Below are 72,089 nucleotides of genomic sequence, written 5' to 3' on the forward strand. Positions count from 1 at the left end.
TCATCTTTATTCAGTTACTTTATTTTCAGGAGCACCAGTTTCACTCTGAAGTGTAACAAAGCAAAAGAAGTGCTTAATCAGAAGCCTTTTGTCACAGGCCATTTAGATCCTAAAAGACAGATTACAGGGAGAGCAATCCTTAAAACCAGAACAGAACAGAGATCTCTAATTGCCCAGGATCCATTTGTGCAGTTGGTGATGTGCTGCTGAGCTGCCTTTCTCAATCAGGATGGGTCTATTGCCTTCCTTTTTGCCTCATTTTCTACAGCTGTAAAGCAGATAATCTCTCACTTGCCTTTGCATCTACCCTAACTAGGGCTGTGTCTCTTTCACACACTGGGTGAAGTGTGATCACAGCTAAGCGATAGCCATTAAACCCTATCAAATTAGGATTAGCAAGGATGACTTCCCACATTAGATCAATTTAAGTTATTGGCTTGTAGAAGGAAAGTGTGATTCTTTCCTCTGTTAGCTGGAGCATGGTTTTCTTGTGACAGCATGGGGTATGATTGTAGTTCTCCCCTTAAAGTCATCAATTCTGCTTTGTACCTCTATTGCACCCGCTGCCTTCAAAACTGAGCTTTTCCTTTCAGCCTAGGCTGAGATAATCTAGCTGCAGTTAATGCACAGAAAGGCAGCAGGGAGGTCTTGGGGAAAGCAGTTCTTCATCAGACAGTTGTACAAATAACAGAGCAGACTAAGATAGGTTTTGCTGAGGAGTGTTATGGCAGCAGCCCAAAGGTTTTCTGCATTCATGTTTAGAGAGAACTGAGCACTGATGATGAGTTCCAGTGGTGTGTGGCTGAGCACAGGGAGAAGAATCACATCTCTTTTACATGCTGTTGCCCCTTTGGTCCTGGGAGAGCCTTCCTCCCCTTCCACTCCTATTTTTCTTGGATTCACAGGATCCTCAAAGATAAATACCACCCCACATGTGAACCTGTTCTGATCCAAAGCAAATCAGGTCCCCACCAAAGCTGGTGCAGACATCACATTCCAGGTTAGGCATTTAAACACCTCATGAAAAGTCAGCACCTTGCATCCTGGACTTGATCCTACCAGGTCTCCAGTTCCTCACATCAGCTTCGGTTTATTACATTTAATAGGCTGTGGAAGGGGCAGCAGCACTGAATTTAACTCCAAATGGCACTAATGGTAGCTGTTCCAGCTGTTTCCAGGAAGAGGGTGGCATACAGCAGGCAATGCTTGAGAATGAGGTGTATTTTCTCATCCATGGCTGCTGCTTAATACAAATATAATTAAATACTAGTTGCATACTGAGCAAAAAAAAAAAAATAAATAAAAAGCACCAAAAAACAAGATACCTGTATAAGATTAAGAAGATATTCACTGAACTTTCCTAGCCAGGCCACAGCTTCTACAAACCTATTACAAGGCTGTTAAACCTCACTAAATGTGTTTGCAATAACTACTTGCTGTTTCATTATGGAGCAATAACTCTCCTTATTGAGTCTAAATTAAATCCTTATTTGAGACACTTCATTTAAGGCGTTATTGGGAAACCCACCTTGGAAGAAGCAGAACCAACCTTTGCTTTATAGCTTACAAGATTATATTATACATATAATAGACATATGTATAAATGTCTAATTTCAGGGCATTACACCTCAATGGCTGCAGCTCACAGCTGTAGTCTCCAGAGTCAGACTTAAGGCATAGTCTGAGGCTTTTCGTCATACTGAGACCTCCAGAACTTCTGTAGCTCTCTTCTTTCCCGCTGACACCCCTTTTCTTTGCAGGTGTTACTGTATGGGGAACCAGCATCCCTCTTAAATTTCCTTCTACAGAAGCGTCCAGCTCTGAACTCTAGAGATGTGTGTCCCCAGGTCTGTTCAATCGCCTTGTTTAGGCTGAGGTGAGTTAATAATTTTCTGAAAGCTGGCATGAAATCCGTCCAAACACCTTGGTCCATTGTGAATAGGTAGAGAGAAAGCATGAAAGAGTTGATTTGCAGATTGGAGTATGATCATGTGGGACCCTTCTGGTAGCCCACGATGATGTGATTGGTTCAGCTAGGAGGCAAAAGACCAGCTATGTGCTTCATGACCAGTAGAAGTTACGGCGAAGGTCTTTGCTTAGGGAGCTATAGTGCCACCTCACATATGTCATGCCCATATAAAAGTCAAGACCGTGATTCAGGATTTAAAAAATATCAATAATATTGATCAGCACTGACTGGGAGCATTTACTTGTAGAACTCAGAGAGCTTTCTAGAGTGGTAGCTCTCTCCCACTTTACAACTGAGGCAATTGCAATGCCATTTCTAAGCTGTAATAGAGTGAGTGGTGGAGAGGTGATGATAGCTACCTCCTAGCTCAGTCCTCTTTGCTTGTTAAAGAAAAAGAGGTACCTTGTAGTGAATGTTTTCAACAACAATCCTTTGAAAATTCAGCATCCAGCAATGAAACTGTGTATGTAGAAATCACAATGGAAGGGGATGGGCTGGCCCAAAAGAGAACAGAATATTTTTAGATCCTTCTGCAGGTGATGGCCTAATGCCTTTCAGCTGCCCCTTGAAACAATAGTTCATCTATTACCATTGCCAAGGACACTACTTGCTCCCCTGGTTTAACTCCCTGGCTCTTTGAGGCGAAACAACTTGGGCTGAGGAACCACAGAAACCAGTCTCTGTTCTGCCCCTAGAAATGCTCTGGTGAAGAAATGTGAGAAAACCAACAGATCTGGGACTTCTGCAAGTTCATAATGCAGGGCACTTGCCTCTTGATAAGGAAATTATATTTCTAAAACAAAGCATTTCCAGAAGGAAGGGGTGAAAACTCTTCCATTCTCTGTCCCTTCCTCCCATTGAGATAATCTATACTGCTAACAGACACATAATAAACACAACCCATCTGGGTCCTTTAGAGCTGGAGACATTCACATCCTTGTCAGACTCTAGACTCAGCATCTTGGGTCTATTTCTAACACAAAGCAGAGAATTTTGCCTAAAAGCTATTGCTGGTTCTTGGAGAGGAAAGACATTTTGAATCTTGACAGTCCTGGGGCTGGGCTAACATCATTATACCAGTGTTTTCTCCTCCCAGAGTCCTTCCAAACTCAAGAGTCTGTGTTTATACAGTTCTTAGCCCAAAGGGGGCTCATTCTGTGTTGGCCCTTTGGCACTGCAGCAATAAACAGGATTAATAACTGGAGTCAGCAGGGCTCAGTACCCGTTAGAATTTCCCATGGACTATCCAGAAGGTGCTGTTCTTACAAGCATCTTGGCAGTGAATTATTTATGGGCAGCATAAGGATCGCAGTGCTTGCCAGTTTATTAGATTTATAACTAGCTGTGTTAGGTCCATTGTGTGTGTGTCTGTGCATGTACGAGCATGTACTTGTTCAGCTGTTTCTCTTCAGTCCCCTGTTAGTTAGGGAAGATCTGCTCACATGCATTTCCAATATAAACACATCACTTTGTGACTCAGATGTGAGAAAATCCAGGAGAGGCATAGGATTGTTACACAAGAAGGAAAAGCTTCTTTAGGTGCCTTAACTACAGATGCAAACATTCATCCAAGCATAGGTTGAAAAACTGAGACCCAAGATTATTTGAAGAGTGAGAAAGTTTGGTTTTCTTCTGAGTTTCACAGCTTCTTAGAGCTGTGCTTGTGTGGTTTTTATATGGAGACGTGAACTTGAACCTCCTTTTATGGCAGATGTATTGTTTTGATGCCCAAGGAACTCCAGATGGGCAGTCTGCTGGTTGGGTACTGCGATGGATTTTAAACACAATTCTCTCTTCAAACCCATGGAGAGGAGCACTTGCCTTCCAGCTAATGTGTGCTATTCCAGTTCCAACAGAACTCTGAGTAGATGTTATTAACAGCTCATCTTTTCCTGTTCTCTCTGATACATCTGTGCTATGATGTTGCCAATAGAGTCATCACTGCATCTGAAGGTGCTGGATTAGAGCCATGAAACTCTACAATACCTCCTTCTGAAGAGGCACAGGTGACTGTATTGCTATCAACAGAGGTGACAGGAGCAAAGACCTTTCTTCATGCAAATGTTCCAAGCAAGGAAGCAAAACCTCTTATAGCTGGAGAAGAACTGGCTGAAAGCAGAATGTTTTGCAAAGTTTTCTGAGAGTCCTCATAAACTCTGCTGTAGAGAGAACCTCTTTGAGCTGTTCAGTAAATTGGATGGTTTAAATAATATATGGACTGTCTTTCTGGATTCATGAGAACTGCTGTGAGAAGCATTGACTTGTTCAGACTGCAATAGTCTTCTTTCTTTTGCTTTAAAAAGTTAACTTCACTAGGCATCAAAATCTCACATCTGACTTCGGAATCTGCGTCTGGTGAGACCTGAGCTGGCTGGTGTGCATTTCACAGCTCTGTTTTTGTGTTGTCTTGCTTGAGTTCCCAAATGCACTTTTTCTAAAGGTTATTTAAAAAAATCTCAGAGCAGAAAAAGGAAAAAGGCATTCTCCTTACAAAAATGACCCGGTCCACCAATTTCTTATTCCTGACCAAGTTCAGATACCTACCTCCAGCCTCTGGACTCCTATGTTTATTGCTATTTGAACTCAGTTGTGTATAAAGTCTGAAGATCAACAGCTCACTGGACTGTATTCTTATGTGTTCATCCCATGACTCCATCCATCTCTAAGTGCCGAAAGATGCTTTCAGAGAGTTGATCCATATTACCATGCTAAAGTCTAGTGGGATGTGAGCAAGACCAGGACAAAAATGTTATTAGGGGCAATGTCTTCATTTTTTACTCTCCAAGATTACCTCAGTGAGATCTATGCCTTTAAGCCCTATCTCCATAGTTGAACGAGGGGTGAATAACTACAGCATCAGAAACATCATGGAAGAAGAGCTGCCCATGCAAGGATTCAATAGGAGCCTTGAGCCAGTCAGCATTGCTTTCAGTGTCTAAAAACAGTTTACTCATGCTAGGATCCCTCTACAGTCAATGGGGAGAAGTATGCTGTTAGGATTGTGATTCGTGTGATCTACTTTAGGCATCTACTTTGAAATTGGATGAATTGCACCTCTGGTTCCATTGACTGTATATTGATGAGATGTCTGTCTACTGTAAGAAAGGAGCTTTGGGTGACTAGCTTTGACTTAGAGGCCTGAATTTAATCAGATTAATCCACCTTGTATCTCTATATGTACACAGTTCTCTCTTGTTGCCAAATAGACATGACAGGCATGCAAAGAAAGCTGTTTTTGGCTTTTTTTTCTTTTTTTTCTCTTTGGGACTCTGCAAAAAAATCAGAAAGTATTCAAAAAGAGCAGCAATGTTAGGTAGGGATAACTTGTACCTGAAGCTGGGTAGTGAATAGTATTTGATCCTCCTCAACAAATTTGCAGGAATCAAGGGCAGTAAGGGTGATTTTGTGCCTAAAAATAAATATATCTTGGTGAAGTGAGCTTTCCTGGAGTCTTCTGGCAATTTGTGACAGAAAGGAAAAAGGTCCTCCCTCCCCTACTGAGATATTCTTCCTTGAAAGCTTTGAACAATTACTGCATTTTACCTTTTCCACCGCAGCATGGATGCTTTCTTCTTTTTAGCAGTTTGTCTATGAGCATTTTAGCTTCAGTTTAATAAGAGAGGATTGATGCTTACACTCTCTATACAGGTTGTACAGGGCAACGTTTCTGCTTGTCATAGTAGGAACATTATTGAAAAAGACATCAAAGACATGTGGATGGGGGAATAATAATAAAAAGCAACATGTTTTCTTTCTCTACTACAAAACAAAACAAAACAAAAAAGAAACAATGATTCCCCATTCACCTCCCCCCCCAAAAATGAAAAGGCAACCCACATCCTAAAACGAAAAGCAGGTGCAAAGAGAGGTTAACAAATCTTGATGATGTAAAATTGTCATTATGAAAATGGAAATTTACCAAAACAAAATGATAATACATTCTGTACAACCCTCCCGCTGGGAGTAAAAAGAAAATCTCACCTATTTGCCTCACAGCTCTGGCAAAAGTGACCTGGCTTCAACCAAAATCTACAAAAAAGTGCCTTCATCCACTTTTTTATTTCAAGTACCCACCTCCCCAGAAGATGTTTTGAGAAGGGCTGTACAATGACCGAAAAATAAGGAAGTAAATTTTTAAGAATGCTGTCACAGAACTGTTTCTCTTATCATAAGATGTCTGCACTGCAAGTGCACACCAAGGACCACTCTGGGAGCCTGACATCAAGACAGCATTCCCTTACAGGACCATGGTTATGCCTTCCATACACCACGGGTTTTCTTCCCAACAGTTTGAACTCACACTGATGCTTCTTTAGACCCATACTTCCACCTCCATGCTTTAAATTGAACCTCTAATAGTGTCTCTCTTATTGTCCTCTATAGATGTCTTTATGTAGTGAAAGCTGGTATCAACAACCTGTCCATTCATTATATATCAATGGTGGGAAATCCAGGAGAGAACATGTGAGTTTTTCTCCATTGAACGGATGGACTTGGGCTTGGCTTTGCTCCCTCAGAGGTCAGTAGAAATTATCATGCTATGGATGGAAAGAGCAATAGCTTCAGGCCATGTCAACACAGATAGCCTTTCTGGAACTCTAAACAGCAACCCAAGCCTCTTTATGTCAACACAGAAAAGCCTCAAAGCTGAAGATTGTTGATTATGTTCCTGGAAACTGGGATTCTTTCCTCAGGAGTTGTTTCTGTTTCTAGTACTCTGAAGACAGAAAAGGTAGCCAGATTCCATGTCAGGAACACAAAAATCCCTCAGTCATCCTTCTCTCATGCAGAAGTCACTTCTGGATGAAATCTACTTTTTTTGCTTCTCCCTGTCACTACATAGGTTCAATGGGTCTTCTCAGATTGGTCTCAGTGTGCCAGGCCATGAAAGGCTGGGAGTAAAAATGTGCTCAATAGCAGCTTTATACCGGCAGAATCCTATGTTGTGCTGCAAAAGCATAGGGCCTGCTTTTTAGTGACTTGCTTCTTTGCATCTATTTTTTGCATTTGATCTCTTCTACTTTGAAAAATACCAGCTGCAAAATATACCAGGTCTGACTGCGTAGTGAAATGAGTGGATGGCTGCAGAGATGGATTGCTAGTGCCAGAAAATTGCCTGATAAGATGGGTAACTACCAGATAAGATGGAAGGCTTGGACACAGATCTGTGGATCTCAGATGTAGAAGTTCAGCTCTTTCATTTCAAGGCATGCCTGTGTAGATGAACCCAGTCAAAAAGAGGTTGTATTTCCAAAAGGACCTTTGCGAGTGTGACTTCTTCTGCCTACATGAATTACTTTGCATCAGTCAGCTTTGATCTTCTAAACCACTCCTCAAGGCAATGGACAACTCCCTTCAAGGTTTTTCTGCAGATTATTAAATGTAATGTACCTATAATTTCAATATCACATCCTGCTCAGAACTCATTAGAGCTCAAAACTGGCATAAGTAGCAGTGAAATCCTTGTTCTCATCTTAAAACAGCCAGAAGAATTAAATGATGTAGATGTAAGCTTAGCTTCTAGCAAAGCAAAAGTAAACTGTGGAGAACAGGCTACTTGCAGGGGAAAGGGACCACAGAGATATGGAAGGGCACTCATCCATATTTGCTGAAGGACGAGTTGATGTCCAAGGACAGCCTCCCAGGCTTGTTATTCCATTGCCAATCCTCAATGGCTCCATTGTCTTCGTGGCATTTTTCCTGATTGATACCTCTTGTCATTGACATGAGAATCTGCTCCCTTTACACTTTATGAGAAGCCAGGTAAAATAATTCCACCATGCCTTCCTTTTTATGAAAATGGAGCAAAGCATGGCACGCAGACATTCAATCTCCCACCGGAGATAAAGCGCCTTCATTTACTAGCTCAGAAAATCAATACCTGTGATTTGATATGAGCATTTATTTTCACTTAACTCCTTTCTATCACTGAGCCATTGGGGGAGGGCAGGAGAGCTTCATTTATTGCAGCGGGATTTGCAGTGAATGCTACCCAGTCAATTGCATTTCACCGCGTTCACACATTCATCTGTCTTGCTGATATCTGTCTTATGTTTCTCTGCCTTTCCCAGTGGGATCAAGGAAGGGTTGTGTCCAGAGACATTGAAAACTATGGTCCAGGGTCTAATAATTTGGATGGTGGCGTTGCTGCCCTGCATCTTTTTTATTATAAGCCTATGTGTGTGACTAGAAGGCAGCTTTCTGAGCTGGTGAAGGGCAGGATAGCTCTTGGGAGCTAGAGGGTTGATTCTGGAGCTGAGGAGTGTGGTGTCCACATGAGACACAAATATTTAACTTAAGGGGAAAGGCAGGAAATTCTACATGGGATCTGTACTGGAGAAAGGGAAAAGAGAGAGAAGAGAATCTGAATGAAACCACTTCCTTGCAAGGATAGGGTTGACTGTCAATGACGTGCTGGATGTGGCAGCACTTGGCTGACGAGGGCTGTAGAAACTTCGTGCCCCGTGGGGACAGCCCCCTTCAAAATATTAATGGGACCAAGTGGTTTTACAAGTTGTCTGGGGTCAACTTAGGTATTAAGAAAAATTTCTTCTCAGAAAGAGCAGTGACACATTGGTACAGGCTGCACGGGGAAGTGGTGGAGTCACCATCCCTGGTGGTGTTGAAGAAGATGTCACACTGAGTGACATGGTGTATAGCAGTCACAGGCATGCAGTGATGGTTGGACTCAAAGATCTTATTTGTCTTTCCAACCTTAATGATTGTATGATTCTATCTTCAAATACTGGAAGAGTTCTCCCAGGGGTGTAGTCACATTGCTATGGGGGGATGATAACTAATGTTAGCTGCTGCTCCCAGTGATGGTGTGGAGGCCTGTGGGTGGGTGAAGAAATAAATAATAAACAAAAAGTCAGCTTGTCAGTGTGTGAGGATGGAAATGAAGAGCACTGACCAGTGATGACCTTTTGTTTACATTTCCCTTCGAAAGGGAGAAATAATTGCAGTTTCTATGTGATGTTGCCTTCAAATTACACCCTCTCTCCCTGCTGTATTCAAGACTAGCCAGTGATGACATTAGAGTCTTGAATCAAACTAAATGGTTACTATGGTGTCAGGCTGAAATTATGAATCTCAGAGCCCGCCAGCTTGGAGAGGCAGCAGTGGCGGACACATAATTAAAACTGGAGGAGAGAATAGAAGCCACATTGTATCTGAATAGCAGCAAGATTGCACTTCCGAGGAGCAGTTACAAAAAAAAAAAAAAAAAAAAAAAAGTGCTTAGCAATGCAGCTAAATGCATAATCAGGGACCAGGAACAATGCACTGTGCTGGTATTTCACTGCTGGCTTTCCTTTGGTACCTCCAGATCACAGCCCTCTCCAGCATCACCTTCGCAGTGAAAAAGACACAAACCCGACGGCTCAACACTTGCAAGGCAGAGCAATGCTGCAGCCTCGTGTGCCCTTCGACTCACTCACTTTCCCTCGGCCAGGCCTCAAGCAGAGCAGTGATTGAAGAGAGGTGGAGGTAGGAGCGGGGTGCTGGGAAGCACGACGGATCTGGTAATTTCAGCGGTCATTAGTGGAGCTCATTGTGAGTTTGATAGATCTGTGCTGCTTTGTTACAGTTAAGTGGACTGATTGTGGAACACAGAAACGTTTTTAGTGACATGACAGCTAATTTAGTAAGGGGGGAGTGGTGGGAAAAGAACACGCATTATTCCATAATTATATCTTGCTCTGTTCCAGCCCCGTGACTGACTCCCCTGAGAACATAACTCTGGTTTCTCTGACACCCCGAACAAGAGCGAGATGTCAGGATTCTTCCTTTGGGCTGCTGCGTGGTGAGTCCCAACCTGCCTGTGGTCTTTCATGTGCTACCCCACTCCTGTACCTGCTGAATGCCAGCACCAGTGCTGTTCAGCCAGCCATCACACTGCCTAAACAGCAGGAAGAAGAATCCTTCATACAGTGCAATAGATTTTGTTCTCACCTCTGTTGCATGTCAGACACTGCTCATTCTTCCACCCCTGGAGAGATGGGATTGTCCAAAGTGGGTTAGAGGAAGATTTGGGAGGGGAGAGAAATGAGCTATGTTATTTATACCTGGAGCATTCCTGCCAGACCTGTTTCCCTCCAGGAAACACTTTGAGTTGTTACCAAGTGGCAGAAATATATTTAATTGGGTGATAAAAAGTCAGACTAGGTTATGTCATTAACTATAGACAGAAGTATCTCAGCACCAGTTGGTGCTGAAGGTTATCATCCATGTCATTTACCATGTACAGAAGCTCTAAAGAAGATTTATGAACTCACTTTTTAGATAAAATGTGGGCCAAGCTGGGAGCCTTGTTTAGCAAAATGTTTACATATATTCTTGGTATTTAGATGCTATGGAAGTCAGGACATCAAGACCTTAATGGTGTTACAATAGAGAGGAGTAGAAAAAACGGGCAGAAATTATTATTTTTTTTAATCACGAGGCTCAAAATGCCTGAGCTGATTGCTGCTGTCAGGGATGGATCAGTGAAAGAACAGACAATGTTTCCACCCTCTCCCAGTCCTGGCTCCACCTATGCAGATAATTAAAGGCTAACAGAGCTGGATCCCAATACTGTAGAAGAAAAATATCACATCTTTTTAATTGACCGCCTGTAATATAAAGAGATCTAGGCATGGTTGGTGGGCAGTACAAGAGTTGCCTTCCATCTTTCTTCTTTCAGATCTTACAGTCTGCATTTCAGGAGAGAGAAGGAAAAATAATTGAAATGCAAAGCAGAAGGGTTGGGAGTTGGCAGGAAAGCCAGAGAGGCGGTCCTGTGAGCTCTGCATTGGGAAAAGTCCTCTAATGCAGCTGCTATAGTGGGCTATTTTTAATGTGCTCTGGCTGTATTTGCACTTTCAATTGCTGTCATTAGGAAAGAGATACCAACTCTTGTAATTATTACATCAACATGGTTCATTGGAGGTAGCCACCTCCCTGTTTTGAACACCTGCTGGATGCCTTGCCATGTTCTGGAAGTCAGGTGGATCTGCTCCAATGACTAGTCAGGTCATGTTATTGGGACTTGTACATTCCTCCTGTATCTTCAGCTTTGGATGGAGACCTTTATGGCCCAAGGACCAAAGCAATTGAACAAGCCAGGCTGAAGCCTCTCCAGGCAGGAGCTGAGGGGTGTTTCTTGATCACATGGAACTTCTCTTTGCAAATCTGACCTTCATGTCAGCCTGTACCTGGCACAGATAATCTCTCCCAAGAGGAGTGCTAAACTGAAGAAGATGGGCCTCTGTGTCCTGTGTGAGTCTCATAAAGAGGGAACTAAGAGAGCTCTGTCTCTGGAAATACACAGGGATCTGTGGTAAGAGTCCCCACTTTTGGGCACCCTTGGATAGAGGCAGACTGTAGAATGCTGTTTGACCTTCCTTTTTTGATGGATGCAGATCTTCAGAAAAGAAATATCAAACTAGGAGTTGTCTAGATTTAACAGCCAACATGAAGACTCCTTGGCAAACTTAGGAGGTGCAATTTCTTGCAGTTATGGGTTTCACAAGAATTTTAGATTTTTAAAGAAAGGGAGAAAAACATCTCTCTAGAAAGACATAGGTTAATCCCAGCTTGAAGTGGAGGGGATTTTAACAAGTTCTTTCCTATTTCTTCTTCAGATTAGAAAAAAAATTAATAAATTCTCTTCTTGTCAATGATAGCCTATTTTCATCATCATGGGCAGATAAAAAGTTTTCTGGCCTCAGTTGCTTCCTTTTACAGCAAAGCATGAATTATATTATTAAGAAAAATACTCAGAAAATAGAAATATTTGGCCAACTCTGTTAAGCTTTAATTAAAATTAATATTACACCCTACTGGAGCCAGAAATCTGAAGCATCACATGTAACTGAATATATTTAACCAATTAACTAAGTCAAACAAGGCTGTCTAAACTTAATCACAGATCTCTCCATTCCCCTATTACGTCAAGTGCTGCTAATGCTGTTATACTTTTGACAAGTGGCCCCTGGTCACTGAGCAAATCAATAATGTATTTGAGCTAGAGAAGAGAGGAGAAAGGAGCTGAGCACATTTGCATTCCTGTAGTGCCTTTAGTTGATGATCTCGAAGAGCTATGTGAACTTCCAATCTGTTAAACTTCCAGCAGTGTGGGGAAACAGAACCGGGTAGTCAAATTCCTCACCTTTGCAGATGACCCAACAGGATGTAGGGAATAAGTTCTACAACAGGGCTTCAGGCATAGGTCACAAGGCCCTCCTATGCAAGAACGTTGGTTTATGGCAAACCTCTTGTTGCCTGTGCTCCCCATAAGACACACCTGTCCTAGTTCCCACCTTACTTGTGACTCCCATGGGACACTGAGCTCCATTTCCTTCCACGGAGTTGTGTTCTCTGCAACTTCAGCACTGAAGTCTGTCTCCAAAGTTGCTTGGACCAAACTTTGTCTGCTTTGGACTCATCTACACGATCGTCCTGTCATTGTCTTATAGTTCCATAGTTCTTTTGTACTTGTGACCCTCTCCCAAGCACTTTCCAAGCTCTCTGTTGTGTAGGATGTGTTATGATCCACTCAGGCTGACATAAAGGTGCAATACAACTTGGTTGTACTGGTCTCTCTTGGTAGAGAATAAAGCCTTCCAAAAATTTTGGGACTAGTGAAGTTTTAAATCTGTGAAAGAATTAACATTTAATTTTAGAGTGCTCTGCAATAACAGTTGATCTCTTTGCTGGTTGCCTACTATTGATATTCATCCTGAATTTTCTGATTATTAGAACAGAAGTGTAGGGATATATTTATAATATCCCTTGTACAATAAATAGAATAAGTATTTATACAGTGACAAGACTTGACTGTTTATCCTGAAATTTGAAAGACCTTTCCAAACACTAAAGCAATAACTCAGGTGTGCAGAGCAAACATTTTAGACCCACTGTAAAGGAGGAAATTGAGACCATGAAAAATCCATGTGTGATTTGCCTGATGTGACATATTGGATGTGGGGCTGAACTGAGCAAAAAGCTTGTGGGATTCTTTCTCTAAGTCCTAGATACTTTTCCTGTAAATTTTAAAAAAATTTTACTCCTCCTTCTCATGGGAGAAATACATCTACAAAATGGTTTTCCGATAATGGGCCACTTGGTTTCATCACACTCTGATTAACAGATCTTTACATCTCCAGAGAGTAATGGACTGGTGACAGTGATGCTACATCACCTCTTCTGAATGCAGGAGCTCAGTTCCGTGTTTGGCAGCTCTAGGATGAACCAGTGGAGTTTCCTTGACCTCAATGGGGATCGATTCCGTTTGGAGCTTGTAGCAACTGATGTCCAAGGGAGCCCAAGTCCCACCCATCACATGGCAACAGGAAGGTAAAGAGTGACAATTGTGCTCAAAGTGAACAGATAGTTAGAGGAATGAAAGGCAAAGATGACTCATCTCCCAGAAAGCAGAGTAGTCAAAGGAAGAAAGTTACTATAATGGTAGATAAAACCGTTATACATGAAAGGAAACTTTTGGCTACGCTGATGCTGTGAAGTTGTGTTTAGAGGCTTGAAGGTATGGAAAGGGGGTAGAAATTACTAATAAGAAAAGAAAGATGAGGGGATTTCTATTATTAAAAAGGAAAGAGGCTCTGAGTGGAGGTGGAAAGACTGGTGAAGGCAAGCACTCCATGAGTTCTTGAATTTTCGGGGTAGGGAGTTGGAGCAACTTTGTCACAGCGCCGAAAATCCCAGAGTCCCTTGGGCAACACCTTTTGTGCTCTGCCTCTGCAGGGAGTTGGGTTTATGAGATAATGATGTTATTTCAGCACAAACTCTTTCATTCTTGCAGTGAATTAAAAGAAGAAAAAGAAAAAGGGGGAGGGGACGGGCTGTGGGGGAGAAACCAATGTTATTTACTCCTCTGCAACTGACATTAAAGGCTCCTTTAAGGGCCAGTGGGTTATTAACATCCTGTCGCCTGCCACAATGATATGCTGTGACATATTGTCACTGCATTCCAGCGAAGCCTTAAACATTAATTGGGAAGTAAGATGAGTGAAGCGGCTTTAATGAGATACCTTGTTGTAACTTCTAACTTTACACATTATTTACAGTGATTCCGCTAATGGTTCCATCCATCAGGGAGAGAGATTGGGGAGGAGAGCAGGGGAAGCAGGGGGTGAAGAAAAAAAAGATAGGTATCAGAAGTGGAATGAGAAAGGCTGAGAGCAAGGTGGGAGGTGTGGAACAGAGGGAGAAGCACCATCCCTGGGGTGTTCATCCCCCAGCTTTACATTCCTTCTGTCATTTTTCATCACACAACCATTTTTGCAGCAAGAAGACAGGGAGGGAGGTTATTCCCGAATATAGTCCCACCAATCAGCCTGGTTCTGAGCCCTCAGTGTTGCTATCTAAACCCATTACTAGTGCCAAAGCAACTTGTCTTAAACTGCCCTAGGTTCCATCCCATGACATGGATATGCCAGGTAAGCCCAGACCAATGTGACATCCCACTGCCCCTTCACAGCAGGAAGGAGGCACAAGAGGTTTGCAAAGCAGATACACTGTCCACCTGCCCAGGTGACAGGTAGAGCTACCACGCAGTAGGGATTGTGGCAAATACAGATTTAGAAGGGAAGATGTGAGTAGACTGCATTCTACCTGCAGGTTCTGCCTGGTGTGATATCCAAATTTGCAGTTAGTTGGTAGAACAGGAGTTCCATGGCAGCACAGCCCACCCCATCAGCTCTGCCCACCTCTGTAAGACCAGCATGGCCCTGAGATCAATTGGACAGCAGTGATTGCCACTGTCTGTGCTCTAAATTGTAGCCCTAAGCCTACAGCATGAAGAATGCTGCACTGGCAGCCCCAGAGCTGCAGACCTCTGGGAAGGGCTGTGAGACCAGGTTAGATCCTATTACCGTGATGTTTGTCCTTCTCTCAGCACCAGGGTCAAAGCTGAGCAAATGAATCCAGTTTCCATGTTCCCTTTATCCCTTAAAAGAGTCAGCTGGGTTTGTGAATTGGCTGTGTAGAAGGGAGAAGGATTTGGCCCTGTTTGAATTAGGAGCAAAATAAAAAATCCTGGAGCAAGAGAAGATCATAATTATAATAATATGGCCTGGCAGAAAAGTGCCCAGAGCACCAGGTATGTCATTCCTAGCTGGAAGGCATTTGCCCTGGATTACAGACTACATGGCTTCAGGATGCTCCGTGTGCTGGCAGGTTTATGCTCCCTGTTCTGTTTTCCATTAAATCATTTCTATCCTTGTGAAACAGCAAAGCCCCACAGAAGCACATGCAATCACAGCTAATGGATTCCAGTTATATTTCTAGATTTAAAGTATACTCCTTTTTGGGCTGAAATGGAGCAGGCAAAGAGACAATTAATTGCAAGTATGGGTGTATAAAAAGCACCTGGGGATAGATCAGCTGGGGGAAACACACGGAGCTCAACTGCACATGCGTGTGCTGACAGCTCCTTTTCCTATGAAAATTTGAAATTCTGAACTCCACTCCCTGCTACCTGTCAGGGTTGGCGTGCCTTTAATTATAATGTCTGCATGCTTCTTTAGGCACCATTTAATTCTCTCTGACAGCCACCCATTTAAAAAGAAAGGCAAACACTCAGAACTTAGTGGCAGATCGGAGCCAGGCGAGGGATGTGCTAATTGCCAGATGTTGTTCATTTGACTCTGATCCATTACCAAAATTAAAGAAGAAAGAAATGGAAATAGGAAAAAGAAAAAAAAATCCCACCCCGCCTCCTTACATAGCTGTCTGTAGGTCGGAGTCACTGCTGTTAGCTAACTTTCTCCAACAGAGCACATTGGGGTGTTTCTGCGTTATCAGCCTCACAGGCCAAGTCACTTTATGCAATGGACTGTGGAGCATCTCTCCTGGGGTCCGGTGTTCAGCAGCTTCCAGGGTAGCAAGGAAATATTTCCCCACAGTGCAACCATCTGTAGTCTCTTTCTGACATTTCCAGTAGCTAATCTGCTTTATCAGAGATGAAAAATTTCCATAGCTGGTGGCTCAAGAGAACAGAAATCAGAAACTCAGCCGAGATTTAAAGTAACTCTTGACTTGGATGGTTACTAGCACCCGGGGCATCTCTTGCGCTACTTACTTGGGGAAAGAGGATTGCTTTGTGCCAAGGTAAGGGAAACAAGGTCAAGTATGAAGATCAGAAAGGTTGTGGATGCCCATCCCTGGCAGGTTGGATGGGCCCCTGGTCAACCTATCCGGTGCCTGATTTAGTAATTGGCAACCTTCCTCAAAGCTAGAGGGTTGGAACTTGGTGATCTTTGAGGCCCCTTCCAACCCAAGTGATTCTATGATTCTAAGACTGCTCCTAAAGCCCATCTGAAATGGATTTGGGCATCGCCTAGTAGGTTCCCTAATACATTTTGCCTCTGTTAATCCCAAGGGGAGTTTCATTTATTCACCAGTGATTCCTAGTGACCCAGAAATAAACCAGGAAGGGGTCCCTGCAGGATAGAATGTGGCCTACTGCAGGAAAGAATGCACGACTTTATTTTGAGCCACCTTCCTTGCCTCCAAGGCAAGGTTTTCCTGATACATTTGAAGAATTACATATGTGCCTAAAATATGCAATTAAGCTCATGGCTCACATATATTCATTGAGCCCAAAAGAGACCAGAGCATCTATAAATATTGAAGCTTTCTCTTTTTTTTTTTTTTTTTTGGAATTACTCATTCCTTTATAACTAAAAAGTAGGACAGATGAGCTGTGAAGGAGGTAACAAGGCAAAATTAGTTTTCTGTCATTTGTGGCTGCTCTAATCCACATGAAAAGGTTCTGAACAGCAGTGTTTAGGTCCTCCTCCCTCAGTGGGGTAAATGCTGGGAATCATTAAACAGGCAACCTGGCTGTGCCTAAATCCTTCATCTGTCACAGGGATTTGTTTTAGAAAGCTCTACTCTTGCATGAGATATATTTGGATTTGGAACACAAAGAGTATCTTCATTTAATAGCTCGCCATTCTTATCAAGTTGGCCTTCCTTGGGGCTGTACTTTTAGTTCTCTGGGAGTTTATTCTCATAACAGGCTCATCTATCCCTTTGTCAGATATTCTTTTAAAATGGCCCCTGTGTAATAAATTGGCTTAGTTCGGGAAAATTCCTTCCCTTAACTGGTCCGTATGGACAAGCAAAACCCACTATTAACTGCATAGCAATAATGTTTTACAAGGACATTTCTGGCTTTCTACCCGCTAAACATACAGTTTAATTTTGACAATATTTTTAAACAGGCTGTAGGGTGTCTCGTCCACACTTTGCTGAAGAGGTCAGCTACCTTGTACGTGGCTCCATTTGCAGCCCTCTCACATTTTTGATCTCCAAACACGATGCATGAACAACCTGAACGGCGGGGTCCCCATGGTGGGCAGTACCCTGATGACAAGAAATCATGCTGCCAGGCTGTACTGCCTACATGGGGTGGAGCTCACCAACATGGCACCACTCTGCTTTGGGACCCAACAAATTGGAAGCATTTGGTTAGAGGACTTCAACTGCAGGGGCCCAAAGGGAATTGCAGCGCTGTGTTGCAAATACTGCCTGGAGAAGCACTGCTTATACATGGGACAGGTGATAGCTTGTCACTTGCCTGGTGCAGAACTGACTCCAGTATGTTTGTTTCTTTAGCATCAAAGCATCAGTGGCAGGTCTCTCTCCACCATCTTGCTCTGCAGATGTGATACCACTTGTTTCCCTTTTCACCAAAAGTCCAGAGTTAACTTGAGGGCTCTCAACTTCAGGATGGGCATCATTTGGCAAACAGGCTGCAGTAGTCAGCCAAAATGTTCCCTACATGAGCTGTAGATGAAATGCAGCGTGAGCAGAAGGGAAAGGGGTAACTATATTATCTTTTCTCCCTAATAAGGAGCGATACAGGCAGAGAATACAGTATACAGTTCACTTAACTAATTTTCTAACCAGCAGTCACTGCAATGTTCTCTCTAGGATTAGAGAGGACAAGGGAAGAAGCAGAATAATAAATCCAGACTGGCTTTTTGCAAGCTGCAATCATATCATTATAGAAAGGAGTTTAAGGACATCCACTGTGGGGAGAAAAAATTAAGAACAGAGGCCATTTCAGCTCACCCTTGGCAGCACAATTAATTAAAATTAAATTCAAGGAAAAATAAGTTTAATATGCCATCTGAATAATATCTCCTATCTAAACAGTGTTCTCGGGCTATCTGCACGAGTTAGGTGATTTGGATGGGAAGATGCCTCATCTTGGGTTGTAATGGATCTATTTCCCACCTGCCACTGCTACCTGGACATCAGCCCTCTGCTGCAGCCCGCACCCTTCTCTTATCCCAATAGGAAATGTAATGGGTGGTGAAGAACAGGGAAGGCTGGCACAGCTGCACCCAAAATGGCTCTTGAGACAGCCGTTGGCTTTGGCCAGCTCTGCCTCTTTCTGCCCACAAAGGGTCACGAGCCCTTCTGAGGTGGGTCTGTGGTCACCAGGCATCACCCAACTCTTGGGAAACTGTGGATCACTGTTCAAAAGAAGGGAGTTTTAATTCATTTCTGTGTTTCTCATTCCAACAAGGCTCCCAAAGGAGAGCCCAAATGGACCAGCCTGCAATGTATCCTTATTAAATTAGATAGCACTTACTGCCCAGGCCACAGCCCTAAGGACAGAGAATTACATGAGTTTTCCATCTCTCCCATCTCGTTATAATCGACGGACAAAAAATAAAATGCCAATAGGGGAAGAAGGTTAAGTCCCTTGAGGCAAATCCCCATCTTGCAGCACTGGGTTGCCATTGGTTGCTTAGAGCAGCTCCAGCTTTTATCTCTCTCCCAGTCCCTGGCAGACGAGCGGTGTCAACTCTTTGAAAATAAACCTGAGTGAGTAAGTCTCTATCTCCCACAAATCAACATTACTCTGCTGACCATATCAGGTCCAGTTTCCTCTTGCTTCAGTTTTCAGGCATCTGAGAGGGCTTTGCTGCTGCAGTGCACAATAGGTGGGATTGCTGTTTTTAATCACCAGAACAGAGCTTTGCCACTCACATATCTCCCACCACCAGTTTACTGTGTAATTGCATAATTATTTAGCAATGTCAAAAGTGCATCTAGATTGCAGGAGATGAAGCTGTGAGTGTCTTTGAAGAGATGCTCAGGAAGGGCTTGCTATGATACAGATACACCTGCAGGCATGGAGAAGAGGAGATGGGGAAGCTTTTCTTTCAGACTGGGTCTCCAGAGGCTCTTTATAGCCAAGAAAATGCGGTGGCATTATTAAAAATGATAATTGTGTCATGCAAAATGAAATGGCAGGTGGTAAGCAGAGTTTGGGGTGGAACAGAAGAGATATGGATTGTTTTACTGCAGCTTATGGATATTACAGCAGCGCCTGCAGGGACTGATCCAAAAATTAGTTGGCATCTTCTCTATGATTCAGAGGAAGCTTGATCAGGCCTCTTAAAGTCAGGAAGATGCTGAGTTCACAGCACTGGGGCTGAACTCAATTTACAGTAATGTGCAGGAGATCAGCCTGAGATCTGCTGGGTGGAAGTGCCCAGACATGTCTGCCTGTATGATCCTTCTGGACACAGAAAACAAAACATTGGCATTAATGTTCCTCCATCTGTATTTGAGGTGATCAGATATACCTCTTGATTTTCAACTTTGCATGATGCCTGGCAGTGCATCCCTCCAAAAGGAAGTGGGAAGATTAAAGAAAGACTTGGAGGCCCTGGAATGTGCCCAGAGAGGGGCAATGAAGCTGTGAATAGTCTGGAGCACAAGTCTTGTGGAGAGTGGCAGAGGGAATTGGTGTTTGTTCAGTCTGGAGAAGAAGAAGCTCAGGGGAGACCTTATTGCTCTCTACAATGCCCTGAAAGGAGGCTGTGGTGAGGTGAGTGTCAACCTCTTCTCCTGGCTAACGGTGACAGGATGAGAAGCGATGGCCTCAGGTTGCACCAGAGGAGGTTCAGGTTGGGTATTAGGAAAAAGTTCTTCTCTGAAACAGTGGTGATGCACTGGCACTGCTGCACAGGGAGTGGTGGAGTCGCCATCCCTGGAGGTGTTCAGGAGCTGCGGAGATGTTGCACTGAGGGATGTGGTCAGCAGGCATGGTGGGGGTGGGTTGGGTTTGGGCTGGATGATCCTAGAGATCTTTTCCAGCCTTTATGATTCTGTGATTCTACGATCCCCAGAGCCTTCAGCTCCCCTCAAGCACTCTGGGTTGGGTTGTTGAGGTGCTGCGAGCAGCTCAACTGCTTTTAAAGCCACTTAATAAAGCTAAGCAGAAAATCTAAAATGAGTTAAAGGAAACTAATGTGAATCTCAATTTTTAAAATTCATAACATTTATCAGTGTCTGCATGAGGCAGCACAACAGAAGTAAACATTGACTCCCATTGACTCTGCTGGCACTGCTGACAGCAGAATCAGTCCCTCTCCCTGTCACTGAGCTGCTGTCTCTGGGCATGTTAGATGGATGTCTGTGCTACCTCAGCCAGGAGCTTTTCTCTTGTAAGGGGCAAAGATCCTCAGCAGTCTGAATGAGCAGGACGGAGGCACGTCCTGGTGCTCTGGGACGGAGCATTTGCTGGAGCTCTTTTACATGCTGTTCATCTCTGACATTCCCTGCTAGCTGCTAGAGTCCTGAACCTGCCAGAAGGGGAGGGATAATCACCTCTGTGCTGAGTCCTTCCTCCAAAGCAAAACGTTTCTAAAATCAGCAGTGTTAAGATGCCATTTCTGTCTGAGACGTGTTTTGAAACGGTTGTAAGGGTCAGAGAAATGATGCTGAAAATAACACCTTGATATTGCACTGCATTGTTTGCAGGAAAATTTCCCTCTGAGTTGTATCTGGTGGTGTGTCTGACAAAAATACAGCAGCCCTAAGTGGTCAGCAGGCAAGGACCTGCCAGGAGCTCACGCTGGTGGGATGCCCTGTTGCTCGGTCCTGGACACCCAGCTGGGGTTCTTAGGCATCTGATCCCATGGGTAGGCTGCCAGAGGATGAGGGTGGGTTGGGAGATGTCTCAGCACGGGGATGGATGGCCTGGCAAGAGGATCCCCCTTCCAACCTGCTGGCTTATTCCCAGGGGTGTGAAAAACAGTAACCTCTCAGTCTTGGGGAAGGACCCTTATGCTTTGCCTCCAATCATCCCCTAAAAATACTCTGCTGAATATTTGTTTTCTGAGCCCTTTTTCTCTGTAACATCCATCAGACTGCTGTCTTTTCATTCTTTCCTTCTCTTACAAAGTCTTCACTCCAATTCGCTCCTCCAGATGAGACCAAAAGCTGCTAGCATTTATCACTGTCACCACAGTATCCCTTTCTTCTGTTTGCTGACACTTCACCCACCGATCCCAATTACTGTCTGTCTTTCCTTCCATTCATACAAATCCCCCATGTAACTTTGGATCATCAATTTCCAGCAAATGGGCTGTTTGCAAGTGCCGTCCCTGCCTCACCCCTGGCTGAATGGTTGCCTCTGACATACAGCACCCCAACTGCTCCCAGGGCAGATGAATGAAACTTTGTCAGAGAGCACTGAATGAAGAAGAAAGAGCTCATTTCCCTCCCCAGATTCCTCCTGAATTCACGGGAGCTGAACAAATAGTATCAGAAAGTGTATCAGGTGAGTCCCAGATCCAGCACAAATTAAGCGCTGTCTGTAAGTGTAGAGCACTCATAGTGAAGCCCAAATTGTCAGAGGAAATGTGAACCTTGAGAAGGGATGCATGACACACATTTATGTGACTAGGCTTATCAGGCTATCCACAGGCTGAAGAGAGTCTCCAGTGCAATCACCAAGTCATAGAATCGTGGAATCGTAGACCAGTAAGATCACCAAGTCCAACCATCAACCCATCACAGCCATGCCCACTAGCCATGTCCTTCACATCCTTCTTGAGCTTAAAGTCATGCTCTTATTTTACTACTTGGAGCCCCAGGATGGTCTCTCCCCCCACCAGCACTGCACTCCCAGCTTATGGGACTGATGAAAAGTGAGGAGGCAGAAATTTGGCTGGGATCCCCTCATTACAACCCTGACAGTAGGCACATTAGGATGCTACTAATAATCCGTCAGCTTCTTAGCATATGATAGCTGCCTCCTAAAATATTAATCAAATCGTAACATGTGATCCTAAAAATAGGCTTTCCGATTCCACTCTGCTCTCTCCTTAAGGTTCCTTGGGTGGTTTGAAGTTGTGCTTTAACCTTTTCTGGCATTTCACTGATTATAACAACTACTTTTCCAGAGAACTGCAAAACCTGGTGCCCTTTGCCAGCATGTACACACACACACACACACACACACACATGTACACCTACACACAGCACTTTGCTTTCTCATTGTTTTGGTGCAAGGATCTCTTTGCCAGTATGCAAATATATTAATCCACCCAAGGAGATCAGAGGAATTTATTCTAAAATGCAGTGCTGCATAATCCCAGTACCCCTTTAGCTCTTCCCACTGCCTCGTCTTCTCCCATGCCCTCCAGGACAAGAGAGAAGACAGAAGCACATAGGCAGATTTTGGGGAAGCTGATGAGCATCCGCTCCCATCACAGGTCTGTGAGCACCCTGACTTCATTGCCTCCTTCTGCTGCCGCAATGCTAATGGATGAAGTTCTATAAATATTTGATTGACCTGTCACTGCCATGCTGCTCTCATTTATCACTTGCTCAAGTCGGATCTGAATTACTTTGGAATATTTTGTGCTGTCTTTACATAGTGTTCAATTCTTTCCCTGTCTCCCCCACCAGCCCCAGCCCAGAAGTGAGCAGCTCCCAAAAATGCTGAGGAAATGGAGCTGAAAGCCTGGGGCAATGGGGCAGAGAAGGTGAATCTAAGGAGATGCAGAAATGAACCAGACAGGGCAGGGAAATGTACGGAGAACCCACCCAAGCCGGTATGTGAGGGAGTGCATACCACAGCATATGAGATCAACAGCCCCTTTCTGCAATTTCCATAGTGCTGAGTCCCAGAAGAGGGTTACAGATTTACAAGGAATTCAGGTAATTTGCTCGTCATGTTACCCATAGGAAGTGAGTAATTGTCCTGTGCTCACTGCTCTAATCAGAGCCTGGGTATTTTAGTAGCGAGGGCTCTGGAATATATTAGGAGATGCAGTCCATACAATCAAATTCTATTGTGTTCATTTTCACTCCTGTCTTCTCTAGATTTTTACATTCAGGATGAAATCAGCAAATTTTAGAGCTTGCTGAGATTGAAACGATGGTGTTTAGCGATGCAGCCACGAGCACGCAGAGCCCAGCACTGCTTTGCTCCCAGTAATGAGTCCCCCCGGGGGGTCACAGCCCCCACTGCATGGGGCTGCCCAAAGCCCTTTGCCTTGTGGTAAATCTGCTAACCCCACTCCAATCCCTGCTGAAAACACCTCCAGCTGTCTCCATGGGCATTTACACAGCCAGTCCAACCTCATCATCTTATCCATGAGTGCCACATAGCCTTTCACTGTACACCTATCCTGCAAAACCCCAGGCTGAACCAGCTCTTGTGGTGTCGTTGGCATCCACATCCCATGGGATGGACTGCCCTCTGCGCAGATAAATCCTTTTCTCAGTTCTCAAAAAACAAAAGCCTGACACATCGAGCAATTTCTATCATTCCAACGACCCCTCTCATTAGCTCTCTCCTTCTGCCTCCTCCCTTCCTCATGTCAGCAATATGCCGATCCATCCTGCTTATACCAGCTCTTACCTATACTCCAATTACTTTTTCATCTCCCCCACCGGCTGTTTTCAATACTATTATCTGCTGCACTTGCTGGATCTGGCTTTCAGGCGTTTGACTGATGCCTGATTCCTGTAACCAGAACATGTCTGTTGATTGGACTGTCAATGGATTTCTTGGCAGAAAGGGCACTGGGTCTTGCAAATGTGAAACTGTATTTCAATCTCATTTAGATGGAAAGAGAAAGGAGAAGGAAAAATATCCTAAAGCCACATTTTTTCCTTGCTCTCTTTGAACAAGTGCTTTAAGTAAACAAGTGTTTTTGCCTTTTTTAATAAGGTCATCCGTGACATCACTTTCTTATCAGAAAAGGAACATTTTGTGTTGTGTATTTCTAGCACTGGAATGCCCATCTTGACTTTACAGCAAACAGTTTCTACTGATTCATCTCTGGGGAGGAAAAGGAAGTGGGAAGGAGATGCACATCCATCCCTGTCTCCTGGCTGCCTGCAGTGACACCTTGCTGTAACAGAGAGCGCCAAGCCACCTCCTGACCAGCCCTCTGCATGCCTGCTCACAGCCAGAGCCTCTCTGCAAGAATGCACCTTTGACTTTCCTAAATAACAATGCAATTACCTTCAAAAGCTGGCAGCCAAAGTACGTGCTGAGAAATGGCTACCATTAAGAAGAAATTATCCGCTCTCAGGGAACGGCCGATTTGTTAACTCGTGAAGGAGGAGAACGAGCCCAGCTCCAGACTATGTAGGCGTTGAGGTTGAGAATGAGGTGGGAGAGCTGCTGTTTTCAACCAGCCTGGGCACAGAGCTGGAGAAAGCCCATGAGGTTTGAAAGAAGAGCCCTGAATGAATTGGATCAAATGTGTTTTGCTGCTGTCTTGTACAGGTGCAGATCAACAGGTACATGCTAGGCAGTCCTCCTCCGTGGATGGGGCAGGTGTCTCAGGGTCATGCCCTCCATGATTCTTCAGGAGTTGGACACAATGACCCCTCCAACTCAAGACATTTTATGATTCTACATGAAGGCATTTCATGGGGAACCTCCAAAGAAGTTCCATTATTGAGACCTGCACTCAAATGCATCCAACCTTGTCACTTGCCTGTGACTAAAAGAAGGTGCCAGTATTACTCGTATCTCCTGATCTTGCAAAAGCCCCTGAGGTCTGGGGCTGGGTTTGAAAAACAAAGTAAAAGCAGGGGAAGGCAATTTTTGAAATAGGAAGGAGTGAGGCATAAATAGATTATTTGAGGTTAGCTTCCATCAGTCTGTACATTTAGGGCTGGACAGGTGACTTCTCACACACTATATATATTTTCCTACTCAATTCTCAAGGGCCTTTCAATGCAGAAAGACACGATAACTGTGATATATGCAGAAAGATTTAGATTCTCTTTAAGATTAGAGGCAATCTTTGATATTGCACCAAGCTACAGAGTGAAGCATTCCTATCTGAATGCAACCCCCAGAAGTCCACCAGGGAGTTATCTTGGAACGCAGCTGAAATCACTGGTGCTGACTTGACTATGTCTGAAAATATTAGCATGTTCAAACTCGGAGGCTTGCTTGAGACATTTCTGGAAGATAAAAACAACCCTCAATGACTTGGAAACAGATCTGGTGGGCTTGCAGTGCTAAATAAATAGCAACAGAACTGGGAAACTTTGAAGATGACAAGATTTTCTAGGTCACGTTGTCTATTTTCCCCCTTGGCCAATGCAGGGTGTTTTGTAGAGTGTAGCCTTGAGACCTCCTTCCAAACCAGCCTTAAATGTTACAAGCTATGCATTTTGACAACTGCTAAGCTGATATGCACAGGCATTGTCTTTGTAGGTGCTGAAGCTGTTAGTGCATAGCTGTTAATCTAAGCAAGTACATTTTGAATATTTATTACCTTTTAAAGAAGAATGAGCTTGGGAAAAAAGAGTCTGGAAGCAGATTGGGCAGAAAGCCCTACATGAAAAGGGACAGACAACTACTTTCTTCTCCCTGAGCAGCACTGACCACACATTGCTGCTGTTCTTCTTCTCTTCTCATGTCTTCTGGATTATGGCTGAGTGACATGGGTTAAAGTGCATGTTGATGATGGGTTAATAGTTGGAATTGATTTTATGGTCTTTTCCAGAGTTTATGATTCTATGTGGAAGATGGCATGGACATAGTGCCCCATCAATGCTTCCTGGGGGAAAAACTGGAAAAGCACTGGAAAAACGGGCCAAGCTGGGCTTTGCTGCCTGAAAACCAGAGCAGAACCAGGCCTGCTGAGGGAAATAGGGGAAGGAAAGTGTTGAAAATGGGGATCAGAACATGGTGATGGAATCTGTGGATAGTCATGGTCTTTTGTCCTTGTTCAGAGAATAAAGCTTGTTTCCTACCTCTCTCCAGATTCTTCCAGCAGAGAGACTGTACAATCACAGGCAGCTGCACTGAGGAAAATGTAAATGCAATAGTAAACACAGACTTGGAGGAGCATCTGTTGCCTCCTCCAGGTCAAGCAGCGGTCTTGAAAGATTACCCAGCACGTAGAGAACTCAGAAGGAGCAAGGTGAGCACATCTACCAGTGGAATGCCTGCTCCTATGGAGGCACACCAGTCAGGTGAGATGATCTTTCAGCTCAAAATAATATTCTGGGCTCATTTTACAGATGTTTATATCCAAAGCCAGAACTGTATTTCCCATCCAAAGAGCTCCAGCTGCAGACATATCCAGGGGAGCATCAGCCTTTTCTGCAGCAGTGGTTGTTGGTACCACCTCACTGTGCTGCCGATGTCCACCATGCAATGTGCCACTGCATGGTGCCAGAGAGAAGCATGATTAAGGGAAGGCTGGCAGAAAGGAGAGAGAATGTATAGCATAGAATCCTGGAAAGCAGCAGCATCAGCAGGCCAAGAGGAGGTTATTCCCATGATACATCCCTATTTCCCCCTCCCCATCATGTCAGCAGCCTCTTTAGCTTCACACAGAGGTTGTGAGGATTCATTAGTTAATGTTTGTAAAGCACTATATAGATGGAGAGAGCTATGTAAGTGCTAAGTATTATTATTATTGCAGAGAGTCGCTGTTAAGGCAATGGATATGCTCTTAAGTGTCATTTCGTATTTAATTAACGTGCAATAATTGTCTTCCAAAACCTGGAGGTAAATCTTTATTCTTGACACTTCTTTTAAAGAGACATTGCAGCAGAGCTGCCGGTAATGGGCCTTCTCTCTGGCATAGGAGGAACAGGATGAGCTGGGAGCTGGAAGGAAAGGGAGGTCAATGAAGGACTTTTTTCTTCTTCACAATTCCACAAACATGCTACGGATCCATGGTGAGTTTGGGTTTTGACCACTGAGCTGCCCCAAGGGATGCTGACCTGATGAGGGGTCGGCAGCCTTCCACTTGGGCTTTCCCTGTGCCAGGTATCGACTGAGCTCTGCCTGTCTCAGTAACTGAACCCAGCTGTAGCTGTGCACCTTGCCTCTGTGAGTAGAATAAAAGAACTAAAAAAGCAGGATGGAGATGATATCACAGTACTGGGAATTTCCCTGCTATTTTTCAGGAACATCTTTGCCAAGAAGTGGTATTCTCAGAGCTAGGTTGCGTATCTTCTACTGACAGAGGGAAGCAAGGAGAAATCAGCTGTGGGGCCATCTGCTCCTTGAGCAAATGGGAAGGGGAAGCCACCTCTCCCACCTCCTCATGATGTTTGCATTTCCGAGAGAGACCAGAGAAGTAAAAAAAGAAGCAGTCCATCATTAACTCAGAAATAGCCCGCCTACAGAAGCTGCAGAAGGATGCTGGGCCCTTTGTGCCTGTCTTTTTTTTTACCCAAGTGTGTAATTTCTCACTTGTTTGTTGACAAATCAGTGCCCTCTATGGGCCCTTGGCTGGCATCTCTCTGAGGAGCCCAAAGGGTGGGGTTGGGAAGAGCAGGATGCTCCAAGGGAGCTGCAGTGGTGCCAGTCCCCTTGTCCTCACCATCTTACAGAGGCAGCCCCCCTACCCACATCACTCCCACACACTTGTGTGCCCTTCCTGCCCCTTTCTGATCACTGAGATGCTCCTCATCAGTGCTAAGTGCTCTGAAGGTCACAGGCTACGCAGCTCCCGACATCACCGAGGATCAGGCTTTGGCCTTGCTGCCACCCCCCTGTTCCCCTCGAGACCCCTGAAGTGACAGAACCTTGCAGCTCGCTCCTTGCCTCCCCCTCCTGCCTCCCACTTCCTTCTCTCACTCTCATTTATTTCAATTTGCTATGCTTTCTTTTCTGGCTTTCAGCATTAACTGGGCAGGGGGAGAGGAGGGTGGAGGGATGGTTTCATGGTGGAGAGGTGGGGAAAACCTTGTATGATGGTGGGTGAGGGTCTGCAGGTCAGATTGGAGGTTATGGGGAAATCAGTCAACTTTTTAGGCTGATTTTGGGTGTAACTTCCCATGATTCAAAAATAATGGAGGTCAGTGAATTGGCAAAGTGCTGTCAGGACCTCAGGATGCCCTCATAGTAACTTGGGCTGCTCTATTTCAGAGCCTATTCATGGGAGCCAGGACAATGTGTGCTCAGGTAGAGGAGGCAGTGGGGTATGGGCTGCACTGCTGGGTGAACGGTATATCTGTGAAATTCATCCTGAGTGCAGACAGAGTGTTTCTGTGGTTTGTGGCTAAAAGGGATGTGTGTCTGCTACAGCACTGCTCAGCCTCTCTGCTTCTTCTGCCCTTATCCTTGTGGCCCCAAAATGCTCCGCTTGCCAGGAATGTCCCCCACTCACTGCAGCCATCTGAGCAAACACGGGATCTGCACTCATCACCTCCTGCTTCCCTCCCTTTGACTGTGCTGTCACAGACTGCCACACAGAAGCTTTTGTTCCAAGTGCTACGGCACTGCACGTAATCCAGGTGACTTACAGAGCGATTCAGCTCTCCGGTCTTTCACAAACCCAAATCAGTGTACAAGCCCTACCCATTACAACTGAAATTCCCACACACGGCTCATGGTGTCTGTAGCACTCCCTTCCCTGAACCAGCCTGATGTGCCACGTTACTGCCATGTTAACCAAAAGCCCATTTCAGTGGCTTCTTGTCCTGTGTTCTCTGCAGATCCTCAGGGAGATGGTTTGCTGGGTCTGTTCTCTTTTATTCCCTACAAATCCCTCTACAATGGCTGTAAGAAATTCCTAGGCTAGCCAATTCCTTTGTGGGTTTTGTTTGTTCTTTGTACTTATTCAAGCTGAAGTCTAGAGAGGAGAAGCGGAGCAGATGCACTTGAAGGGCAGAGCTAAAAAGAGGACATTCCATGTTAGCATATAAAATCAAAATGTGAAACCATTAAAAAACATGGCAAACAGGTGACAAAAAATGTATATACTTACTGCCAACACGAGCTCCTGTCTGACATGCTGAATTATAGCATGCATTTTTAATCCATCTTTGGAGCAGAGATTCTACCAACCTCTCTCTCTAGAAATACATCACATGCATTTTGGATACTGCTGCTGGTTGATATTATCAATACCCTCTTTTCCCCAAGAGCTTTCTTCAACAGTCATCACCCTGCATTGCAGGTTGTCCGACAGAAAATTGGAATGGTAATGAAGAATAAGAGGAGAGAAAGCAAAAAAGAATACTTCATACTCACATCATAACAAATCTCAAAGAGAAGGGGATGGGAGATAATGTCACTGCCAGTTCAAAAGGTAGATACGAAAATATAATGAAGGTGCTTGTATTTCAACACGTTGTCCAGAAAGTGCACTAGCATCTGAAAGTATAAAAATACTCAGAACAATCTAGCATTTTCAGGACGTGTGTTTCTACCTGTTAAAGGGAAAGGCAAGAGAGAGAATCCAGTTGCTATGGAAATCAGGCCATCTCCATGGGAATTCAGAAAGTAGAGTATCCTCTTGGCCAGTAAATCAGACACTGAGCAGCCATTTCTGGTCCATGGCACTGAGCAAATCTAAGCTGCTCACAGGACAGTTTATTTCCTCAGCAGTGCTGCCCTATTTCAGTATCAATGAAATTGGTGAAAAAAGGTGAAATTAAGAATTTGTTCTGTGGAATATAGAGAAGGTTCAGGAGAGAACTGATAGCAACCTTTCAGTATCTAAAGGGGCAGACTACAGTAAAGAAAGGGACAGATTCTTTAGGGTCTGTTGTGACAGGACAAGGGATATGGGTTAATTTCCCCTAAATGGAAAGAGGGAAGATTTAGACTGGATATAAGGAAAAAAATTTGTACATTATGGCCAGTGAGGCTCTGGCACGAACTGCCCAGAGAGGTGGTGGTGCCCCATCTCTGGAGACAGCCAAGGTCAGGCTAAATGGGCTCTGAACAGTGTGAGCTGATGGAGCTATGGGTGTCCCTGTTCATTGCAGGGACAGCTGGACCAAATGGCTTTTAAAGGATCCTTCCAACTCAAACAATTCCATGATTGTCTGATTCTCCTGCATGTTTCTGTGGAGGTGTGCCATGTGTCTTTGCTTTAGCTACAGTTATTGGGATATAGATTTATGTGGCTGGAAAAAAAAATGGAACTCCTGGTTTTGCTTCTCAAAAAAAAAAAAGTTTTTGTTCACATTAGTTGCTGTGGAATAACAAAGGATCAGGTAGGTGTGTAAGCAGGAAGTAAAAGGAAACAAAGGCCACATTAAAGAATATAAAAAGCTGATGTACAAACCCACACCTCGTTCAGGACTCCTTTCTTTGAGCTAATGGACAAATATTCATGGTGCCACTGGGGGGATCCAGTTCCCTTGCCATAGACAGCAGCCTCTAGCTCTGCTGCTCCTGGGTACCAGTGAATGCTTAGATGTTGAGGCCCCACAGAGGCCCCCCAGCACAGCTCTTCCAGACAGTGCCCTATGGCTAGGTTCACTCTGCTGTCACCTGATGGATGAGATTGAGAAGCTTTGAGACTTTTGAGATTTTTATGCTTTGCTACAGAGCTTTCTTCTGTTTCATCATTGCATTTAATCACTGGTGGGCAACTGGTCCCTAGAGCCCTGGAGGTTGGGTACTGCTGGAGTTGAAAGCTTTGGCATGAGCGCCAATGTGCAGACGATGGAAAAGCAGGTGATGGATTTACAGTGCTGAAATCCTTGCTATGACTGCTATGCAAACACCATATATTATAGCTGTAAGTCCTGTATAAGCCAAGAAGATTAAAAAACACCTTGTAGAAGAGAGCCCCGGTCGGATATGCCTTTGTTCACGAGGACAGCTATGCAGTGCTACTAATGCATGGGTGTCATTTAGTGCAGGGGGAGTTAATGGGGCTTTATTTGAATATATCTCAGCCGTGTGAGTAAGGCTCACAGGCAGAAGTGTCTGTCTGGTGTACGTGTGTTGGAGGACACTGTCTGACATTGATGGAAAGCTGCTTGATAGAGTTTCATCTTTCAATTCATTTAGATTTTTAAAGCTCAGGTTAAGTTGCCCAACTTAATTTGCAATCATTTAAAGTAGGAGTTAAGTGAAGGTCACAGGCTGCTCTAAATTAGAGGGAAACCACTGTAGCACTTGCATGCTTTGACCTTTTCAGCGTTTTCTGACTCTGCTGACCAGCTGAGCCCTTTATAGCACTGTTAACCTGTGAGAAATGTGTGAAGTGGTCATTTCCCACAGTAAAGCAGGAAATTTTGAAAGGTTAAAGTAGCAGTGAATATTCCTGGCAAGAGCAGGTACGGAATCCCTTGGAACTGATGATTTGTATGTACGTGTATCTTCCTGCTCTGCAGTGTTTGTGTTAGAAGGAAGGTGAAGAGGATGCAAAGCAGGGCTGTAGGCAGCCCACCCGAGCTTTGCCTGTAGGTTATCCCAGAAATCAGCTTGATGCAGAGGGTACTCCAATACCCACAGGAATCTGTGCTGTCTCAGAGCTCTAAAAAAATAATACTACGAAAATGCCAGAAGTAACATCATACTCAGGATGTGGGTCTTTCCTAGATCCCGTATGCAGAACTTGGGGAAAAGAGATCTCAGTGTTCCCCCACCCCTAGAGGTGGTCAATGCCAGGTTGGATTGGCCCTGGGCAGCCTCATCTGATGGGTGGCAACCAGCCCATAGCACGGGGTTGGTCCTTTCCAATCTAAGCCATTCTATGATTCTGTGATGTACCTTTACTTAACAGCAGTGAGCCCAGATAGTGTAGTAGATGGGATGTGCTATCGCAGTGCTCAAAGAGTAAAATCCCCATGCTCCATGCCCCATCTTTTTTATGCACTTGTTTTCTTCCTTCTTGGTGTTTATGATCCAGCTGCACGTTCTGCAGCTCTCTCTTCTGCCTTTACTGAGGTAAAATGGAAAAGTCATAAAACCAGGCTGCCATCAGTGTAGCTTCCTGGGGCTGCCATAACAAGAGGTTTCTGGTCCTCATGATACAACATCTTGGTGGCAGTGTCTAGTCCGACTTTCTTTGTGCAAAGGGCCAACATAGGACAGCCCCTTTCCTCCATTTACTCCTCATCACTGGGGTACAAGGCAGCTGTCAGATGCTCATTTGGATTTTGTGGATATCACAGATACCCAAACAAAGGGCAAAGAAGCAAAGACAAAGGGCAAAGAAGGAAGCAGTTTGCTTTGGGAAACAAAAGGAGCAACACGCTCTAAATATACAGTAAGGGTCAAAAGTCTCTGCTGTTGCCTTAGGACTCCTGACTGCTGCAGGCTAAGCCACCAACTCTGAGATCTGTGTAAGAGGGCAGAAGGAAATAGCTCATCGTTAAACATTCAGTTTGTCTAATGCATTGGTCAGGGGCTGACAGTTTCCATTCTGGAGCTCTCAGAAAATAAAGCAGCTCCTGAGCATCCCTGCAAGGTGGTGTGGGTCACGCCAGCCTCCTCCATCCCCATGCAGCTTGGAAGAGCACAGAAATGCCATTTGCCTTTCCAGACCACCTTCCAGCATGGCAGGGAAAGGGCTGGCGTTACACATGCTGATAGCAATAGTACATGATATTCAGTCAGCAGTTTGTTGCAATCAGAGCTTCTGCTGAGCACGTCCAAAGCCTGCCCCTTTCCTGTTAATTGAATGTAAGCCCTTTGGTACTTCTCTCCCTTTGATCTCTCTCGGAATGAGACGTAAGGCTATTAAGGCAGAGGAACCTGCAAGCACAATGCTGGCAGTAATCTGTGTCAGGATGAAGGGATGTTACGCAAGAGACCAGGAATGAGATGCAGTGTGATTTTTTTTCTTCCCCCCCTCCCCCCCCCCACGTTTTCTCATCTAACCCCAAGGGGTTCTTTGTAATATTCACCGGATGGCAACTACAAACACTGGTGGACCCAAGGAGAAAAAAGTAATGCAACAAACATGTAAAAAAGCTTGTTTGCACTGAAACACTGCATCTCTCCAGGAAAACCTGCCTGCTTACAGGGGATACAAATGACTCTTTGAAGCAAATGCATGTTACTGTGTTCAGCATGCAGCATTACTGCAGGATTTAAACACGGCAAAGCAGAGGGAATTGCTGATCACATTGAAACCAAAATGAGAATAAATGCATAATAAGAAAAAATAGATTAGAAGATAATTACTTCAATTCATTTTGTACCTGGAGCAATTACTGTTTGGATTAGAGATGACTTGTAGGTGAAATAGTTAGGTCTGCAATAGAAACTGTAGACACAATGTTAATAGTTAAAATGTCAGTGCTAAGCTTCATTAAAGGAGAAACCCAGCTCTAAACTTGGTTCTGTATTTTGTTCCATGATTACCACAGCGAGCACTTATGTAACATGCTGCATATTTCGAAGCAAGTTATAAAATTATCTAGGAAGTGCATGTCTTTGCAGAGCTGGAGGTGAGCAGGCAGCACCTTTCAGTGGTGCTCAGAATACCATAGTATCCCTTGCTTCTGATTTAGGGATCTAAAATTACAAAGCCAAAGATTCTGATTCTGGGACCTACAAAAATGCCTATTTTTAACCTAAGAGGACACGCATAGGAGAGAGAGACAGAGGACACAGTTATTATTTCATAGCTGAAGTTCATTGGGATTTTTCTGAACACTGTTCCTATGACCTTGGAAGGAGAAAAGCTGAAGGAGAAGAAAACCTGAAACACTTCCGCCTGCTTTTATTTTTTTGGTTAAAAATTAAAGAAAAAAGAAGTTATGTAGAGCAGCTGAAATAAACACCTGAACCTCAAAAGATTGAACAGGCTTTTGTAGACGCTGACCAGAGCTGAAGATACACAGAATAAAACTGGCAATTGATATGTGCTGCGAATCCTCATGCCAAGTAAAAACCTGACCTGTATTTCAGCAGCTGCAGGCACCTTTCTGATATCTTCCCAGCAGTGGGTATTCAGCCCAACAGCAAAGCCATGCACGCTGCAAGTCCCCAGCCTCCCTTTAGGGGACAGAGCTTCCTGATGGCTGCTTTGATTGTCTGTTTTCAAAATACAATCACATGTGGATATTAAAAATAGCATCACGCTGACTTGCTTCCTGTGAAAGCAGGTTCCAGTGCTAGGAAACTAAACACAATTTTAAACGCTATCGTCCAACTAATCGTCTTGCTATTCCATTTCAGTCCATATAATTTCTCTGGTATGAACCTGGGTCACTTTTGCATATGTCCAATCTATTTTATAGATATGTGTTCACTCTATTTGCACACTCAGATGGGAGACATATGCCTCTTCTCATTTGAGCAGGCCATAGCATTATTAAAATGGAAATGTGCAGGCTTTGGGATCCAACTGCAACATATGTTTAAAAAGTGAAAGATAATTCTTTAGTTGTAACTACCAGAAGAACTCAGAGCTTTTGACTCCATGTATAATTACCACGAGACCTTAACAGCTTAATTCACCAGGTAATTACATGGTTATTTTTTGTTCTATAAAAGGTAAAGAGGTAACATTTAATTTACAGGGTGCTGCATAATCCTGTAATTACTCAGTAATTTCTGTGTCGTCACACAATAAAGCAGGGGCCTTTCCATGGCCCAGATATGACATGATGAAAACTCAAATTCTATTCAGCACCATCAGGAAAACAGGGGGATTTCTTTGCTTCCTTGAGATGTGAAGCCAAAGGAATGAGAAGTTAAGAAACTGAAGGATGTGGCCCAGTTTGCAAACAACAGATTTCCCCCCACGTCACGGCACCACTCACTTCCAGCTCTTCAGAACAGCAGCCTCTGGGATCAGACCACAGTGCCTCTTTTTTGCTCCTTGCCATTGCAGCCCATGTGTTAGCGGTATTTTCCCCTCTCATGAGAAGGAAATCCATCTGCGATATGGTTTTGGTTTCTGCTATTGGATGATTATGACTTCCATTGCCCAATGGTTCAGTTACACAGATAATTCCTCCAGGTCTCATCAGAGAGGAGCAGTAGTAAGTACAAAAGGATGGCAGCTCTTGTCAGAAGCAAACCCATTTACATTCACTTGTATAACTGTGGCTGAGCTGCCCATCACTCACTGCTCCAATGTTCTGTTCTGGATGCAACCACGTTGCTAAATGTCAGCCAGGACATTTCTGACCACTCTTGTGTCCTCCCGGCTGGTGGCTCTCTCTCCTTCTGCTCCTCTAGCACATCAGGGCTCCTTTCACAGAGCCTCAGCACATTATACTTCATCCACAGCTTTAAACGCCGCATTTTGTCCAACAAAGCTTTGCAAATATATGTAGGTTGCTCCAAAAGTACTGCCTCCTATTTATTTCCATAAAAATTACAACAGATAGAAAGATCACAATAACGCTATTTGGTAGATCAAATTCTCAGCCACAAAATGCTATTTTCCAACATAGTCACCCCCATTATGTATTTTCACTGATGATGAATGAGATCTTGCATGCTGTGCTCAAAAAAATCTGCATGGCTGTCCGGAACACGACTCATCTTTCCACTGCTGAACTGCACCACTGTCTCATTGTGCTCACACCCACTGTTTGGTCTTCATAAACTTTCAGCGTCAATGAATGTCAATGGGTGCCATTTTTTCCACACTGAGGAATGGAATGTCGCACCTTTACTTCATATGTGCACTTCCACATCAGACTCCATTTTGTCAGACTATTCTTCTGCTGCCATTTGTCTCAAGGCAACAAAATGTAAGAGAATACTGGTGGAAAGGTTCAACCTCTGCTGCCATATCACCAACATCCGCCTGTGGTGTTATGGGCCAACATAATGAAATAAAATGAGAGACTTTTGGAGCAGCCCTCATACATACTCCATGTACCAAGAAAAGACCTCTTGCACCCAGGCATCACTCCCCTGCAAATCATGCTGTGTTCAAAAAGGCCCTTTAAAATAGCAGGATCCAGCCCTCGAGCACCTGCAATTTCCATCATATTCAGAAGGACACGCATTCAAATGCGGCGTGACATTGGCTTTGGGCAGGAACAGCGTGAGAAAGTTCCTCTCCCCAAAATCCTATGGGAGGGCTCGTTCTGGGCTGAGCCCGCAGCCAAGAGAGCAACGCACATCTATATAAATAAAAGCAGCACCTGCACTTCCTAACAATAAAATAAAGAGCCTATTAATCTTCAGGCTGCAGGGTATCAGGAAATAATCTCCCCCAGCCTGGGACAGCAATGCGCAACTGCCTCATTACAGCATGAGCTCTCTTCCTTTCCCCAGAGCGCTTTTCCAGACCTTTTTCCTCATTGGTGTCATTGTTTCCATGCTGGGAGCAGGTACAGCACAGAAGCAAATGGGACTTCTAAGGTTTAGCACACAGCTGTGCTATGTACACAGCTCTGATTAAGAAATATCTTTATTCTGCCCATATACTGCAGGCATCCACTCCTACCACTCTTGACACGATAACCCATAAAAGCTATGGACTAATGCATTAATAATCCACGAGTAAAGGTCCCAAAGTGCCCATTGACATTATTGCCATTAAGGTGCAGTGTGTCAATAACAATACATAGCACGAGAGCAGACACACTGCCTGCATGTACGCGAGTGCGCATACCCTCTGCTGTTTAATCCTACGCAGTCGCATCAGCTCCTCTCTGATCTTAGGGGACTAACGTGACAAAAATCCCTTATGACTGCTACCGTGTGCGTTTAACGAGGAAGAACGAGCTGCTTCAGCCTGGGCAGGACAGAGAGGCTCTCAGTCTGACGCCTCTCACACGTGTGACCATTTATTGGGATGACACTGCCTGACCACACTGTTAATTTCAATGGCATTTTCTGTTAACAGTGCCCTGTTCTGGGGTGCCAGCAATGCACAGTCCTAGACATCTTCCTTGGAGGTGGAGATTTTCCACGTAGGCCTATAAAAGGGAAAATTAATTGTGTCTACACACCCACACACTTTCTTAAAATACCACTAATATTTTACATTCCTCCCAATGGCTTTTAACTGAGAAGTTTATAAAGCAGTTTGAAGCCCCAGCATCGACCCTGCTCCTGAGTAGAGAGCCCTCCCTGCACTGCAAAGTCCGGCAGTGTATCAGAATGGGGGATAGGGTAAAGGATGGGTCTGGCCATCTCTTCACCAACAGCTGATGAGCAGCAGGTGGTTTAAAAGAGCTGATGTGAAGGATCAGCTCCTATCATGTGGCCTTTAAAAATGAAGTCATTGTGGAGAGGAGTAGCACTCTAGCATTTTCAGTGCTTTGCAAGGGGGCTTTGCCCCATTATGTGCAAACACCATAGGGCAGCTGGGCTCCACACTGTGCAGCAGCTCAGCAGCACGTGGAGGGGCCTTACCATGAACCCTCAGGGCCATTACAGCATCAGGATGCCAAAATTCAGCAGCGTTGTTATTGCTCCTCTTGTTTTTCCTTCCCTTTAACATAACCTCTGCTTAAAACTGTGCTCACTGATTCTCCCAGTGGAGCGTACTGGCCCACATTTACCTGTAAGACACAACAGGGGATCCTCCTGCGTGGAGCATCCTCCCCAAGGATGGGTGAAGGCATGGGCTGGGTGAACAGGAATGAGGGGGAGAAAAGTCAGAACAGTTCTGTTATAGGGAAGAATTGGGAAAGCAGTAATGGGATTTCAGAGGGTAGTTGGGCAGTAAGGGATGCTCCATCAGATTTAGTCTTTAACTGGATTTTTCAGGGTACCTTACTGGGCTAGAAGCACTGGGAAATCTCTGGCTGCAGTTTCCTACTCCATCACTTCAATGATTTCAAACTGAAAGAGTAGAAATTCAGATTGGATATAAGGAAGAAGTTTTTATTACAATAACATCAGTGAGGCTCTGGCACAGGTTGCTCTATGGTAACTGCTGAGTCATGGCCTGAACGACTGATTGAGCACCTGGGAAAGGACCCAGCCAGCCCCGGGGAGCACAGGTGAAGGCAATTCAGCTGTGTGACAGGAAGGGTGGAGCCTGGCTGCTCCTCTCTTAGACCTCATTTAAGGGCTGATGGCCCCTGGGGAAGGATCTCTGGTTGGTGGTCCCTCCCTTGTGGAGTTCTCCTTGTAAGCCTAGATCTTCAGAGACAGGTGAGCACTTTTGCATTGTAATACCTTTCTATCATCTGGTTCCCTTGTCATTATATCTCCTGTAATACCATTCCATTGCTTTGATTTTTCTGATTGTTATAGTTGCTCATTGAGGTGGTGGTGGCCCATCCCTGAAGATAGCCAAGGTCAGGCTGGATGGGCTCAGAGCACCTGATGGAGCTGTGGGTGTCCTTGTTGACTGTAGGGAGGTGGGACCAGATACCCTTTAAGGGTTCCTTTCAGCTCCAATGATCATCATCAGCAAGATGGAGGTGACATAAAAGGAAATATTGCCTTTTGCCCCTTCTGAGGGTGCATTACAATCTGAGCTGACAAGCTACAGCCAGTGTAGAAATGCTCTGGATCTTGGTGACTGGCCTCCCCTGACTCACCATCAGACCAAGGGGAAAGTTGAGCCAACTTTCTGAAAAGGCCAAAGCAAAGTACATGTCTTCTGTGGTCTGAAGCTGTAAGGAAGGAGAAGCATATCTTGTGATAGAGAGATCTGTTTGGCTGTCCTGTGACAGTGAATTCTAAAAAAGAAAGATTGCTCGGTCCATCCAAGCAAGAAATCTTCTGCATTTTCCCGGAATATTTTTTTTTCATGGCTTGGTTAGCCCTACAATTAACCCCAGGCCAAGCATCAGAAGCTCTGCTCACTAGAGGAGGAGGAATGTGGAATATTGCTTATTTGATTCTCAAAGAGAGAAAAGGCCGAGTGACAGATGTGCTGAAGTGAGCATCCTGCTTTTAGATTTAAGGGAATGATGGTGCAATGGGGTGGGCCTGAACCAGACCAACAGAAGTTGCAGGCAAGTTAGAGGAAAACCACAATGAAAAAAAGTTAACAGAAAATGTTTTCATTCACAGAGGATGTCAGAAAGAGAAGAGGAAGACGAAGGGTAAGTTTTGAAGCAGAAGTAGTTCTGTGTTGGAAGCAGGAACTATCAGGCAGCTTGCAGCATCTGGTCCATGTCTGTACTTTAATTGCAGCCAATGGTATTTTAAGCAGGTTGATATAGGTATAATCAAGACTGCGATCTGGCAGTGCGCATGTTTGCTGTATGGAAGGCAATCCAACTCTTGCGCTGGGTGTCAGGGGAATAACTGGCTCCATCAAGTAGAACATCCTCTAAGAATCATTGCTGCTTTGACCTTCATGGGTCATTGCTCATCACTTAGGACTTAGTAAGGTTTTAAGAACACAAGAACTTAAGATATCCTGCAGTAGCAGGGAAAAAAAGCCAAAGATGTGTGATTCTCTCCACAGAGCTGGAAACGCAGATTTCAGCTGGGTCAGCCTCTGGCATGATATGTGCTAAACAGGGCCGAGATGAAGAAGGGGAAACCAGTCATGCTGTGTGGAAGGAAACACACAGTAGAAGCCATGTATACTGTATTTGCTTTTGAGTATTTCTAGGTCAGCTAAGGCATAAGTAGCAATCCAACCCAGTGCAGAGCTAAATGGTGCTTTATGGCTGTGGCATCCTTTCCAACACCAAGCAACCTCATCGCAATGCTTGCTGGGACTCGCTGCTGAGAGCTGTGTGAGATTTCTTGTTTACTCCTCACACAGATGCTAATGTCAGCACAATGCTTACTTTGAGGTCTCAGCAGAGGGTAAATGTCTTAAGCCTTCTTATGTTATGCATGGGGTTCTTTGGGGAGATGCTGGTCAAAATTCTTCAGAGCAGCACAGTTTGGAAAAAAAGATTTGGTGAAAACCTTATTTGACTCATCCCTTCCACCCTGTTTCTATGAATCAGCCTCATGTGAGCATTGAGTTAATTAAGCAGACGCAGCTGGTCTGGCTCACAGTGCCACTGGTGGGTACTTCGAATGGCAGTAACTTCTATAAGGGAAAAAGGGATGCTGAATTTTGCTGAACATGCACCGTTTCTGCCAGCCCACCTGATCCCAGCATCATCATCTCTAAGAAGCTTGTGCTAGAGGATTTGGCAAATGGACACTCAGTTGTATGCTGCACTAGAGGACAACCTGTGGTCACTGAAATCCTCCTCAGGGACAAATTCTCACTGCTTCAAGGTCTGTGGCTGCTTTAAAAGTGTTCACCCACAGAGAAGATGCAGTGGTTTCAGCTCCCCTGGATTACTGACACGCAAGGGGCACCGCTGTGGTTTGCTCCACATACTTCAAAGCTTGGCAAATGTTTCTCCTTCACCTGCCTTATAGATCTGGGAAGAACGGGGAGATCTAAGCTGGGATGCATCTGTGCTGTGTTAGGAAACCCAGGGGGTGTGCTTTGGTCTGAGATCTGAATGTCTGTTCAAATGCAGTTTGAGCTGAATGCTCTTCTTGCTGTCCACACTGCAGATGACAAAGGTTACACGTGCAACCCTGTCATCAGAAATGCACAGAAAAACATTAGAGGCAGAACCTTTGGATGCCTTAACCATCACCCTCGTGTTCCATCTCCTGATACTTGTGCTTGTTGTGAAGAGATTCTTTGTTGTCTTTGCCTCATCCCTCTACCTCCAGATGTTCAGTTTTGGATGCAAATTGTGGATCAAAATTATAGACTTCTTAAGGTTGGAAAAGACCTTTAAGATCATCTAGTCCACCTACCACTATTACTGCCTACTAACCATGTCCCTGAATACACCACAACATGCCTTGAGCACCTGCAGGGACAGTGGCTCCACCATCTCCCTGGGCAGACTGTTCCAGTCCCCAAATACCACTCCAGCAACTATCTTTCGCAGAGCAAAGATGGCAACACAGTTAACCACAGTACAAGCAAGCATGTGGGAGTATTGCAGCCTTAGGCACGAGGCTATCATACTTAAAACTAATTGCCAACAGAAACAAAGAAGAAGGAAGGTAGCAGCGCAGCCAGCCCTGAGTAACTTGGCTTTTCCCATCTCATTTAAATGCTTTCCTATTATTTACTTTCATATCAATTTTGCTGACTAACTACAAATGATACAATCAAGGCTGCTTGCATTTACATCTGTTCTAATAACAGAAGTTGCAGGTCAGTCCCCTGACTCTGACCACCCATCCATATCTCTGACACCTAAGCTGATGCACTGCGATCATGCATCTCTGCAGATCCAGCCAAGAGATGCAGCTCTCCTATCTCTCCCTGGAGTAATGCTTCAGGAAGGCACAAAGGACAGCAGAAGGAGCTGAGATGGGAGCATATCAAATGGAATTTTCCAAGCTCACAGTCCAGAAGAGGGAAGCCTTTCATTGGAAAGTGTTCCCAGCCTAGGGATGCTATTCACAAAGTCAAGCTCAAATGGCTGACTTCCCCATGAAGGAGAGCTAGCATAATGCTTACTGCAATGATTTGCTATTCTTTCTGGATGGCACAGGCCTGGTCACCTGGAAACACTTTACCTCTGTGGCTGCCTGACAGAATAGCAGAGTAAAGCGAACAATCACCCAACCAACAAAGCAGGAAAGAAAATACTTTCCAGAATGAATTGGAGAAACTCTGTGGGTATTTTTTTTTGTGTGTGTGAATACCAACAGGCCCCTTGATGTTCAGCAAACCAAACTGAGGCTATTGGCTGGCATTTGTGCTACTGCAGTTACCTGCACTCCATGTGTTGAAAGGCTGAGTAGAGCTGGATGCATCCCTAGCTGCCTGCTCTGGTTGTGCACTATATGACTGTTGCTAACACATTTTGGCTAAATGCACTGAAGTAGACACTGAGCTGCTTGGGTTTGCTATAAGACAGGGAGGGGAATGCTTGTATAGAGGGTGACTTTGGGACAGATGCTCAAGTGGTCAGGAGCGCATGGAAAATGAAGGAGGTTGGCACACAGTGATGGAGAAGGTGATACAGAATCCCATCCTGCAGCTGGTGGCTGGGCTGTGGAGCTCAAGATGTCAGCAAACAGATTAGTGTAATAGGAAGGGAATTTTGTAGAAATCTGATTGGATCCAAACAGAGATTTATTTGTGAAGATCTGGAATTCAAAACAAAATGGAACAGCTTTTTCATTACCCATCTATCTCCCAGCAGTGACTCATAGCTCTGCAGCTTGGAACTCTTTCATCAACCCCTGCGAATTAATGCAAACTGACAAAGGTCAGTGGCACACAAACCAGATGGCTTAATGCAGGCAGGGAGCAGGAGACCTTAAACCTGAGCAGGGCTTAATCCTCTGACTGTGGAAAGGATGCTTTTGGTATAATAGTGGTAGGGATCCAGACAAGTGCCCTCCAATTCAAAGACTGGTCATATCCAGAGACCAAGTCAGGCAGTCTCTGGGGTATTGGGGTTTGGCCGTGTGCTTCCTTAGGATTTTACTGGGTTTAGGGAATATGTCTTTGAGGTGCTCTGGCAAAAGAGTTGAAAAATATATACAAGTAGAAGATAACCTATGCTCTTATACTACTACTTCATGCTTACTTAAAAACAGCCAGCCCCTGAGCAAACAACACTGCTGAATATACAGTCTTGAGCACTAAGTCAGGCACTGGTCTAAGGTCAGATCACTACAGGTGTGGAGCTCAAGACGCAGTGAGGGGTTTCTGTGCAGGCAGAACTTCTGCAGCAACTACAGCTTCTTCCCTGTCTCGATCCACACTCATTCTCCAACAGGGCAACAGTGGGCACCTTTGATTGCTGCAGCAAGTTTGCTCAGTAAATAAGAGGCTGAGAAATCTTGTATTTTTTCAGCACGTCTCCACCTGCTAATATACACCCTTAGAGTGAATCAGATGGGGCTGTACACTTTGTTTAAAAAACAAACAAACAAACAAACAGCAACCAACCGATGATTTGCTCTGAAGGGAAGGGCTGACAACTCTTTGCAAAGTTGCAAAGCAAAAGCATTCACTTTCCCCTTACTATAAGAGCACCCATCTTTGCACCTGCTCATGTATTTTACAACCTCTCCTCTCTCCTCCAGCCATCTCCCAGCAGCCTCCAGGCCTGGACAATTGCATAAAAGTACAAACTGATGAATTGAACGTGCACTCATGTCCATATTAAAATGCATTAGCATTACCTAAGGAAGCAAGAAGGCTGTAAGCTTTGAGCAGGAATCCTGATAGAGAAGAAAGAGTGTGTCTCATTTGGCAAGGATGGAACTAAGTAGGTGTGGCCAGTGAATGAAAAGAGCTTAATTTTAAACAATCATTATCATCACTACCAACACCAGGATTTTCTTAGAAGAAAAATCATACAGCTCATTGGTGTCAATAAATCCAGCTCCTGACTGAAAACAAAAAAACAAAAAAACCCACCAACAACAAAAACAAAGTTTAAATATTTCAGCACTTAGGAACTGACTCATGCTGAGCTTGAAATTCTGAGGTTTGAAGCAAAAACTCCAGCTATGCTTGAGTTTAATGAAGAAGTACACAGACTGTATCCTTAGGAGCTAAATTGGCTTCTGCTGCCACTGGGTTGGATTTACAGTTTTGCCCCAAACTTTTCTTTCTCTGTTACAAAAAGGAAGTACTCCTCCTGATCTTGCATGTAGGCGCCAACTTCTGACAACACAATGTCCTCTCAGAGAATTGCACACCCCAAAGGGAAGTGGATGCCTGTCTCTGACAGGCACACCCCACATGTAGGAAACACCTCTCCCAAAGAAACCTGGAAGTTTTCTCCTACAAAAATGTGACACAGCCAAGAGAACACACAGCTCTGCCTTAATGACATCCTACTGCTCCCATAGGTTCACTCATGTCTTGCTAAAGCAAACTTTCCTTCCCTAAGGCAGAACTTTTGAGATGAGAGCAGACACAAAAAGAGGGCAGATTACACTGGCCCAGGTAGGAAAGGGGGAAGCAGGAGTCTGGGTAGGACACTGAGATAAAACAAGATAAAGAAATACTGATATGAATAATGATGGGAGTTGTGGAACTGGGCACTGGCACAGAGAGGTGGTAGTGCCCCATCCCTGGAGACAGCCAAGGTCAGGGTGGTTGGGCTCTGAGCACCAGATGGAGCTGTGGGGTGCTAAGATTATTCTATGATTCTGTGAAAATGCATTTCCTCCTCATTTTTCCCCTTCCTACTTGAAGGATGGAGAAAGAATAAAAGATAGAGGAGAGGAAAAAAAAAAAAAAACTTTAGCCTTAGCAACATGGATACAAAAAAATGAAGTGAGAAAGGGAGCTTGCTGGAAAGCATTTCTTTCCTTTGGGCACTGAAGTGTTCTGACATCAAGCCTTCTGTCCTCATTAAGAAGCCCCAAGTCTAGCATTGTGACATCTTTATTCACACGCCCCAAGTCTTCAAAGCCTTCAGGAGATTTCCTTGGTGGATTTAACATAAAAAAATATCAGCAGATGAAACAGACCAAAAGGCAGCCCAGTGCATCCTTGTTTTAATTAGACCTTGGGTGGAGGAAGCGGGGGGGGGGGGGGGAGGAAGTGAGGAAGGAACAGAACTATTGCAAAGAACATTAAGGTGTGAATGCAAACACATGTATGCAATCCTGATCAACAGGACTCAGCTTTTCTTCTTTCATAAGCTTTTGGTGTAGCAGAAAGACCCCAAGTCTCACAGCAACAGCAATTTTTTTTTTTCCAGTCTCAAAACAGATCCACATTCACCTCTGGAATAAGAAATACTGCAGGTGAAATGCATATTTCAGTTGCCTAAACAAAAAGCTTGAAGCGTAACTAAAAAGCAGCAAAAATAAATATATATATATATATATTTTTTTTAAAAAAAAGAAGGTAGATGCAACAGAGAAAAGCTGAGCATTCACCAGCAGAATCCAGGAAGAACCACTGCAGTGGATCCTCCACTGCAGTTTGCTGCTCTTTTTTTTTGTTGTTGTTGTTGTTAAAATTTTCGTGTGAATTTCCAAGCCATTTGTTTGACTTCTGAGTCACTTCTGCTGCTTGAAATGTGCAGTGTGACCCACTTGGATATGCAGGTGATGCAGCATATTGGATGGTCCCAGTGGGGTGACAGCAGTTCTTCCTGCTCTGAATCTGCTTGTAAATTAAGTGAATAACTTTTCTCTTTATTATTTTTGGCAAATATTCACTACACTTTTTTTTTTTTTAAATTGCCTTTTCTGTTTACCACCCCTTACACCAAAACACATTCACTTGAATGCTTGTGAGAAGCAAAACCACAAAGAACTGCAGTGAAATTAATTTGCAACAGTTTCAAATGAATATTTATGAGCCTTCTCCTCAGCTTCTAGCCAGGCCGAGGACAAACTTAGCTTCTTCTTGCAGAGAGCAAATATCAAATAATAATTAAAAATTCAATTAAAGAAAACAGAACTTACACTCTATTCCTTTTAGGTGCTCTTGGGCCATCTCTGGTGATTTCCAAGGGAACTCCAAGCTGCTATCAGGTTTCCAACTCTTAAAGCTCAAGTTTTATAGGACAACATTAGCCAATTAAAAGCAACATCGCTTCCAGCCCCCAGGAACAGGTGCACTGCTGGAGTTCAACGGACAAGAACCACAGAATCATAAGGGTTAGGAAAGATCACCTGGACCATCACATCCAACCCCAGCCCACCCCCACCATGCCCATAGCTACATCCCTCAGTGCTACACCTCCACAGTTCTTGAACACCTCCAGGGATGGCGACTCCAGCACCACTGTCTGGGCAGCAGTGCCAATGCATTACCATTCTGAGAAGTTTTCCCTAATATCCAACCTGAGTTCAACATCTCCATAGAGGGCACACAGTTTCAGCATACAAGCAACATAACCGTCATCTGTAAAAATCTAAGAAACATATTTAAATTGTCAACAGCAACAACAACAAAACAAAAAAAAGAAATAAAAGCATTCCCCATTCCTGCCCATGTCAAGACATACTAATCTAGTCTTAATTAGAGCATTATTAACTAAACCTTACACCTGGCTCTATTCATTTACAGCTATTCCTGTTTACAATTGCACTGATTACTAACTACAGCAATGGACTGGGTTTTTCTTTCCAGCATCCACCACCCTCCTCCAATTTTCACTTTGCAACAAGCTCGCATTGGGGTAGGAGAAAAAGAAAGAGATCTATGCAGAAGCAAGAGGAGTGCTAGGAATACCAGCAGCACAGATGAGCTACCGCCCTCACAGAGGCAGATCCACCCAGGGACAGGGCAATAAATCCCCCAGCAGGCTCAAATTCCACTTAATTACAGAACCAGCTGATACCTAATAGAAATGAAGTGGATCCACATGCCTGCTCTCAATTTGTAGCCTGTGGTTGTGAGCCAGTCAGAAAAGTGGGGGTATTGATTTGATTATCTTGTTTGTCCACCTAGACTTGCTAGTTGCATCTGCTTTTCCCAGTTCAAATGAAGTGTTTTCCACTGATTAATTTTAATTTGTTTTCTCTTCAAGTGCAAGATTTGTTTTTTATTGACAAGCAAACATCCATGTTTGTAAGCACCTACAATTAAGCAGTGCCCCTGCGCTACTAAAAGCTAACACTCTCCCTGTTTTGCTGGAAGTACTTCATGCATCGACTGAAACCTCCTCTTTTGCCTACATAGTTTCTAGAAAATACCAACCTGCATCACACAATTACTAGTCTCCTCATGGATACATGCAGCCTACAAGCTAGGAAGAGCCTGACCTCCCTCCAGCCACATGTTTCCAGATCCATCTCCCCACCACTCCACACCCTCTGCCATCTCAAGGCAGTGCTGTACCCATTGAGCTGCTTTTATAAGAAGGCAAGGAGCACCAGCAAGCCCTTTTCCCAGCACCTTGCACCTCGAGCCCCTGGTTCCTGTAGGCATAAGCTGCCATGTTCTATTACACCAACATGCAGCTGTAGTGAAAGACAGCAGGAAGGGGTTAAAGGAAAAAAAGGCTCTTCTGAGAGTGCTGGAGATTTTACTCCTTTTTGAAAGCCAGACCTCGGGTGTATTTCAATTAGTGCCACAAATGCATTCATTTCAGCCTAGTTCATTAGCAAGTTGTGCTCCACTCAGTCATTAAGAGCAGAGAAATATGAGTAATAAAATGCCAGGCTATCTGTATTTTGCTTAATGCTCCTCAAACACATCAACAAGCCATAAATGCCAACAGGGCAAGAAAGTGCATAGTAGGAAGGGATTTATGCACTCACAAAACCCTCAGCTTCAAATTGCACCTCACCAGAGAAACACAGGGCTGCTCCTCCTACTGCTGGTGCCAGTGCCTGCTCCTCCCAAGCTTCCTCTGCAAAATGGAGGTAGGGAGCATCTGCAGAAGCACAACAAGAGATAGCTTCCATCATGGACTCTCTAGCTGATAAAAGCTTGAGGAATGAAGCAGAATGGAGAGTCTGCCTCTGGCCCTGTGACATTCCTGTTCCTGGTTGTTTTTGGGTGCAGCACAGGCAGAATACCTGTAACTTCAAAGAGATGCCACTTATAGTGTGACCTACAGCTCTTTGGGACCAACAGCAAAACAGGTGGTGTCACCAGTGAATAACCAGTGCTCCGCCCATTATCAGGTTTGCAGATATCTGCAGACATGCACATATCCTACCATCTGCTGCCCAGTGTCACTCCTGCATCCAGGATCCTTAGACAGCAGAATAGAAAACAGAATAATTAAGGTTGGAAAAGTCCTCCAGATCACCAAGTCCAATTGTCTACCTGTAATAGCACTAGCACAATGAGAAGATGTTACAAAAAGAAGAATGCTCACCTCTCTCTGAAGATCCAAGCTCACATTAAAACTCCCCAGAAGAGAGGTCTCCAACAAAAGATCCTTTCTCAGTGGCTGCCAGCCCTTAAATGAGGTCTAGGAGGCTCCACCCTTTCTGGTATCACAGGTGAATTACCTTCACCTGTGCTCCTAGGGCTGACTGGGTCTTTCCTCCAGGTGCTCAATCAGTGGTTCAGGCCCTGGCTTGGCAGTTCTCATACACTATCCATCTCCACCATGCTCATAACCATATTCCTTAGTGCCACATCTCCGCAGTTCTTGAACACCTCCAGGGATGGTGACTCCTCCACTCCCTGCCAGTGCCTTTTTGCTTTCAGAGAAGAAATTTTTTCCTTATATCCAACCTGATCCTCCCCTGGCACAACAGCAGCAGCAGCAGACACCACTGTGTTCCTGGCTGAAGGCACTGTGCTGCCCAAAACTTTTCAGAACCGTGCAAGTGATGAATTAGTTGCTTGCTGGAAGGGAACAGAGCCAAAAATAGCTTTCAGCTGGCCATGGATATCATCAGCTCCTATCACAATCAGGCTGGCCAGGTTTATCTCAGGATTATCGCTTTACCTGGGATTTTTAAATTGCCTCCAAACAGATACATAAGCACATACAAGGTGCTCATCTCAGCTAGATGCCTTGTTGGAGGGATGGAGCATCTACTGCTGGCTGCAGTGCTGCCAGGTCTCAGATGATGTCTCATGGAATGGAGCCCCAGCCTCAGCCTGACCCCCACAGCAAAAGGTTAATTTTGGTGGTGGGGGAAGATGAGCCAGCAAAAGGGAAAGGTAGAAGATGAGGTTGAACAGCAGGGTGCATGAAAAGACAGAAAGATTAATGGCAGGGACACAATCAAAAACAAAAGTTAAAATGGAAATGTTAATCATTTAAAAGAGGGTCTCAGTGGAATTACTTGCTTTATGGCTCAGAATAAAAAATAGAAGCGGAAAAGAAGGAGGAGAAGTCCCAGGAAGAATAATTTAGTGCTTTGTGTAATGAGCTGCCTTTCTTTTCGGTGGTTCAGTCTGGTGTCTTATCACTTACCCCGTGATTGACTGAGTCTTCTTTTTGCCTGCTCCTGCTGAATGGTGATTTGCCATCTGGTAGTCATAATTTCTTTTCTTTCTTTCCTTCTTTCTTTCTTTCTTTTTTTCCCTATATTCTTTTGTAATTAGAAAATAAATTACTTTTTTTTTTTTTTTTTTTTTTTTATTACTGAAAAAGGAAACATGTCTAGCATATTACTTACAGATGAAGGCTGGTGTGCACAAGACAGCCAGGTAGATGGAAGGGACTTGACTTCTCATTTGGACAGACCCTAGTCCATGTGCCACAAGATCCTTGGCTTCAGCAATGAGAAGGTGGGTGCTGGGGAAAGTTCTGGGTCAGGCACACAGCAGACAGTGAGTTTATTGAGATGTGTCAGTCTGTAGCTGAACAATGGCAAAGATGAAGGGCTGGTGGAGCATGATAGGAATGTGTGTCTGTGCATGTAGGATATTGGATGGAAACAAGTGGTCTGTGTATAAGGGCTATGAAGGCTACCGGCTTGCACTGAGCTTGGGATGGTGTACTGTGTTCAGTTTTGGGCCCCTCACTACAAGGAAGAAATTGTGGCCTTAGAGCATATCCAGAGAAGAGCAACAGAGCTGTGAAGGATATGGAGCACAAATCTTATGGGGAGTGGCTGAGATAACTGGAATGATTCTGTCTGGAGAAGAGGAGGCTCAGGGGAGACCTTATCGCTCTCTACAGCTCCCTGTAAGGAGGTGGTGATGAGGTGGGAGATTGGCCTCTTCTCCAAAGTGACAGTGATAGGATGAGAGGTAATGTCCTCAAGTTATGCCAGGGGAGGTTCAGGTTGGATATGAGGAAAAAACTAATCCTCAGAAATAGTGATGATACATTAGAACAGGCTGCCCAGGGAGGTCGTATAGTCACCATCCTTGAAGGTGTTTAAGAACCGTGGAGATGCTGAGGGCCGTTGTTGGTGGGCATAGTGGGGATGGGTTGATGGCTTCCAAATTTTATGATTCTATGATTCTGTGTTTGTTGTCTGGCCCTCCAGGAGGTTGATGTCCCCATGCTGCTCACCCACAAGGAACATTCAGCTCCACAGAGGACCAGTATTGGACTCCAGCTCTGCTATATTTCTATCTCTACCAGCTATGGAGGGAGATTTGAACTTGCTGGATACTGAGTAGCCTACTCGAAACATGCCAAGGCTGATCTTGCTAATGCCCAATTGCAGCCCCACCTCCCTTCTGCTGGTCGCTGGCCCCATCTCTGCAGCCTGTGTACTTGCCTGGGCTGCCATGCTCTCATTATACCTTTGTACAGCGTCAGTCCTCTCCACTCTCATTTCAGCTGCCTCGTCAAGGTGCTCCAATAATTCAAGTGATAAATAATAACAATAATAATGCAGAAGTCGTTTGAATTGAGCTTGATTGCTCCGTGGCTGAATTTGGTCTTGATTGACTGAAAGCAGCGCATGCCCCTCGCTTGTTATCTTGAGAGCCTCATTTTCTCAGCGCGTTGTTGCTTCTCATAGCCTCAAACTGATCTGGCCTCGAGGCTGCTGCCAAAATGCAAACCTGTTGTTCCCAGAAAGACCCCACTCTGCAGCATGATGTGAATTTACACAGGTAATGGAGGTAGAAAATGACATAAAATATCCCACTTCAGTATGGTGCCAAAAGAGCTGTGTGTTCCCCTGTTTTCTGGGCAGACTTACTGCTTTTGAGGGGGAAGATGCTAGGTGGAGGCCTTGGGAAAGGATTGATTGTTGCTGGTTAAACTGATTGCACGATACATTTCCAAATATTTGAAATGGGCACTGGCTATAACACTTGTGTGATGGGTTATATTGCAAAGACAGACAAGCAGCCTCTAAATGAGCAAAAGATCTAGTGAATACCCTTCGAGCTGCTGGACATCAGCCTCTCCCCAGCTCTGCTCCTGTGCACTTGTGAGTGTTCCTACTGTTGGTCCATGCTGTGCTTCCAAGGGAGGTGCCTATCTCAGCCATGAGTGGGGGCATTTGGTGGCACTTTACAATCATAGAATCATTAAGGTTGGAAAGGTTCACTAAACTCATCCGGTCCAGCCATCCACCCATCACCACGATGGACACCAAAGCTTCTTTTGAGCCCAAGGAAGGAAAGGAGCAAATGATCTGTGAGAGGCAGAGGCTATGTTTCTCCTGGCTTAATGTGGATGAATGAAGAAAAAGGAGGGAAAGAAAACAACTCATTTTCACTCCTTCTCTAAGCAGCAGCCACAGTAGTGCTATAGCCAGGAGCATCTGAGAGAGACAGAAGGAATTCGAGTAACAAGAAAATGCTGCTGTACAGATCTAATTATAGCAATCGCACCTGTTAGAGAAAACAATAAGCAGCAAAATGAATAAACCTTCCTGGGACTCATTTTGTCAATGAAGCGTGACCACGTGGAAACTCCACAGAGAAAATCTACAAGGAAGGCTTCATTGTACTCAGACCTTCTTTTCAGGCTCCCGTCCTATAATCAGCTAAGTAACCAAAATAAATGGTGTGTTTAGCCCTGGTTGTACGTGGCTGTATGAAAATGCAAATGGTCTGTTAACAGGATGTCTTCTCAATTTTGGTATTATCTGCCTGCTAGGCATATATATGTAGCTGCAAACTTCTGCTATTTAGGAGAGAGCTGTGCACGAGCCTTCAAAACCAAGCAAAACGTGTCATTTATCCTAGGGATGGATTGAAGCAGGGGTAGCCTGTAATTCTCTCCAAAGGGAGAATCCTCCTCATGTCTTGAATCTGCCACCAAATCATTCTATACCATGCAACATGGGGAATAAGTGCTCCTGCTCCACTGCCTTTACATCAGCCATGGTCCTGTAGACCTCAAGACATCCCGCCTCTGGGATGGGCGTTCTGATCCATGGGATTCCACCTCATCTATCCTTCTACTATAGCTATTTCCTGCTGCTGGCTGTCTTTGCTTCTGCTCCCCTGTACCTTTCTGAGCTCCCAATTATAGTTCTTCTGCACCGCAGAAGCACATCTAACACCAGGCTTTGCATGCTTCTGTGGTTAGAGCAGACAAAGAGGATTAGCCTTGTTAAAGAGTTAATGCTGTGGGCTTTTTTTTTTCTTCTTCTATTTCTTTCTCATATGCAGCTCCCTTCATCCAAAGATCTTAGAGCAGGGGAAATATCATTAGCAGTGTCTTGTGGATGGAAAAATTGAAGCAATGAGGAGATGAAATGAATTTGCTTATTGGATGATTATTCCTTCACTGGATTTGCCTCACATCTCATAGCCCACGTCCTGGGCCAAAGCCCTTTTATACAACGTACTGCCCAGATAGAGGCAGAGCCAAAGAAACAAGGAACCCTATGATACTTAATCTCGTTTTGTATTTTCTTTTTCCAAGACCACCAGCATGTACAAAAGCACAAAGAAACATCCCAAGCTTTGCAACAAGTCTGACTGACAGCCCTAGAGGCTGCAGTCCCTGGGGCACTCACTGAATGCACTGAACAATGACGACTCCAAATATTGACCCAACAGCATCTCGGTCGTGACTTGGGAAGGGAAAGATGAATGCACTGTTTGATGACTGTCACCATTGAAAATCATGCTGTGTTGGTGACAGCTGGAACAAGAGAGTTCGTAAGAGTCACTTGGTGATTCAAGCTTTGAGTTCCAGCTCCCAGGAGCTGCCATTAAATCACTGCTTGAGATAATGGTTTTCCACCACTTCCCAACCAAGTCTGACCTAGTAAGTAAAGGGCTCCGTAACTAATTAGTAATAACTGAAACCAAATCTAAAGGAAACTGGACAAATAATTCATAATGAATAATTTATTGGATGAATTTTGCCTCTTTTAATGTTTGTGAATTTTTTATGCTTGCAGTGTTGATTTCTCCAGCTAATTGGTTGTTTGAAATTCTTTGCTGATGCAAATACTCCTTGGTCTGCTCTTTTCTTCAGCAGAACTTCATTAATAGTATTGCCAATTCAAAGGGGGCTGACTAGTTTTAATTGGTCACAGAGGCCACATGGCATAAATAGATTACGTGGGATAAATATAGAGTGTTTTTTTTTTAAATTCAGTATTTGAAAGTATCTTTTCAAAATGTTCTTTACATTCAAATAGGATGTTTCTGTAAGCATTATTTCTAGCAAATATTCCTATTGGTTATTCCTGCAAAGGAAACTCAGATTCCTGAAGTTGGTCAAGAGATATTGAAATAGAAAGAATGGGTAAAAGATGTTCAAATGGAAATGCAACAGGCACCCAAGTCACAGAGGCAAAAGCCCCCTCCTCACCATTCATCTGTCACACTTTGGGTAATCAAGGATATCAAACAACTTGTTTTTGTGGGACAATGTATGTATTTGTGTATAAAAAATGTTTAACTCTTTCTCTGTTCTTGCTAGCACTGCACCAGAACCTGTGGTTTTGGAAAACACAAGGTCTGGCGTGTGCTCCAGCCCATATATTATTGCTTTATGGCCCAAGCATTTCAAAAAAGCTCTCCTGGAGAAGAGATGAACTCAAGGCCTCTTCCAGTAGCAAGGACATGAAACTTTACACTCCCTATATCTCAGCATCTGTAACATACTGCGAGCAGCAAGAAGGTCCAGACATGGAGGATGGAAAGTGAAAACAAGCCACCCAACCTGATAATGAAAAGCAGGCACATGGCCTTGGTGTGGAGCATCTCAGATAAGTAGTTTAATTGCCAAGCTCTGATGCTGGAGGGAGGGAAATCTAAGCTAAATTAAAAGATTAAAAAGATATTTTTTCATCAAGTGGCAAAATGGAAGATGTGGACGAGTCTGCTCAGGAGAAAATGAGCAGAAAGGAACTGTGAATGTTGTGAAAATATATCCATTAGACCTGCCTTATCGAAACGTGCTTTTGCCAAGCATCCAGCCCTGCATCGCCATGGCAACATGGCCTCATCAACAGAGAAGAAAGTGTTTTTGTCAGGATGGGCCCAAACACGTAAAAGCCATTTCGATTTGGGGGCAACACGATCTTCTTCAATCAATACAGCACACATAATAATGACTCCTGCCACTTTTTTCATAAATCTCCACTTTCTGCTTTCATTTCCTGTGGTTTGACATCACTGTGAACTGGAACCAGGTTTAAATTTCCTACAATTTTCAGCCCCCTCTGCCCTCATCTACAACACACCATGCCTCACGCAGCAGCTTTCTCCTTTGCACGGCACTCGATGTGCCATCTGCTTATAGGTGGAATTAGCCTGGCCTGAACTGTGAGATAGGCTTTTGGGAATCCCCAATGGCACCACTACAGATGTGAAGGCTGAAATTGTTGTCATGGCTGAGATGTGGGCTGGCCAAACATGGGATGGTGTATCCTTCTCTCAAAGAGTTAACTGTCCAAAACAACCCCAAAATCTTAACTCCCAAAGAAACTGCAGTGTCCTTTTTAGGACATGGGTGTTCTCCTTTTTTTTCCCTGCATTTCCAGTTAGAGAACTCATGTTTCTTGACTGTCAGTTGGCAACGATGCTTTGATCTTTCCAAAAAAACAGCTCAGCAGTTCCACTACAGAAACCACCACGTGGCCAAAAGGATTTCTGTGTGCATGTGAGAGCTGTGCCTGTCTGTGCTGGGGAGAGATGGGAATATATAGGAGATTTAAATGCCTATCTCTATTTTTCATTTAAATTAGTGGGTATTAGGCATATAATCCAACATATTGCTTTTAAAATCTCAGCAGTAGCCTGCTGAATGCTTTGCCGTAAAGAAATGTAAAATATATTTTTTTGTAATAACTGCAATCTAGCTAGATTTAAAGCAATGCCATCTTTGTTGTTCCATGTTCTATTTTGCCATTTGTTGAGAGATTTTGAAAGTATTTAATCTCCAAAGCACCATTGACAAGTGCGATTCGGTGCACAGAGGCAAAAGAATTCCGCATTTGTGCTTTTCTGTGAATGCAGGCAGAGGAAAGCTACTTCTCCAGACAGACTGTTGCTGCTTTGGAACGTAGATGAGGGTCAGCAATTCGGATCCTGTTTGTTCCCTGGGGGCCTTTGGTTTGAGAATGGGAGAAGATGGCATTTGGACACTGGTGCTTTTGATTCCCAGATGAGTTTTGCAGCCTTTCAAACATACTGTGCACGTTAGTGTTGCACCATTCAACTTTGGTCAGAGCCTGGAGGAAGATAGGGAAGAGGGCTTAAATGATACTAATGCTAATAAATTAATGACTTGAATTTTGAAAGAGGCTTTTGTTGAGAAACCACACAGTGTTTGCAAATGAATTTACAAATCCTGGGCTTGTGTCATACCCAACAAGACAGAATACTTCTCTACAAGGGGCTTGTCATCATTGTAACTATACACAATCTCTATCAGTGTATAACACAGTGAGACCTTGAATGAACTATAGTTGCTTCATCTAGCTGGCACAGAGCAGAAATCCCTTACAAATGAATGATGATACCACACTGCAGGCAATGATACAGAGGATGGGATGTTAATAAGGCTCTGCATATTCTCATTTACATGTCTGCACACCAAACCTTCTCCTGGATTGTGTGTCTAATCGATCCTCATGGGTGCTTTGATTTAGGCTGAGTGGTTGTGTCAAACGGAAGATATCAGAGCCGGGAGAATGCTTGGCAGGTTGTGTTCCAAGCAAGAAGACATTCAGAAAATGCAAAGATAGCTTGCTACTTTGGTGCCATCATTACTTACCAGAAACGTTCAACATTTCATAATCTGGATGACCTTCATTATTGCTGACTGCAGAAATTGGTAAGAGGCCTGGGCAGTACTCAAGCAAAAGCACAGCTCTCCTGAGAAGCCGTTGTGGATGCGCACACATCTTTCCAACCATTGACAAAACAGTCTAGGAAATGGACTGGAAATCTTGAGCTGATTTCTACACTGTATTTCTACAGTGGATTTCTCAGCATTTCTTAGGACTGACTGTCTTGCAATGTGAAGCTGTTCCTGCTCATCTGTAATACCTAACCAATAGTGATACCAGGCAAAAAAAAACCATCACTTTTCTTCTTACCATCTCTTTGAATAGGAAAGGTGAGGATGGAGGTACATTGCTTTTTCCACAGTTTATTTTCTACTTTCATCTTCTGGAGCAACGTTTTTCATGTCCTTGAGTATGCCAGAGGGTTGAATGTGGGGATACTTGTATTTAGTCTAGTGAGAGTTCTTATTACAATAGCCACACAAGGAGAAGGAAAATGAGGATGAAAACATTAAATTGTGTTCCCTAGTTTAACTGACTTCATTCAGCCTGGCTTTAGTATCTTTTTGAGACTGGAGAGGCTGAATGAGACCAGGACTATCACATTTCTACAGTTCAGTTTTAGTTCCTCAATCAAATCAAACTCTTAAGACTTGGTTTGATACATTGATCAGTTGCCTTGCTGATGGAGCTGAATGTATATGCTGCTCCCCATCCCTAACTTTTTCATGCACTCTAGACGTTAGCCCCTTTCCACTGGATGGAGGGATGGGACTGGATTTTGACAATCAAAATGTTTTCTCACTGTGTGTTGATTGCTCAGCTCTCTCAGATAAAGAGACATACTGTCCTCTAAAGAAGGATGATTGTATTTGTCCTATGAGTTGGAAGTCAATAGAACACAGAGACTCTGATGCAAGCGTGGTGTGGTGACTCTTGCACAAGCCACTGCTTGCAATGAGAAGAGATGATTGTGTCCATTAGAGGTAGAAATCTCAGGGGAATTTGAGAAGATAAATGTCTTAAAGGTCTTAGATTAAAAAAAAAAAAAAATCAGAACTGAATCACACGAGAATCATTAACCTCTCAATACTTTGAGTTGTTCCAAGCTTCCATGACTATAGAACAGGTAACACCTCCCATGTTTGACCATGTCCTGAGTTTCCCCCTAGAAGAGTAAGCCCTGTTGTATGTTATTCCTAAGCTAACTTTTACCTCAACGTTAACCTTCATCCTAGCTGTGCCTCCATCTTCAAAATGAGATCTGCTCTGGAGTGGTAGTGTAGTATTGCTTTTCTTTTTTCTTTTTGTAAATGAGAATTAATTAATGTCTAAAAAGCGCTTTGGGATCCTGGAATGAATGGCGAAAAACAAATGCAAAGTATTGTTTTATTATCACCCCCATAGACTAGAATGAAGGCACCTTGCCTCTCACATAATTACTTCCCTGCAGCTGCAGCCTCTTAAGAAGTAAATATATTCCACATCTCCACATCTAGGTACGGAGAAAGACCCAGGCCTTCCCACCCATCACATCTCCCATCCCCCTCCCACCCCACCCTTCCCTTTCCTTGCTCTATGTTGCATTAGCAGCAGAGACGGCATTAAAGTAACTTTATCTCTTTGGTGCACACATACACAAACTCAATGGCGGGTGGTGTTATGAGGCTTATTGCCGAGTGCGTAATGACTGCTTCTTTTTTGGATGAATGAATTCACTGGGTGACAGGTATGTAATTCATGGCTTTGTAAAAAGCTTTGAGAGGAAGTGTATGAAATGTACTATATAAATGTCAATACACTGCACACTTTAAAGGCTGTGGGTTGAGTCATAGGGAGGGTAGATTTAAGGGGGGGATCATAAATAGCAGAAGAACAGCTGGTTTCTCTGGGTAATGATGACTGAAGATCTGAGCTGTGGCTGCTTAAACATACCCACTCTGCTGAGGTACTTACGTGGTCCTCTCTGACAGAGTGTCTGAGCACCTCGTGGCCTGTGTCGCATTTATCTCCAAGCAGGGAGAAGAAATCTCAGCTTTGCTGTAGGAGAGTGGGCACCCCTGGTCTGTGTGGGAAGGAAAGCTCAAGGACAGAGGGGCCCTGTTCCCCTGGGCATCCCAAGCCTATCACCCCCACGCATTGGTGGGCTCCTGCATCCCGCGCTGGCATAACCAACCCCATGTGGTCCCCCTCTCCCCAGCACAATGAGCCTGAGCTCTTATGCAGAAAGAGCCCAGTCCTCAAGGGATGAGGACAATGGCCTCTGTCATGGGGACAGCAAGTGGGGATTGGCCTCCATACATCAAGCCATGCTCATTTTTCTGCAGGTGCAATGGGCACCTTGGAACATAAGGGCTTACCGGGCAGCCTTTGGTGAACATGAAGGATTTCCTTCAGGTGTGAAGGTCTAAGAAAAGCTTCATGCTGCTGAGGCTGTGAGCTTTCTGCAGCAGCCATTAATTGTTTCCTGGTGGTGTTTTTGTTATGTATATGGAGCCATATGTAAGGGAATTAGTTACAAGGGCCTTTGGGGCTCTTGGTTCCCATGCCTGGCATGGAAAACCCCAGCCCTAACATTTAACACCATTAATATCTTTGCAAGGCTAATACTTGCAAAGCATTTTTTTAAGAAGATGCATGGTGAACAAGCAGAGTTTTATGCAGAAAGAGGATTGAAGTATATCAGAAAGATACAAGGAAAGGTAACAAGTTACCATACATCAGCCAATTCTGCATAAAAATACAAAGTATTTCACATTAGCATATTCCTTTTATTACCTCTCTCCCTGCAGGCTAATTACATCGGAACTGTGGGATAGCACACAAAAGAGAGACTGCAAGTGCCTTTCTCTACCTGCTGTGTGAGTAAAGCCATGCAAAACCCCCAGCTTTGCTCAATAAGGTGTGCTTGTCCAGTTCAGTCCCATCCGGGAGACGTTCCTCATCATGTTGATTGAACTGGTTAACCTCCACCTCTGCACTGTGCTTGTGTCCTTCCTAAGCCGTTGGGTAACTGTGTCCCTATGGCTTCCTGCAGGGCCATTGTGGTCTGCTGTTAAACCCAGAGAAACTGTGCCCTGGCTTTTGGGAATAGCTCCACTGGCAGCAAAGTGGAAGAGGGAAGAGAGACTTATTTATATTCTTGAGAAAGTGGGTGTGTTAAATGTTGTGACTTTTTAAAGGCTCACTGCAACTGTGGTGATAAACAATGTATGGTCATAGAAACTAACTAAACAGAAGTCTCTAAATCCCAGACAGAGGAGTGAAAGCTCAGAACTGCTTATTGGCAAGTGCTTTTCCTTTGCTGCAATGCAAAGGGCGAAAAACTCAACTTGTTCTACTGAAAACCCTGTTTTTCTTGCAAGACAGATTGCCTCAGGTGTATATGAGAGGCAGCAGGGTGCAATCCCAAACCTGTGATGTGTATGTACTGTGCTGCATGGGGTTTGGTGCTTCGCACAGCTCAAAAAGCCAATGCATGAGCTCAGCGACCACCCTGAGGACATCTCATAGCCACCAGTAGCTCAAGGAGGAGGACAGAGCCACCAATCTGGCCATGGCCCTGAAACATGCAGGGAAGATGAATTCCATCGTACTGCACTGAAGTGCTGAGGTGACGGAGCTCAGGGAGCACACTGGGAGCAGCTGCCAGCAGTTGGGTTAAAGGCAGCCTGTATGTACCACCTCCCCGTGGTCCTTACCCAGGCAGACTGAGCAGTTTATTACTGCTATCCATCTCTGTCATTAGCCCAAATGACAGAGGTCAATGTGTTGGATCGAAAGGCTTTCAGCATGCCAGTGACCCAAGACTGGGAGGGGGAGGCAAAATGGTGTTAAATGATGGAATTTCTGAGGTTTGCTATTTTTTTAATTTTTATTTTTTAATGATGGAACTGCTATGTTCACAACTATTTCAGAAGCACTATTAGCATGGCAGGAGCTGCTCCTCATGCCCAGAGGTGTCTGTGCACTGCAACCACCTCCAACACTGTGCCCACGCACAGCATCGCATTGCCTGACCTCTTCTCCAAAGGAGCACCATCCCAGTTTGTTTCCTCTTGTGCTGTTTGTGGCCCAGTGCCTTATTTACTGCTCTCTCACTCCTACGCTTAATACCAGTTATAAATTTCCTCATGTGCTTTTTCCCTACAGTGCTCCTCACCTTGGTGTCTGAATGCCTCTCAGAGATTAAATTATCCCCCTACGTTTGTGTGCATCTTTAGTGGGGCTGCAGGGAGAGCCTCCTGCACAGGATCCATCTAGGGAGGGGTTGAACACCATTTTCTTCCCCTGCTCTTGAGATGCTGAGTAATGCAGAGAATCAGATTTTGAGAAGCATTGTGTTTGCTGCTTTCCCTGTGTTCAGCATCCTTCTTGGTTATGAATGAATATATAATTTGAGGGGAACAAATGAATGCAATCTTGTTCCATGGATCTTTATTCTGCCCTAATCTTTGTGAATCTTCATTCTGCTCTGCTTTCATTACCTTTTTTTTTTTCTTTAATACAGATTTCTTTCTTTTCCTCCTGTCTTCTTTTTTCTACTTTCTTTTTTTTGTCTTTATCTTTCTTTTCTTCTGCTGCTCTCCCAGCTTTTCATTACTGTCATCTTTTTTCCCAGCCACTGAACCCTTGATGTTGTTCTAATTGACAGACGGGGTTTAAAAGCACATACGAAAGCGCCTGTCTTTTTAAATAGACTCCTGTCTCATCAAAAGATGTACAGCAACATTCCATTAGAGCACATCATTTGAAAATAGATTGGGCTTTTAGCAACCGCACTTATATTTTTATCGTTAGGCTGTTCTTCTGGGATCTTCCCTCCTCCTTGCTCCTGTTTTGGGGAGGGTATGGAGAAAAAGATACCTTAAAGAGAGATTAATGACTGTTTTGTTGTGTTTGGGTTTTCTGCAGTTCTCATGTGCTCGTTCAGTCTGCTCAATTCTCACAGCCACGGTTTTGGAGAAAGATTTGGAGTGAAAATGAGGACAGAAAATACATATATGCTGACAGGAGTCAGGACAGGGCAGAAAGGCAGCAAGGTAGCAGCTCCTGTTGCACCGCATTGTCAGTGTTTAATGAAAGAAGATCCAGACATGACTTTCCCTACATAATTTGTATAAGGAACATTTAGGTCCTGCTTGGCACCAAAGCAGACCAAAAAGACAGGAAATGGATTTGCCCCAAGCATGTCTAGGTGAGCCTCTAAAGAACCTCTCTTGTCCTTCCTGCCCACATGTCTACCAGCAAGGTTAGGGTTAGGGCTAGGGTCAGTCTTCCATATATTTCTGTCCTCTATATGCAGCTGCCCGTTCTGATGCAGCAAGCTGAAGTGAATACGAGGGCTCAACAGGACAATGCGGCCTTTCTTTATTTCTCCAACCTGCAAGTACTGCTGTTACAAGATGGAACACTGACAATGAGAGTCTTAACTTGTTTCTGGCACTTGGTGCAAGGGATGCTGATCACTGAAATTCTAGGTCGGTTGGGTCAAAGTAATCAGAAGATGTTTTGCTGTTGCAAGGCCAGTGTCCAAATGGGCCAGGCAAATCCCCCACAGGATGGGACAGAAACAGAGTGGGCAGCTCTCTCTGGAAGAAGTGCATTTTTAGCAAATATCTTGAAACTCCAGTCTCTCAAAACCCCACTGAGGGAAAGATAATGGCCAATTCTCTCTTGCAGCTCAGATGGATACATAAGATATTTATTTACTCTTCCTTTCATGCCCCAAATATCTGCCCTTCCAGCCAGAAGCCAACCTGCTCGCAGCTCCTCCATATTTCACCCAGGTCTCTCAGTGGAAAACATCACTCACCTTAAGAGCTGCGCTGTCTTCTCCTTCCTAAGCTTAGGGAAGCAAATTCATTCCTGTTCTAAACTCAGTATTGATGAGTAGTTGGGACTGAATCATCCCCAGTCTCCCCTCCTTGATTTATCGTCTCTTGCTATGCTACTATTAAGTCTAAGAGAGAAACAACAGGTACGCTTTCCAGCCCCTTCAAAGCAAGAGTTCAATGCTCTTTTTTGTTTTCCATGTTCCAGTTTCATGTGTAATAGCGATAATATCTGTCGCTTTGTTGGATCCTCACAATAAATAGCTTCTCAGATTGATTAAAACCTCTCTGCTCAGCTTGGGCTGTGCATTGATTTTAGCTGCTGCTCCTTGCTTTGTGTATGGCACATCACAGAAATCAGAGATGGAAAAAACCTATTAGGGATCAACTTGTTTCCCACCTCACCTTGGTTTCCTGGGGGCTGGCAGGAGATTGTTCATTGCAAAGTGTTTATGGTAACTTTTCCCAATCCCTTCTCAATTGGTTCTGGTACCATACAAGACCCACTATGCCTAATTGTAACACTGGCATCTGCAACCAGTCCCTGGTTCCTGGCCTGTTGCTCCTCTCCACTTAGCATAGAATGTCTCTCTGAAGCACTCTAATTAAGGATGATTCCTTGGGGCTCTCTCTTCTGAAAGGAAGATGCAAACAAGCCTGGCTTTGAAGTGAATGGGTGTTTCACACTCAGGAAGGATGCCTGGGTTCACATACAGAGCATCCCCACCCTCCCTTTCCTTTCACACTAACCTTTGGAGGACCATTTTTCCTCCAGAGGTGAATGAGCAGTTTCAGAAGGATTCTCTTGTTGATGATAGGACTGTCCATCCTCTGAGCCTTGATTTCTCTTGAGCAGCTCCTCACTGGAGCTGTCTGATTGCAGGTATTTCCATTAGCCTAATTCTCAGAAGCTCAAACCTTTAAGGCACTGGCTTGAAGGTTCTCCTATTGTCTGTCTTCCAGCCTGACTCTCAGCACTTGACAAACCTCTCAAAGGAGTCAAAAGGAAAACAGAGACTAAAGAGAAAATAAGCACTGGCTGTGTCCACGTTGGGGTGGGAACACTGAGATCCTGCAATGGGACCTATGTCCTTGGCTGTCCACTCTGGAGACCTAGTGGAGGGAGGGGTGGCCCTGTGCTGCCTGGGACCCAGGTTCCTTCTTCAGGTCTGGCTCGGGATGTGAATTCAGGAGGAGGCATGGGCCCTAGAGACTGGGGCCGTGGAGAAGGGAAATAATTTCAGTGGAGTAACTGATTTGTACATGGAGCAGCAATTCCCCAGAGAGGCGAGGAGCTGTGGCTGGAGAGATAGCAGGCAAGCATTCTCCCAAGGCTATTTATTCATCTTATTTCCAGATTAATACTCAGACCTTCATGCTTGCTATGCTTGTTGCCTTTCTAAGTCGGCTCTGTTAAAACAGGCGTTTCTGTGTGTTGAAATAGGAAAGGGGAGGAGGACAGTCGTATTTCCAGGCTTGTTTGGTGAGCTTTGTATTTCACCTGACACCACTGCCCTTCCTGCCACAAAGCTGCTCACCAAAATCCTTCTGTGCTGAGCTGCTCAAAGCCTTAAGCAGCATAACCAATTCCTCCAAAAAACTACACTGTAAGACCTGCTTCTACAAAGGTGGTAGATCTGAATGGACGGATGAATGTACACCAGCAGAATGAATCTATCAGGGACAGCTGCTGAACGAGGTCCAACCATTTTGGCAGTCTCTCTCCAGGTGACCAGAAGGGAAAGTTTGGTGCCTTTCCTTCCTTGTGTGGGTGAGCTGCACATGAAAGCAGAGTGGGTGCAGGAGGAATGTGGGTTTGGTAGAGGCTTTGGCAGTATTGCTCTCTTATACCAACATGAGAGTAAAACTTTATCTCACTGTGCTTAGGTTAACATGTGTGAAACCACTGTGTTCAGGTGTGGCCTGTTATCTCTTAACATGTTTGAAGAATGTGGTAAAATTCCCTCAAGTCTTTCTTTCAGGCCATGTCTGCATGGCTTATTTAGGTCTCATGCTCTTGGCTGGTATCCTGCTTACCAATGATAGTTTCAAAAAATAACTGCAGATTTTACAATTATTCTTATCATTTCAGAAACACCCACCTCATTCTCCATTAAATACTTTCACTTCTGGCTACACAAAGTGTCGCTACAATGCTCAGCGCGATGGAAGGCAGTTAAATTAGCAGTGAGCAGAGAGGACTGAGCCAACCAGGATATGCAAGGTGGAAATGAGAGAGACTTCGGGGCAGATGACCACTGGCAAAATGGGGGGGGCACTTGTGGAAGGCACTGAGAATCAATTTTTTTCATAGTTCTCAATCGCTACAGCCTACACTCACATGAGAAAATGAATAACTTAGACTGCATCTGGGAGGTAGGACACTTGGTAGCTCTGTCAGTCATTGGTTGGCTGTATGACTCCAGGCACTCAGCTGCCATAAGTTTCTCTTCTGCTTTCCTACAAGAAAGAAGGCAGTGGGAGGCTATAAAGCACACTGGGATCTTCAAATGAAAAACACTAGCAAATCAGAGCTGGACTTGGTCTCTCCGGTAATTTATCAAGAATAATTACACTTACATCAAAGGTTTTCAGCTGGTTTGCAGGCAATCTTAATTTTTGTTGGTTTTTTTTTTTTTTTTTTTTTTTTTTTGGCATTTCTCCAAAATAAATTCCTTTCAATAGGGATGTTTCCTTCCAAGTAATTTTTCTAGCTTTTGTATTGTGTTTTCTTCAACAAGTTAAAAAGAAAAAAAAAAAAGTAATGCCATTGATACCTACCTGGATTGGAAAACTGGATGTTTTAGATTCTCTGACATAATCCCTGCCCCAAAGCTATCATAGTTATTGATAGCTGTATGGTTACTATCTTTACTGGAAGCCTCTGATTTTACTTCTGTTTCAATTAAAGTTTCCTCAGGAAGCCTTAGGTTTCCCTTCTCATTCCAGTTTCTCAAGGGCTCTGGTCTCAATTTTCCATTTTCTCCGTTTCTTGTCCTTCTTGCTCTTACAGTCTCAGGACCAAGAGGCTAAGCCATGCTCAGACCCATTGTTTAGATATTTTAACAACTGAGCTACAAGACATTCCCAGCCAAGACTGCTGCACAGAGACTCTTAGATTTTTTTCCAGTTCTGTGTAGATTTATATCCACATGTACTTCTATCACCCTCCTGTCAAAATTTGAAACCTACCCACCAAAATCTTGAGGAATAAGAACTTGGGTTTGACCTTAGTTTTAGGTTTGCAACAGAATGCACCTCAGGCCCTGGTTCTCCCTGTGTTAATGACATTTATCATGCTGTGATGGACACCAAGCAGATAAATCAACAAGACCCCTTCCTAGGACTGATCAGCATTAAACCTTTATGTCACTATACAAACCTTAGGTGGATGGTGATATATGTGAAGTGAGAAGTCTTGCTCCAACAGAGCAAAGTCGAAGGTCTGTGTTTGATCTTCAGTAATAATTACAGAGGAGGACTTTGCTCCTGGCTGGACCTAGAGCTACTTTCATGAAATTCAGTTCATCACAATTTGGACATGAAGACCTATCGGAAAATCAAATTTTGCATGTAATGCCCTAGTCTGTCAGTAACATATTTGTCATAAAGTTAAACAAAAAAAGGTTAAGAAAAAGCTCCTTTTTCTAGGTAACTACACAGGCATAAAAAATAATAATTTAGTGGATTTGGACAGGATATTTTTTCCTTTTCATTCACTTGGCTCTAAAGCAGCCTCAGCTTAAGAAATTAAATTTGACAGGCGATTAGCCCATAATGTGGTGCAATCTCTTCTGGTATTTGAAGGAAAAATTGAAAACAGACTAGGTGTTTAACTTTGAAATGTCTGCCTCAGATGTGATGGGCAGGAACTTTAGTTTTTTGGCACCAAGATCTAGGTGACTCGTGGAACAAATTGATCTCATGCCCACAGGCAAGATAGGGTAGGTGAGGCCAGCTGTGAAAATACAGTGGTAACCAGCATGGGTTTGCTTTTACCTACTGGAAAGTTTATTGCTATTCCACTGTTTGGTAAGGAAACTCAATTTTATCAGTGAGACAAAGTGTAAGTCCGTTCCTTCCATTATTCTCAAGTAACTTCTTCTGCCCCAAATGCTTCTTTTCCAGCAGTCTGAGATAGGCACATGAGGGACTAGATTCTCAATTGTGGCTTTTATATGTACGTGTCCACTCTGTTCCATTACAGCTTTGGAGTTTCCTCCTGAACTCTTATGCCTGTGAATTAAAAAGGAAAGCCATGCAGGTAGCTACGAAATGATGTCAGAATCACTTTCAAGGTCTCCCTGGGGTATATCAGGAGCTAGGGGTATGTCAGCTATGCCTTGGGGAAGGATATCTCTGCTGGCTGTGCAATGCCCTTCCTCTGATGCACCACAAGCATTGGAGAGTCGTCTCCAGCACATCATAGTCTCTCTTTTTCCATCTGTTCCTCTTTCTCTTGACTTTTGATGGCCATAACTGACATAAGCCTCGACACCACAAGCATTTGTGACGATTTTCATGAAGCATGAGTTGGCCTGTTGAGAAAACCACCCAGTGCTCTCCACAACACAATCTTCCTATGAAGAAATATGATGCTGTTTTCAGTGTAAAGTCATTCCTCAGCAGCACCCCTGGGGCAATCTGGGCTAGGGAAACATTAAATGATATCCACCACATGTGATACCCTTTGTCACATAGATGAAAACGATGAACTTGGAGAGAGCTCAACAGTAACAACGCCCTTTATCTATAAGCAGAGGAGAGCTTAGGTCTCTTATCTCTTCAGGCACTCAGGCCAAGTAAAAGCTGGAATGGATCTTCACCTCTTAGAGTTTTCAGTTTTTTCTCTTTTGGCTCAAAAACACCAAGGAAGGGGGAGAAGAGCTTTTCAATGTGCTGGGACCAACTCCAGGTGGGAGCAGTAAGGACTATTTCAATGCTTTCAGTTGATAACCCTCCCTCCCTGCTCTCCTCCGAGGAACCTGCAGCCCCCATTGCCCTCTTGGAGCACTGCACTGCATTGCAAGGAATTCCATTTCTAGCATTAATTCCTGACTGCCAGCATTTGGCATTTGGTATAAACTGCTTGCGGTCAGCAAGAACCAAGCTGCTGCCAGAAGACTTTGCATTGCTTGAAAAGAGGGAAAGAGGAACCCACGCAACACCTGAGTCCTAACCACCTCAATGAGAAAGCATCAATTAACCTCATTTGCCAGCTGGACCTGTCCTAGGGTGCCCTTGTGGGGACACTGTGCCTTGAGCAGATTGATGCTCCTATTAGGCAGATGGGAAGTGAGGGGACAGTCTGATGAGCTCTTTAACTTTTACTGACTTCCCTATACCAACCTCTTAGCTATTTTAATTCCCTTCTGAAGGCAATAAAGGGAGGGCTTTTAGCTCACCAGGCTCATCTGAAATGTCTCAGTGAAATGACTGAAACTCTATCTTAATATTCCCTGCGACTGCCGGTTCCAGTGGCTAGTTTCTGACTTTCATGGCTCTTGGGTTTCTTTCTGTATAGTAAATGTCAGTGTGCGTTTCTTGGTTACTTCTTGCATGCTTGTTTCTTCTCTCGCACAACAGACAGACAGATGGCTGTGACTGTTCTGCTAGGCCCAAGAATTCTTGGCTGGATTTCTCAGATGAATAATACGATGATAACTTAGTGGTGTTTCCTCGCTGCTCCAGTGCTGAGCGGGGAGACAAAATTAGAGGGATATATCAAGGAGCAGAGGAAGGGGAAATTCAGATAATGACAAGGCTGGGGAAATATTAGCAGCAAGGAAGACTTTTGGCAGGGTTTTGCTTTGAGTAACCTCGCCTGGGCTCAGCCTGGCTTCTTGGAAGTTTTAAAACAACGGCAAGAAAAAAAATGCAACTCAGCACACAAATGTGTCCGGACATCTTTCTTTTTTAAAATGCCATTACAAACGGGGAGTGCAAAAGCAGCTTAGAGCTGGCATTTCAAAGGGGGCTGGGGGTGGAGAGAAATTGCAAGGTAAACAGGACAGCATCTATCTTCTCCCTACCTCCAGGCTGTGTGCAAGGAAAGATAACAGCAGCAGGAGAAAGCAAATTCTGCCATGGAATTTAGCTCTTTTTTTTTCTTTCCTTGTAGCAGGAAGAGAGGGAGAGGCTGCATGTGCTTCTGAGGCGTCTCTGTCTGCTTTGAACCTTATCAACAGGGACTGTGCAATGCAGTTTCTCTTTCTCGCTCTCTTCTTCTAACTTTTGAAGCAAAACACTTACGTGCAAGGAATGTTGGAGCATCTGACAGCTGGGAAGACAGAGAAGAAAACCAAGGAATAGGGAGGAGGTTACTATTGGTTTCTTCCACCCCCCACCTCCTCCTCCCCCCTTTTTTTTTTTTTCTTTCCCTGTTTTCTTTCTCTGATTAAAGAAAGAAGGAAAGAAGAGAACAGTGTAGAGATGTCTACCCCAACCCTTCCTTAACAAGCCTCAAGAGCATGGCCTGTGTTGAGTCAAGCAGATTGTTAAGGGAGAATGGCTGTCAATGGGATCTCTAACATGTATTTTTTTTTTTTGTAAGGAAAAGAAAGAGGAAAGGCCTCTCATCAAGGCAGCTCAGTGTTTATGAAATGTTTTGCCTGTGTAAGACCTACAGCGAATCTGGGAGTGCGCAGAATCTGCTGATCTACCACATTCTCTTGGGAAGGGATCACTTGCAACATATCTTCACAAGTGGAGATGGTCAATATATACATTACCAGGCACTGCATGTCAGGTTTATATTCTGTACTAATAGGCGTTTGGATGGGTTCCATAACATGGCAGATGGGTGTGAAATAGGAAAGGAAGGAGAGGCCAGGGTTTGCAAAAGATCTGTAGGATGTTGGCCACATCTGAAGGCAGTCCAGAAATTGGAGTTCAGAGTAGGATCTGAGCTTTGCTGAAAATCTGGTCCAGCACTTCTACTAATTAAAGGCTTCTTGGTATCTTGCACCACGCTTTCATTGTGTCCTGGCAGAGGTTGAATAAGTCAGGCAGAGGTTCAAGTCAGAATCCCAGACTTGGACTTGGAAGAAGTTTGAGCCAGATCTGAGCTTTGGCAGATGGTCCCTCTATGTATAATGAGGTCAGGCAAAACATCTGATCTCAATACCCTTGAACTTCTGGAGAGGGGGCATGTATTTGAGCCCAGGAAAATAGGATCATCTGTGCAGTGGGCTCTGCCAATTGATTTTTCTTTCCTGGCAGGCTCGATGGGTCCCAGCTGTGCAGCTGAGGTCCTTTAGAAGACGCTGTAGGTATGAACCTAAAGGAAAGGAGCCTATTTGGACACCTCTCTGTCCTCAAGGTTCTTTGTAATGCATGCATCGTTAGTGAAGTAGAGAAATGAAATAAGGAGTGGATGAGTTATTCAGCATCTCTTATCTTAATGATAAAGTGAAGTGAGATGTGTTGACAGGACTTCATTTCTAGAAGCCTGCATGGAAGGTGAGCAGTGTAAAATCACCAAAAATCCCAAATATACAGTTTTGTTGCCTTATGCACTTGATATCTTATCTACAGCTCTCCACTACTGACTTGCACTGCAGTTATTGGGAAGCAGAATAGATAACACAAGGTAGGAGGAGTCTGGAAAAGATGAGGAATATTACTTCCACAAAAACAACAGAGCCCTGGAAGACTACAGCCCATTCCAGTGACATGGTGGAAAAGAAATGACATCCAGGAAGGTAAGAGAGATGCACACCATCAGCAGTTAGAGATGGACACATCCTGGGTCTAACAGCTTTGAAGACAGATCAGAAACTTTGCAGCAAGGCAGGTTGCTGAGGATAGCCCTGTCAGACAGTGCTTGCTGCGAGAGTACAAAAGCAGGTGGCTTCTTTTCCCTTGAAAAACAGTGAGAAAAGTGTTTCTAATCCTTCAGTGGGTACTAGGCTCCTGGTGGGCCATTCAGAATCTATTTCTGGTATCACAGCTTTCAGTCAATCTGCATCCCCAAATGCTGCTCACCGAAAAAGGAATTCAAGAGCAGAGGGTGCTCGGTGTGATGCAGGGGGACAATGGTTGTGTGTCACATTTGGCTGCAAGGCAGAGATGGAGGGGCGGCAATCAGGGAGGGGGAGATCTGATCAGATGAAGGTATGTGGAGGAGACAGCCACTAGCCCATGATGGACAGGCATGGACAGTGCCAGCCTGAGCCCCAGACAGAGCTTGTTTCAGCCCAGGATTCCAGAGCAGCCCCTTTCAGCTGCAATAAGCAGGATGAAGTTCTCTCCCTGTAGATCCCAGATTTCCCATCAAATTCCCACCTGCTGTTTTGCAATTGGCACTAGCTTTGATTCCATTGTGACTTACTACTTCATTTTCTGGGCTATTCTTTTCTTATAGGAGGTGACATCTAAGAGATGTACATCACAAGGGGGAATCAAATGGCTAAAGTAAAAACAAAAAAAAATAGTCCTAAGTCCTAGAAATGTCTTTCAAAGGGGAAAATAGGTTGTCTACCACCTACAAATAGATGTAGGATGGCAGCTAGGAGACTCTGGTCATTTGATCGCCATGTTATGGCATCACCTTCTTGTCAAAAGATATGCTGAGACCAAAGTCTGACAGAGGTGCTGAACATCTTGCTGCTTGCAGTAACAGGAGACTTGGTGGTTCAGAAAGTACTTTCCAAATAAATTCCTTTAAAAATCAGCAATCATCTAAAAAGGCCCAATGACATCTAACTGGGAGTGCTGTTAGATCCCATCATGTCCAGAAGTTTTTGTGCTCCACTGCACTTTGCAGAGCTTTCCAGAGGAAGCCTCTGTGGACATCACCTGGCTGAGTGCTGCAGTTTAACATCATGTTGCTTGGATGCGTGGATGTGAACCTGGCTGTCTCATACCTGGCCAGAGGCTGGTTGCACAACAGACCATGCCCATGAAGATGCACTGGATATGTTTGCGAGCATGGCAACTGTGTCCTGCAGTCAGCACACTTACAGTAATAAAAGACTTTTTAAAGCCAGACATACTTTGTATTGTAAACTCAGCCGTGCTCCAGGTGCATCTAGGCAGGATGCATCTGCTAAGCCTGGTGCAGAGATTTACAGAAATCACTAGACTTTGCTTCTGCTGAAACCCATGTGTTTTTTTGCATTTGCTTTTGCCAGTTAGGCAAGTGTAAACAGAAATAATACCCAGGATCTTTTAATTGTTGTAACGTAATCTGTGTGCTAAAGTAGCATCTGTGACAGATATTCTCAGGAAATGAAAGGGAAAGGATAAAGTCACTCCTGAAATGAATTGGCTTTAGGTGAGGAATCAAAAAGCTGTGGGTGTAGAAAAAATAAATAGGGTAAAATTCCTGCAGAACCAATAGAGACTAAGCATACCAGATCCAGTATTACCCAGTACTGTGCATAACCTCATGAATATTTACTTTGCTTGCAGCCATGTGTGGAAACAGGTACTTTCACAAGTACTTCAGAATTTGATCCCAGCTGATACCTTGGCATTTGTGGTGAAAATGGTTGTTTGCAAAGAAAAACGTCCCCAGATCTGCAAAAAGGAGACAAGTTTTCTGCCTGCAGAAGTGTTGAAATAACATGTAGAAGTAAACACCAAGGACACCATTCACTGCACAAACAAACTCCCCTTCCAACACCTTCATGAAGATGTGGGAGAAGTTACACATGGCATCATGATTCATTATAATACTGCTTACTACAGTGCTTTTCCTTGGGAAAAACAACAACAACAACAACCAACCAAACAAACAAAAAACAGAAACAAACCAGAAAACCTCAAGGTGTTGCACATTTATTTTGATGCATCAAACTACCTGTTGCCACTTGACTGCTCTGAGCTGAACCAAAGACGAAAGCCTTCTTCAGACAGTGCAAACAATGAAACACCTGCCACAAACAAATGGTCTCTTACCTGCCTGTTGAGTTGGGAGTTGGAGTCAGATGGGACTATGAGAAGAGATTGCCAGCAGAAGGGATAGGGGCATAGACACTGTGATGGGGACACGAACAGGTTGGAGAGGATGAGTGCTAAGTGACTCTGTGAAGTGTCCTGCCTCCTTCTTCCCCCATATCCCCTCCAAAATAGATGACAAGAAGCAGAGTAGCCCCAGTGAATGAGTCAAATGAGCTTTTGAGTTCTCCCTTTCTCCTGAATCCATGAATCTGCTGTGTGGATAATTAGTCTGCCAGTCTCATTCTGGTAGTGCTGCTTTGGAGCACGACATATTCAAAGGGGTCACAAGCTCATTCTTTCCCCCATTCTCCCTTTACCCTTTTTTTTTGTCCCTATTCCTCTGTTTTTTTAATGATGCTCTCCTCCAGCACAAATTGACTCTGGCGGTAATTTGTCATGTCACCTTCAGTAAAATTTTGAACAAAAATGTAGAAGATTCATGGGGGAGTGAAAGTGCCTCATCTTTTATGCATTTCAGATGGCAAAGTATAAATCAAGTAGCCCAGGGACCTGCTTGCAGGGAGACAACAAGAAAAAAAAGCTATAAACCACAGTGAGTAAAGTTAGACAGTGTTTCTGTCTGATCCTGTACTGATAAGCCTGAGATTTAATTTTTAATTGTTCACTGTTCATTTTTACGTCAGAGGTGAATGCAATTGATAAAAGAGGTTTGAGAGAAGCCCAGCCCACAAGCTCCTCCTGCTACAGTCCTCCTCCTCACTAGGAAGTCGGGGTGAAAATTAAACTTTAAGGGATCTGGATGAAAGGCTTTGGGCTAAAACAGAGGGGCTAGAGGTTAGGATCCAGAGTTCTAAGTGTTTAAAAGGGTTGGTCATTCCTGACCTTGGAGGAAGTTATGTATCTTAGATAACCGTAGACTTGTGGTTTGGAATCTGGAGTAAAC

General features: G+C 44.1%; 3 long non-coding RNA genes across 5 annotated transcripts; 2 read left to right on the forward strand and 1 right to left on the reverse strand.

The window, feature by feature from the left end:
- The first annotated feature begins 1,777 nt into the window (after positions 1 to 1,777).
- Positions 1,778 to 50,106, forward strand: LOC128078530 (uncharacterized). 3 transcript variants are annotated; one of them, XR_008205692.1, is made up of 7 exons: positions 1,778 to 1,876; positions 9,297 to 9,457; positions 9,679 to 9,773; positions 13,101 to 13,306; positions 26,025 to 26,236; positions 48,890 to 49,026; positions 49,734 to 50,106. It is a non-coding gene; the product is annotated as an uncharacterized LOC128078530 (long non-coding RNA). The 3 variants fall into 3 exon arrangements; XR_008205693.1 differs by having other exon boundaries at positions 13,117 to 13,306; XR_008205694.1 differs by lacking the exons at positions 48,890 to 49,026; positions 49,734 to 50,106 and adding an exon at positions 26,857 to 27,887.
- On the forward strand, positions 19,378 to 22,545 carry LOC128078531 (uncharacterized). The gene is made up of 3 exons (XR_008205695.1): positions 19,378 to 19,823; positions 21,358 to 21,560; positions 22,429 to 22,545. It is a non-coding gene; the product is annotated as an uncharacterized LOC128078531 (long non-coding RNA).
- On the reverse strand, positions 44,053 to 45,734 carry LOC128078529 (uncharacterized). The gene is made up of 3 exons (XR_008205691.1): positions 45,666 to 45,734; positions 45,285 to 45,370; positions 44,053 to 44,594 (listed from the first exon to the last, which is right to left on the reverse strand). It is a non-coding gene; the product is annotated as an uncharacterized LOC128078529 (long non-coding RNA).
- Positions 50,107 to 72,089: the final 21,983 nt, after the last annotated feature.

The sequence above is a fragment of the Tympanuchus pallidicinctus genome, unplaced genomic scaffold (assembly GCF_026119805.1).
Source record: "Tympanuchus pallidicinctus isolate F22 unplaced genomic scaffold, pur_lepc_1.0 scaffold17, whole genome shotgun sequence".
Taxonomy (NCBI): domain Eukaryota; kingdom Metazoa; phylum Chordata; class Aves; order Galliformes; family Phasianidae; genus Tympanuchus; species Tympanuchus pallidicinctus.